Source organism: Misgurnus anguillicaudatus, chromosome 11 (assembly GCF_027580225.2).
Source record: "Misgurnus anguillicaudatus chromosome 11, ASM2758022v2, whole genome shotgun sequence".
In the NCBI taxonomy this organism is placed as follows: Eukaryota; Metazoa; Chordata; class Actinopteri; order Cypriniformes; family Cobitidae; genus Misgurnus; species Misgurnus anguillicaudatus.
In genome coordinates this window covers 1,294,680-1,350,085 of record NC_073347.2, presented here as the reverse complement: position 1 = coordinate 1,350,085, position 55,406 = coordinate 1,294,680, and the positions used below count along the sequence as shown (strand labels likewise).

The 55,406-nt window shown below is 38.0% G+C and overlaps 1 protein-coding gene across 2 annotated transcripts; it reads right to left on the bottom strand.

The window, feature by feature from the left end:
• Positions 1-10,800: 10,800 nt before the first annotated feature.
• Positions 10,801-36,414, bottom strand: fam83b (family with sequence similarity 83 member B). 2 transcript variants are annotated; one of them, XR_012371957.1, is made up of 6 exons: positions 36,286-36,414; positions 32,063-32,550; positions 21,836-22,000; positions 15,091-15,215; positions 12,680-14,888; positions 10,801-12,606 (listed from the first exon to the last, which is right to left on the bottom strand). XR_012371957.1 is itself a non-coding variant. In XM_055169985.2 (5 exons), exons 2-5 carry the CDS (start codon positions 32,519-32,521, stop codon positions 12,818-12,820), a joined length of 2,820 nt encoding a protein of 939 aa, XP_055025960.2. In that variant the 5' UTR covers positions 32,522-32,550; positions 36,286-36,414; the 3' UTR covers positions 10,801-12,817. The 2 variants fall into 2 exon arrangements, 1 of the variants encoding a protein (XP_055025960.2); XM_055169985.2 differs by having other exon boundaries at positions 10,801-14,888.
• Between the last annotated feature and the right edge of the window lie 18,992 nt (positions 36,415-55,406).

Genomic DNA, 55,406 nt, shown 5'->3' with positions numbered 1-55,406 from the left:
CATGTTCAGTTATGCCACATCTAGAATTATTGAGTTTTTGTTTAGACTGTTGGGATGCATTGATGGATAAAGCAAAATGGAAAAGATGCAATAGATTTCCAGTAATGCTGCTTTAACCATTGGAGACTGTGGTCTCTGGGGTGATGGTTAATCAGTGAATTCAGGGCTTTAATGTGAATTATCTTGGCATTTATGATCCTGGTGGAAATGTACCTGTACAACCTTCATAATCAGTTGTGGTTGACAGATGGCCTTATTCCGAGGCTTTAATAAATGCATTTGATAAAAGGGGATGTCAGTTTAAATGTATTGAAGAACTTTTTGTCTGCTTTCATACAGTATTCACAATTGAGACTACAGCATATGCAGATCCAGAAGGTTTAAATCACATACTCGTTCTGAGAAAGAGCGGTGTGCTCCCATTGCAGCTATTCGGTGAGGTGTGATTCATATTTTATTTAACTAATTTATACATCGGTTAAAAGTTATCTGAGGCAATGTTAATAGGTTTGATGTTGACCAACCAACACTAGAAAATGTAGACTCATGAGGTGTCCTCTGTCTGTAGCAGAGAATCTGACTAATGCGACACAAGATTTAAAAGCAGGATTATTTGGTGCAATATGTAGCTTTAGTCTGTTGTTTCCAACGATCTGTAGAAAATGTCACTTTCCACAGCTCCTGTTCAAAACTAAATCCGTCTGTCTTCAACTCAATTCCCCAAAAACACTTTACAGGACTTGACTTAAATGTATAGGAGGCCAGACAGTGCTGGGGATACAGACCCGCAAGACCAGTCTCCACACACGAGACGGGCTCAGGAACAATTTAGCAATTTTCTGTCTCCAGGAAGACTCGCGCAAGGCCAGGAACTACACTTGATGGACACAAAAACTGAGCTGTCTGATTTTTTTGTGACTGATTCGTTCCGTCAAGTGTGAGGGGAGACAGAAGACTTTTATTTATAACAAAAAAACACCCCTAAGGGGCAAACAAAGACAATACTCAACCATAACATGGCAGAACAGAGCCAGTGTTGCCAGATTGTGCGGGTTCCCGCCCAAATTTTGAATTTGATTGTGCGGGTAAAAATGGCTTGGGCGGGTGTGCAAAAATTGGGCTGGTTTGGGATCAGTAGGGCGGGTTTGAAACGTGCATTTTATAGGCTAATTATTTAACAAAAAACCCAGGTGTGCATGTATTTCATCTGACGTTACTAAACACACGCCCACTGCATGTGTTTGTGTCGACGCCACGCCGATGACGAGTCCGCATTTAGCCAATCACAAGTGATAGCAGCCAGGCAGCTCTCAGTCTCAGCGGGAAATCAAGATGTTGATGTGGGAAAATATATAAAAAGTTACAGATAGGAGTGGGAGAGGGACCCGGGCCTGAAGCAATGGATAATGCCTTTTAAAATCGGTAAATAGCACTGCAAATTCTGCAACACGGACTACGGATTGCAACTTATACGTTGCTTGTCACACATCAGCCGTGTCTCAATGCAAATGCTGCAGCCTCCGGACTCCGGAGGTCGCATTTATGTCATCAAAACTGTCTTGTTTCAGAATATTAACAATTATAAAGTTGACTTTTATTCTTAGTTAATAGTAAATTGTTGTAATATGCTTATAACTTGCGAATGTAATGCTCAGTTAACTAAAATAAACTTAACTAAACTGCAAAAGCGATTGAGAAACGGACATCAATTACATGTGGTTGAGCCGTGGATGAATTATCGGAGCAGGTGAACAAAACCAAATGTTCGGCTGTCATTAAGTCAATTCTGGCACCATGAACTTCAGCCAGACTGACCTATTATTGTTCTGTATTTACTGCATAAGGTAAGCCTATTTACGATCTCTCTCTCACACACACCTATTTATCAGGAGTAAAAATACATTATTAATAATAATATAAATAGATAAAAAACAGACATTGTTGAAATTGTTATTAACGAATTTGGTATTTGAATAATCATCATAAAACCACTTAAATATACGCTGTAAAATAGCATTGTGCGTGTGGGCGAGGGGGCATAATGTAGCTGTTGTGAACAAGTTGTGTCATTTTAGTGTGTGGTTCTGTTCTGGTGTCGCTAGCTATATTATGGTGCATTAATTTTGGAAGTTAAAATAACTAAATGCTGGTCAAACTAAACCAAAATGTTTATTTAAATATTTTGGGCGGTTTTTTGTGCGTGTGGGCGGGTTTTGGAACAGTTTTGGGCTGGAAACCATCAACTCTATCTGGCAACACTGGACAGAGCATGAAGAGACACACACAACGGTATCTGGAGATGCACAACAAACCAGAACAAGATGGCAGACACAAGGGCATTAAATAGGAGAGAACTAAACTAGGGAACGAGGACAGACAGGACATAAACTTAGGGCGTAAAACGAATAATGAATAATTAATAAGGAAACAAGGGGGTGGGGTCAAGACAAGACAGAAGAGCACTAGGCACACAAACACACAGGCCATGTGACTCTCCACACAAAAACAAGACAACAAAAACAGCTGTCACGATCCTGTCACATGAAACAAGACAAAAGACATTAAGGGCTGACAGGATCATGATATATATTTAAGCAATATCGCTCGAGTAGGAGTGTGATATAGCTCTATCTCATCACGGCTGTGATTAGGCCAGAGGCCAATAGAGCATCTTTGGGATGTGGTGGAACGGGAGCTTCATTATCCTGCTGGAAGTAGCCATCAGAGGATGGGAACATGGTGGTCATAAAGGGTTAGACATGGTCAGAAACAATGCTCAGGTAGGCTGTGGCATTTAAACAATAGCCCAAGTGGCACTAAGGGGCCTAAAGGGGCAAGTTCGAGATGCATTACGATTAGCTGTCAAACTTCGTCAGGCGCCCACGCTATCAACCGGCGTGGACCATCCAAGGCGAGGGGGGGAACTTGCTACTGTAGACTAGAGCAATTAAATGATCTTGTTTCCCCTTTTTTTTACATATACATGGCTAAAAGTGCCTAATAATATTTATATAGGCTCATGAAATAATATTGGCATTATAATTTTATTTCATTAGGCTATTTTGGGTGCCCCCTCAGCACTTGGTGCCCTATGCGCGTGATGGGAGCGGCAACGCTGCATGCCATCATGTCAGAAAATTGAGGAGATTTCAAGGTGTTTGCTTTCATTTCTTTTACATGTTCTACGTAAAAGTATACGCATTGTCTCTTCTTGGGGTATGGTAAGATGTCTATTAGACTTTCACTGGCAGTCCTAATTTTGCCTTATTTCATGGGGACCAGGGGCCTCATTTATCAACATTGCGTAGAAAATGTTCTATATTTGTACCTACGAATGAAATTTAGAATGTGCCTAAGTACAAAAAAAATCGGGATTTATCAAACGTGCGCACGTGGTTCGTAGGCACATCAGTAAGTAATCCTTGATGATAAATCCCACTTGTTCTTAAGCACCATGCTCGTCCACGTTCATGGTAATTTGCATTTCGAAACGCCTCCAATGAACCATATATGGTGACAACACCTCCCGTTATAAGTCACGTGGTTGTGCTTTTTCCCTCATCGCAATAATGGCAAAGAGAGCATAAAAGAGAAACTTTACAGACGCAGAAATTGAGTTACTGGTGGATGAGGTTAAATCCTAATAACACATCCTGTTTGGTTCACTTAGTATGGGAGGAATGACTAACAAAAGAAAACAAATCTGCATGAGAACATGTTACCAGTGAGTTTAATTCCGTTGGGTATGAGAACACTTTTTGAGATAAAAAAGTCGTTTGAAATTAAATTATCAGAAAAAAAAACGCGTCACAGCACACCGACGTGAAACGAGTGCAACTGGAGGAGGACAGACAACTTTCCACCTTGGACAGCAGCATATATAACCAGCATCATTGGCGCGATCTTTGAAAACGCGCTACCGGCGGAATGGATTATTTGCCAAGTCTTCCAATAACGCAAGATAAGCCATTGCACTGTGTCAAGCATTTGACGAAGACTTCATTAATACAAATCACATGTGCTTTCACAAATACAGATAGATATCACAAATAAATCATTATACTTATTTGCTGTTACCATACTGACATTAATCATTTTTAACATCTGCTTGTGGATAATAAATAGACACTTCTTTACTCACTGGAACAGGGTCCTGTGTAGTATCGCTATTCTACCACTAGATGCTCTGCGTACGCATACTCCGAGGTGTGCGTATATTTACACACATTTCTAAGTATAAGTGCAATTTGATAAATTCCACACTTTGCGTAAAACTGTTCCTACGCACACTTTACGCACACTTCTGTGCGTACGCACGCTTGATAAATGAGGCCCCAGAACTCTGACATCTTCAGGTTTCTGCGCCATAGTTTATGGTATAAATTAACTCTCAATATCTCGTCAATCAAGAGAAAACGCTTCCCCACCAATGACGAGTATTTCCGCAATACCGCTATTTTTTTCCCCAACTTTTTAAAACCAGAAGTATTGCCCTATGACAAGCTGCTGCATGTCCGTGTCTGTTTTAAAGATCGCTTTGAATGGGATCTCTATGAAAAGTCCGTCACAAAAATTGAATTATCTCTGCTTTTTGCTCAAAATGTGGTGTTTTTGCAGAAACCTACCCATATTCAAAAGCTGATTACAAAAGAACTGCTGAAGGTAGGATGAAACGTTTTTTTTTTGTTTGAAAGCAGAGGGTCTGTTCTTTCATTTGGTATATTGTATGTTTATATATTTGAAGAAGAACATTTTCTGGAAGGCGTTAAACTTTTGTGAAAATCATGAAAACTTTTTAAAAAAATGCTGGCGGTGAAAGAGTTAAAAGATAAAATGATGTGCCTGGGGTACTTGACACAGATCCCAGGTATACTGAGAAGATGTGCAATGGAAATTATTTAATTCCATTTCCTAAACCAGAACAAGACATAGCAAAAATGTCTGCTTTGGATTAAGATGTGTGGCAGGCCACTTTAACAGCTAACTTAAAGGGAAACTTCACCCATTTGCATTAAGCTTTGTATAGTTAGAACCCCAGTCATGTTTTTGAATGGTTGTGCATCATTCCCTCAGTTTCTCCTGAGACGAGAGAAATACTGATTTCAGTGAGGCACTTCCTTCTTTCAATGATGTAAAAATCGTCATTTTGCGTCATTGAAAGAAGGAAATCCTGTATCTCTGTTGAGTGTGAAAGACTACAGACACTCATTCCTCATTTTTCCAAGGTGGGGGCTATGGGTGGGACCCACTCACGCTACAGACCTATTACAGATCAGTGGGTGGGAAAATATACGAACACAGACGGAAAAAAACAGATCAGCCGCCACCTTTATGCTAAGCTAAGCTAAACAGAAGTTGTGAGTGAGCCAGACTTCATATTACAATAACAGTGGAAGTTAATCAATATTATATGGAAGAGGGTGATTTCACAATCGTGATGCTCTAATCTGCTGTTCATTGCACCTTTATGAGCCACAATACAGCAAAGAGCTGAGGCAGATGGAGAAACAGAAGCCCGAGGAGTAGGCCAGAGCCTGGGCTTCGGCTGAGTAGAGGAGTCCGGGGAAGACGCCGCAACCATCGGCCTCTGCTGCGTAGAGAAGCTTGGACAGACTACTGCCTGTACTCTCGCTGTGTGCTTGCTTTATAACATTTCTGCATCAGATAAGGATATGGACGTTCGTTCGGTAAAGGTTTCCAGGCAAGAGAGGAACTTTGCGCGTGTTTGGACGTGTTTATTTCACAGACGTGTTTCGGCTTATGAGCAGACGCGCTGCGGAGTATATGAGCTTGGACGGACTCGTGCTGTGTGCTTTCGGTTTAACATTTTTCCATCAGATAAGAATATAAAAGTTTGTTTTTTGAATGTTTCTGGGCGCGTGCTTATTTCAAAGACGTGTTTCAGCTTACGAGCACAGAGCTTAGGCAGCGTGTCCGTGGAGATATTGTGCAGGGGGCGCGTTTGTGTGGAGGATGCAGGGATAAATGGACGTCTGACTAAAGTGAGTGTTTCTATTTTCTTTGTTATACTAAGGTGGCATTTCGTCCCCTTGGAATTATAAGGTTCTAAATTTCTAAATGTGGATTTTTGGAAGGGGTCAAATGCAGATAGAACCTTCTAATTCTAAAACAACACTTTTCGCTAAGAATTATAAGGTTCTATCTGCCAAAACATTATTTAAACATTAAATATAAAATTAATGTTGTAACAATTTTTTAACATGTGTTAGAAAGTAACATTTTAATCCTTTCTATGACATTTAATATTTCTATTTTTAGCACTTTTATCTCTAAAAGTCTGATTTTACATTGCTCCTCTACAACATTGCTTCTTCCCTCTTCTGCCTCAGTTCCTCTACCATCCTCCTGTATATTTCGGGTTCATTACAAAATAGACAATTTTGTTTTAGCATGTTATACCATTCCCTACTGAAAAATCCAGCTAAGACCAGCATAAGCTGGTGAGCTGGTCTCAATACTTGGTTTTAGTAGGTCTCCCAGCTTGGTTTTAGCAGGTATTGCTGGTGTAGTAAGCTGGTCTGGCTGTGTTTTGGTCACTTTTTAAGCTGGTCTAGCTGGACTTAGCTACTGCTACCTTAAACCAGCTAAAACCAGCTACCAGCTTATGCTGGTCTTTGCTGGATTTTAGTAGGATTGAGCAGCTACAGGCTACAATCATTCTGAAATAATTTTAATACTATTAGTAGCTGGCGTAAGCTGGTCCAACCAGCCTGGCAAAGCTGGTCAAGCTGATGGGTCAGCTGGTCTTAACCAGATAAGTCCAGCTAGACCAACTTAAAAAGTGACCAAAACACAGCTAGAGCAGCTTAAAAAGTGACCAAAACACAACTAGACCAGCTTAAAAAATTACCAAAACACAGCTAGACCAGCTTAAAAAGTGACCAAAACACAGCTAGAGCAGCTTAAAAAATTACCAAAACACAGCTAGACCAGCTTAAAAAGTGACCAAAACACAGCTAGACCAGCTTAAAAAATTACCAAAACACAGCTAGACCAGCTTAAAAAGTGACCAAAACACAGCTAGACCAGCTTAAAAAGTGACCAAAACACAGCTAGAGCAGCTTAAAAAAATTACCAAAACACAGCTAGACCAGCTTAAAAAGTGACCAAAACACAGCTAGAGCAGCTTAAAAAGTGACCAAAACACAGCTAGAGCAGCTTAAAAAGTGACCAAAACACAGCTAGAGCAGCTTAAAAAGTGACCAAAACACAGCTAGAGCAGCTTAAAAAGTGACCAAAACACAGCTAGAGCAGCTTAAAAAGTGACCAAAACACAGCTAGAGCAGCTTAAAAAGTGACCAAAACACAGCTAGAGCAGCTTAAAAAGTGACCAAAACACATCTAGACCAGCTTAAAAAGTGACCAAAACACAGCTAGAGCAGCTTAAAAAGTGACCAAAACACAGCTAGACCAGCTTAAAAAATTACCAAAACACAGCTAGACCAGCTTAAAAAGTGACCAAAACACAGCTAGACCAGCTTAAAAAGTGACCAAAACACAGCTAGAGCAGCTTAAAAAAATTACCAAAACACAGCTAGACCAGCTTAAAAAGTGACCAAAACACAGCTAGAGCAGCTTAAAAAGTGACCAAAACACAGCTAGAGCAGCTTAAAAAGTGACCAAAACACAGCTAGAGCAGCTTAAAAAGTGACCAAAACACAGCTAGAGCAGCTTAAAAAGTGACCAAAACACATCTAGACCAGCTTAAAAAGTGACCAAAACACAGCTAGAGCAGCTTAAAAAGTGACCAAAACACAGCTAGAGCAGCTTAAAAAGTGACCAAAACACATCTAGACCAGCTTAAAAAGTGACCAAAACACAGCTAGACCAGCTTAAAAAGTGACCAAAACACAACTAGACCAGCTTAAAAAGTTACCAAAACACAGCTAGACTGTAACAGGTGTGCTTTAAAGAAAGCGATGAAGAGGAGAATCCATGTGCAAAAGGTGTTTATTAGTAAAATCCCAATATGGGCCAGCAAACAAATCCAAACAGGGTAATCCACAAAACGTAATCCAAATACAGGCTAGGGTTCAGGGCAGGCAGAGTAACTATCAAAATCCAAGAAACAGGCACAGGTCAAAACAGGAACAGATACAGATAACAGGTCAAACAGAATACAGGCAGATAAACAGAATGTGGTGAAGTAATAATCAGCCCGGAACTGGTGTACAGGAAGTGACTTATATACAAAACAGACAGGAAGTGTGAACTGTGACATGGCATGATGTATATCAAAATAAAAGCCAGAACAGAACAGGATGTCAAAATAAAAGTCCAAAATACAAAAATACACAGAATACAAGAAAAACACAGAACAAAACCATTACATAGACTAGCTTAAAAAATTACCAAAACACAGCTAGACCAGCTTAAAAAGTGACCAAAACACAGCTAGACCAGCTTAAAAAATGCCCAAAACACAGCTAGACCAGCTTAAAAAGTGACCAAAACACAGCTAGACCAGCTTGCTATACCAGCAATACCAGCAAAAACCAAGCTGGGAGACCAGCTAAAACCATCTCACCAGCTTAAGCTGGATTTTACAGTAGGGTGAACTTGCCTAAAATTCGGGCTGTCGATCTTAAGGTTTCTTCAAAACTTTGCGTTGCGTGCCATAATCCTCACAGATATTGTGTGTCTGTGATTTTTCCTGTCGTCAAGGACAAGCCCGGCAACACCACATATAGGGACAGTTTCACAGACAGGGATTAGACTAGTCCTAGAATAAAATAAATGTAAGAGCTGTCCAAACTGAAAACAACTTGCACTGACATATCTTAAAATACATCAGTACCTTTGTTTAGCCTCAAAATGCACACAAGTAATACTTTTAGTAAGGCATGTTTGTTAAATATTTTCTAATGAAACTAAGTTCTAGTTCTGGCTTAAGCTAATCCCTGTCTGAGAAACCACCCCATAAAGTTGATCCTGATTGGTCCCCTTCTGTACATTCGAAGTGCTGATTAGCTCACACAGATAGAACCTTATAGAGCCAACTTAGAGTTCGATTTTGTAGATAGAACCTTTTTGTTTTTTTAATAAAACGTCCCAAAATGTACAAAACTTAAAATAAAACATCACATAATGTAAATAAGTTGTCACAGAGTAAGAATATGTGAATAACTCAATTTTGACAAAAATGTTAGATAGAACCTTATAATTCCAAGGGGACGATTTATGTACACAATAGGATATCTGAGCGGTGTTTTATATGTCTATATTTTGAGAGCAGTGAGGCCGAGACAAAAAGAAAATTGGTAAAACGAAATAAACATTTAAAATGCATACCCTTTTTTAAGTACTTGAAAAGACATTTGTAATGCGAATCTGACACCTCACGTTACTGTTTGAATAAGACTTTGCTACACACCAGACCAGAGTGTTATTGTGTGTAACACAATGTAACATCACGTTTAAAGGGGTCATATGATGAAAATGTTAGCATTGCCACTTTGTAGGTTTGAGCAAAAATGTGTCGTTTTGGGTGTGTTTTTTAAAATGCAAATGAGCGGATGAAGTGCAAACACTGATCACAATGATGGTGGTTTGTTGTAATTGAAACTCTATTGTGCTGTCAAGTCCAAAAATGTGTCGTTTTGGGTGTGTTTTTTAAAATGCAAATGAGCGGATAAAGTTCAAACACTGATCACAATGATGGTGGTTTGTTGTAATTCAAACTCAATTGTGCTGTCAAGTCCTTCTTTTCTCTCTCTTTCTCTCTGCACTAAACGGCAGTGCAGTGGTTGGAGAGTTCAGATTAAGAAGGCGGTATTATTCTAATAAGATATGACATCATAATGAAAGCCAAATTTCAATGACCTGTTTTTGCTCACACCTACAAAGTGGCAATGCCAACATCTTCATCATATGACCCCTTCAAAAGTAAGTCATGATTGGTGTCTATCAGACACAGTGGTGGTGGCTATTTTCTTTGTTTTACTAACGTGGCATTTATGTACACAATATCATATCTGAGCCGTGTTCCGATTAATGGAAGTGGCTTGCAGAGCTGTGCATTGTGGTGCATAGTGGGAGTTGTAGTTTTTCATACAAATGTGCTCTAAAGTCACGTTCTGTCTTTTCTCTGTCAAATAGGCACAAAATTCTAAATTTATGTTACATTTCGACTACAAATATGACCCACTTTCTATAAAGATTAATGTTCCTATCGGTGAAATGGCCCTTTAATGTCCAGAAGATCAACAATGCTGTATATTTGTTCTGAAATAAGTCAAAGCAACAATGCTTTTAACGTCACTTAAAGTAATTTAATCACAATCATATGTAGTTCTAGTAACAGCCTCTGCCTCGGTTAGATAGGTAGCACAAAAGTTGATTGTACATGTTATCATCTGCGATTGTGATGACCGTAACATGAGGCTTCTCCTGCTTGCATTATGATCATCATCTTTATTTTAAAATCTTTTACATATTCATCAATGTCATATTTAAGTCCTACTTGAACGCTCCTCGGTGAGAGTTGGCTTTTCTGTGCCCAGAAGGCATCAAAAACATCTTGGGAAATGAATGTTTGCACCTTCACTTGTTTGTTCGAGTTAGCAACAGTAACTAAGAGGGCTTACAGATTCATTTCATAAATCATCACTTTGTGAAATTAGAGGCAACAATATATTTTCATATTTTTTAATATGTACCTTTAGTTTCAAAACAATCTGAAGACAAACAACATGTTGATCTAAAGATGCAAAAAGTGCAAAAGCCAGTGCAGTGTTTTTTGGTATGGCTTGTTACATTTAATGATTAGCTAAGCACCAGTTTCCCATCAACCAACATTTATTTATCTTGCATGTGTTCCATTTTTTTATGTCAGCTTTAACAATGACAAGATGAGCTATTTTGGGGAAGCTGCTCTCCAGACAGAAGTGCAATTCATGATTGTAAGAATGGTTTGTTACAGCTTGCAATCAGACCAAAATGGGAGGTTTCATCCACAGTTAACATTTCAAAGTAACAATTACTCAAGTGAGAGAAATTACGAAATTATTATCATTACATCTGCCTGTAGCCCCACTCAAGACATCATCATCTTTTTAGCACACAAATATCATGAATAGAAGGATTTATTTTGAGTCTGACTACAAGAGATAGGCAGTGTAACAGTACTTTTTTAACAGGTTATAATGCCGACCTTCAACACTGGCATCAGCATGCATTCAAGTAAACATTGTTCTACAATTTTAAAGCTCAAGTGTGTAATTTGTAAAATAAAAATAATTTTCCTCTGCCGAATTGATATGCAGACTATATAAGTAAACAATCAGCAGGTTGATTTCCTTGAAAGTGTAAACACTGTAGCTCTGTGACAGTATCAAAACATTTCTCTTTTTGAGCATCCCACCATCCCAACATTGTTTACATGCACCAAAGAAAATGGCTTGTTCTAGGGATTGTTTTTTTTTGCAAGTAGCAGCATTCAGAAGCATCATGTGTGAAACACAACCATTGTTTCTAGGGTTGCCACCTGTCCCGGTTTTACCGGGATTGTCCTTCTTTTTAATAACCTGTCCCGGGAAATTTATCAACTCTCCCGGGACACTGAATGTCCCGGTTTTTTTGAAACGCTATGTGAATATGAAATTTAGCGCGCGCACGGCAGAGAGGGAGACCTTGCGTCTGTGTGTGTGTTTGCCTCATTTAGCGCATGTAAGACAGAGAGCTTCCTGATTGGCCTGTTTCAGGACATCAACCAATCAATTGTCAGTGTGGGCGGGCTTTTATCTCTTCTCCCAAACCAAACTAATCAGTGTATCTAGAAACAGGAGCGCCATGACAGAGGGAGAGTGCCCCAAAAGCGAAAATATAAGACACATTTTACACCAGACTACACGAAAGTGTATCCCTGTCTTAAAAAGAGTTAAAATCTTTGTAACAGTGACTTCAGCTTTTCCTATGGCGGGTTAAATGATTGTAAAATACATGTTGAGGTGAGTTCAACAAGTTTAATTTCATGTGCATATTTGCTAGTTGCTATTAAGACCTGTTTAACGTTGCAATGGAATATAAATAAAAACAGTTTACATAAATAGTATAAGCAGCTTTAATAAATTGTAAACCTGATTTACATATTTTAACATAATGTACAAATAATTGGGTAACACTTTACAATAAGGTTCATTAGTTAACACTTGAACTAATAATAAACTGCACTTATATAGCATAAAGCAATTTTTTATCTTTGTTAATGTTAATAATACATTTATTTAAATCTTGTTAACATTAGTTAATGCACTGTGAACTAACATGAATAAACCATGAACAGCTGTAATTTTATTTACTAACGTTATCAAAGATTAACAAATACAGTAACAAATGTACTGCTCACGGTTAGTTCATGTTAGTTAATACATTAACTAATGTTAACAAATAAGAATTGAAAAAAAGAGAATTGTAAAGTTTTCCCAATAATTGCATAAGCCTATAGAAATATTATGCTATTTGGGGGGGGGGGGCTTGTGAGCAAACCAATTGGCCGGGTCATCTATATGTCCAGGTTTTTTATCAGACATGGGTGGCAACCCTAATTGTTTAATTTACACCGTTTAAAGTTTAAGAGAGCTATGTCTGCTGAAGGCCGTGGCTTTTCGGAAGTGTAAATGCATAAGCATTGTAATAGTGGTGTGTAAGGAGTGTGCACGTGCTTGGGATGAAGATTGGAAGCAGAATTTTCATAAACACAATTTCTGGTTTCACAGCATTTGCAGTTTTTTTTTGTTGCAATAACTGATGTTCTTTGTTGTCACTACATGTATATTCACTATACATTGGCGCATCATTATTTCTTGTGTATCAAATTTCCAACCCTTTGAATGAAACGACCAATTCTGTTGTCATGCCCATGTGTCTGTTGGCTTGTGTAACTGTTATGGTTATTAAAAGTTTCTCCTCTTAAGAACACAGAATTTCTCGTTTTTACCGTTGCATTGCTGTTTGAAGACACATAGGCAGAACGACCTTCTGAGGGATGCTTCGTTTCAAATGAGCAAAGTGGCTCGAATCGGCTGTACAGCCTGTTTGCTGACACGTGTTGCTTTGGCAATAGATCCGATCTCGTTAGAGTTGAGTTTGACCTCACATTCTGAGTAATGACTGAGGTTTGCTCCTGTGTTTTGGTAGTCTCTACATCACTTGTAGGTGGGCTGTGAAGGTCCTCGGTGCTGAACCGAGGTGCAGAGGTTTCTCCCACCACAGCGGAAGCATGATTCTCAACACTAGGAATCTTCCCATTTGTGCGCCTGAGTCCAGCCGATTTGATGGAACCGGTAGCGCTACTCTGATGTTTCTTGTCTCTCACAGATTCGTCTTCAGAGAGAATTGTGTCAGTGCTGCTACCAGTCTTAAGACTTGCAGGATTCTTCCTTTTGGGTGAACTGTCACCCTTCTGCGGGATGTTTAGAAGAGATTTTATTTTCCTGGTGCTCCTTTTAAAGAAGCGTGGCGATGATATGCTATTAGGTTTGCTATCAGATATGCCATTAGATATGCTGTCCTCTCTTTCTAGTAATGTTGCTGACACAGTTCTCGAAGGAGGCTCTTGCCATAGATTTCCTGAGGTAGTTGTGCTCTCATCTGTCTTTTTGAAATCATGATGTGAGACAGATCTCTGATCCTCTTTCAGATTCTGCGGGTACCGTCCACTTCTGGGATTCTCATTTACCAAAACCTTATCCGTTTGTCCTCTAGGCAAAGAAGCATACATGTGACTAGAGGGCTTGTTCGTGTCACTGTTGTACGTATTGCACCTGGGATCGGCCAAACTAAGTCTTTTGTACAAGTTGTCTTGCTGGATGTAACATTCCTTGTTTGGAAGTCTGTTTTTAGCTCTGTCCAGACTTGCATATATTGCATTTCTTCCTGAGCAGTAACTTGTGCTGGTTCCTGAATGTTCTGAAATCGGTGTGTTGCGCTTCCTCTGCATGTTGTAGTCATCATATTGTGTTGCACCTGCCTGATTCCACTGGGCTGAAGAATAAATGTGATGAGAACCTGATTGAATTCGTGCTGGATCGTGGTTGGAGGACATTGAATTATTAGAGTAGCTGTTGGTCTCTGGTTGCTCCGGTATGGTGGATGTGAAGACAACTGATGACCTAATGCGAGAGTGTTGAGGAGCCGCCATTTTATATAGCTCAATTTCGTGTTTATCCGGATAATCGTAGTTCTCCCCATAGGGTGCATCGTTGGGGCTGTTGAGGTAAGACTCTATCCTATACGTACGAAGGAAAGACTTGGACGTACTAGCTAAACTTGGTAGCTTTTGCCTCATATTGAGAATTTGTTTGTCATGCCCATGGTAGGACTGGCGCATGTTTGAACCTCTGTACATCGGGTTAATGACGTAACTTTCATATTGGTTGTCCATGTTGTTAGAGAAACCACCATAACGGCTGCTCGCTGCTGCTGCTGCCACGTTCCAATTACTGGAGCCAAACTTTGACAACTGTGGAATATATACAGGTTCCTGTCGCTCTCCCGCATAGCTGTGTCTTTTGTAAAATTCCGATGCTTCTTGAAGGAGATGGGTTTGTGGTGTAGTAAGCTGCCTTTCCTCATGTTCCCTCAAAGGTGAAAATCCTGAACGCCTTTCGCAGGTTTGCCGGTAAACTGCATCAAGCGTGTGCCTTAAGTGGTCTTTCCTTTCAAAGGGGATGCTGGAATTAATGAGGTATCCATCCGCTTTACCGTTTGGCCTTACATCAGACTGGTTTTCAATGGCAGTCTGAAATGGAGCTGGGATTGTCGATCGAGCATACAATGTCCGAAATTCCTCATCGTAAGTTGCCACCAGCTGGCCTGTTATAACCTGCACCATGCTGAGGTTCATCTTCTCATAAGACCACATAAAGCTATGACATGAAAAGATAAACATAAAGAGTCTTAGCAACATATCTTTGCATATGTTTTGCAGTGCAGTTTACATCTTTAGGTTAGGTAACAAATGATACAGTGGTTTGTAACAAGACACCACTTGATTGCCAGCAGTGTTTATTAACATATATTGCAAAAAAATTGCATCTGAGAGTAACCTACTAGCTTCACCATCCTTACCTGTATGATCCAAAAAACACTGTTTTACAGTCAACAATGATAAATTTCTGCCCCATCGCTCCATAGAACTTTGCTCCAGATCTGCAGCAGTATTCCTGGCCTTTAACTGTACGTATCCTCATATTCTGCAGTAAAAACAAGAATATGAAAATAAATTTGTACCGTAACAAGATTAAATGTCATGAAAGTCAACTTTGTAAGCAAACAAGGTTTGTAATAAGTTAAAGATCGCAGTCAGATGACACTCGGTCAATACCACTTCTAAAAGTATACATCCGACATCTTTGTGTCACACATCAATCCTATCTTCCTAAGCTCTTCTTTCATTTATTGTCTCAGCTGCCACTGCTCTTAACACCCTTCTCTATTCCCAGCTCCATCTCTTTTTCGACAGCCCTTTGCCTTATAGTCATCTTAACAGCTAATTTATTCATTTCAGGGATTTCAAACTAGCAATCTATTGTGAGTCAATCTTTAATGTGCATGTTCTTGATATACCAATGAATATACATTGTATATTACTTGAAGTTATCAAGTTAATCAATTTAGCATATATTACTTTGCTATGCCAGAACAGAACCATAGTAATTTGAATGTTTTTGACTCGAAAAAGAAACCTTATTTTATTTTTGTGTTTTGAGATGTCCTTGGACTTGCAGATTTTTTAAAAAATTTATTAAAACATCATTCCAAATAAAAAAAAAATGTTTTTTATGCTTCATGGTACATTTAAGAGGTATAACAAAGAGACGTGTTAAACCTGTTTGAAAAAATGCTAGTTAAACATGCCCCATTGCTGCTTTGCAAACATAGAAAGATAATAACAGTAATTTTGTTTGTGTTGAAGGCAAGGGTCAGGTCTTATCACTGCTGATGGATCGACAATGCTGTTATAGCATTGAATTATGGCTTATGTACCATCTGTGTAACTACAGTACTGAACACCTAAACCAGTGGTTCTCAAACTTTTTCATTGTGCGGCCCCCCTTGTGTACAGCAAATTCCTTCGCGGCCCCCCCAAAGAAAATTTATGACAAAAAACAGCTCTAAAACTTAACATTTTAATTAAACAAAATATATTAAATTATACAAAGTAGTGCTGTTAGTTAGTAGCCTTATTTTTTTAGGTTTAATTACAAAGAATTCATGATAAATTTATGTATTTTATAAAATGTCATAAAACTGGGGCCCCCCTGGCACCATCTTGCGGCCCCCAGTTTGAGAACCACTGACCTAAACAACACTAACAACAGTGTGTGTACCGTCTGAGACATAGGGCCTTTTTACACCTGCTCACTTCATGTGTTTTCTCTGATTAGATTGCTTTCTGATTTGTTAAAACAGTTCCATTTGGCTATTTTAAAGCAAAACAAATATAAATCTGATCTTCTACTCCCGTGCAATATGCAAATACACTATTCGTTACTCCGCCTTAAAAAAAAAAAACTTAAGACGACGCTTATGCAACTAAAGGCAGCACTTACTGTATGTGGGGCAGGGGACACACATCTCCTTGCTCACCATGAGCTGGAGTGCGCAGTACAGAGCAGCAGGAGAGTGAGACAGCGTGATAAATGACAGGACCGTGTCGGGGAAAAGCGCTTCACAAAACGCTCTCTCAAAGTTTGAATTCTTTTTTTTTGGGGGGGGGGGGGCATTTTTGCCTGTTATTGAAAGTAAGTAATGGAGAGGCGACCAGTGTTGGGAAAGTTACTTCCAAAGTGTAATACATTATATATTATAAATTACTGTCATTTGAAAGTAATTAGTTACATTACAATATTACTGTCTCTGAACTGTAATGAGTTACACTACTTTTGCGTTACTTTTGAGTTACTTTCATCAAAAAAACAGAAGTATGACCAGGCATTATAAAATGTTAAAATGTAGTTTATTGATGCTTATAAATCTAGAAGTTATGTGTTGGCCCTCGAGCTTTGAATAGGCACAGTGAAGACTTATGGCAAAATACAATAACAGTCACTGTCAGAATCATAAACATAGACAAATGATCTAGTAAAAGTCTGGTAAATTATGGTACACATACCAAACACAATAGAGCTAGAGCCCACTATAATGCAACCCCTATAGCCTAATAACATGGAATACAGCTCATTTCAGTACAATATAAGGATTACATGTAGACTAACATATAAAACACAGACAAACAGAGGAACACTGCTTTTTGCCAAACAATGAATATAGGCTCCCATACAAAGGCTGGTAAAAACTTTAAACAGTGATGTTTAAATGTACTATTTAGATAACCATGTTTAAGTCTTCACTAATGTTATGTTGTAGTTTATGTTGCTGTTTGTAATAAAACTGTAGATAGCATAGGAATAGCCTAGCAATCTATTATATGGACTGTTATCATAGCAAAGCTTACCTTGTCATTGCTGGTGTGATATGGATTTTACTGGCAACATTTGTAAAAGTCTCTTTACTTCCGAGGTTCAAGCAGCATGGAAGACCGATAGAAACTTTCTGTTGCTTTTACTTAATGTTCTTATTCGCAAAATTATGCGTGAGCGGGCTACCGGACCTGATTGCGACCACTTTAGTCAATGCTTATAAAGCCGCGGACTTCCCAGATTCGGCTCTTTAAGAAACATGTCTATATTTGACGCGCACCGCGTCCAAATCACATTTCAAATACAAAGTTAAAGTAAAAATGAACATGTTGCATACAGCACGTGGAAACAGACATACGCTGCGTCCCAGGCCGCCTACTTCCGTGCTGTGTAGTGGGCAAAGAGTACGAGAAGTAGTGCTTTTCGCCCACTATATGGTATGGAGGTATGCGGTTTGGGACGCAGCCATATACCTATTTTACACGCAGCTTTTTCATGTGTGGATGCTGGTCGCGCGCATTGGTCAAAAATAAAAAAACAAAAATAACACGGTCTAATTTTGAAATGCATTGTTGTAACGCGCTCGTTACTAAGACTGTAACGAGTAAAATATTACCAAAATCTTATTAGTAATGCGTTATATTACTGCGTTACAGCAAAAACTAATATATTACTGTAATATATTATATTTTGTAATGCGTTACTCCCAACACTGGAGGCGACAGGAAAGTACAGGGTGAAGAGAGGGGTATGGGATCAGCAAAGGACCTCGAGCCGGGATTAGAACTCGGGTCGCCGGAAGTGCGTCTGCACCATATGTCGGAGCACTGTCCACTAAACCATCGGCTCCGACAAAGTTTTAATTCTGATCAGAGGAGGCCCATTAAGTAACCAGGTGTAAAAAGTCCTGTAAAGGGTGATGGCTGTTGAGTAAGAGATGTCTGGAGGCACCTTTTTGTACAGCTTTAAAAATGCCACCTGCTTAGAGCTCTAACAGATTGTATAGAATAGTCTAACATAGGGATTTAAAGGCCCATTCATGGTAATGTGCAGCATTATTAGAGGTGGTGACATTGCATCAATCATCACAGTTGCATTAAAATATAGTCTTAGAGAGATATGATATGAAACTGTTATTTCAGAATAAACAACAATAGCATTGATGTGTAATTTATGTTTGTGTGTATATAGTGGTGTTTGCTTTCTCTTTCACTCTTCAGTGCAGTTTGTAATGTTGAGCCTGTTTGTGATCTTTGATCTTGTTTCGGCACAGTGCACCCTGTATGCGTTGTTGCGGCTCGCTTGACACTGATGCGATTTCAGACTTCATGCACCCCAATGGAAAGCATATTTACACTGTCTGAATTGTTTCTTATCCTATACATAGTACACTATGTGCCACTATCATAAGAAGTAGTAACTTCAACCTTCACTTCATTTATTTGTATAGCATATTTAAACACAACTCTGTTGCCCAGAGTTCTGCAGAGTAAAAAATAAAGAAATGGAAATTCAATCTAATCCACTTACATGCAATTAAAACAAATTTCAAAGGTTCCCGTAATCAAATCAAGATCTTATGTTTCAAAACAAAAGAGATGAGTCTTCAGTTAATCTAGTAATCAAGTAAATCTATTAACATGTGTCTCGTCTCAGGCGGTTGTGATTTCAGGCGGAGCTTCTGCACAATGTGCATCTGATTGGACAGGAAATTTAAAGAGAGTGAAGTGTTTGATGACGTCAAAAAAATTCTAGACTTTTTAGCGCACAGGCCGAACTGTATGTTTTGAATGCTTATAGATGGTTTCATTAGTCGCACGTGCGTTGCCATGGTTATGCGACTGGCACAGAAGTTAACTTCCGGTCTGTAGCTCACATTGTATACATTGATTTTATACAGTAACGTTAGCTCAGCGTAATGGTTGACAAGCTTTAGCTATGATTTACTATTTAAAAAATCTCGTAATCATAGGGGAAGCATTTTTAGCACTATATAGCACCTCTGTAGAACCATAAGTGGTGCTAAAGCATAAATAAACCTTTAAAGGTTCAACATAAAACAATATGGTTCTATACAGGTGCTACACAGGTTCTACATAGGTGAGGTTTAACACTAAAAATGATTCTTCTATGGTTACTATCCAGTAAATTACTATTTAGCACCATTTTTTTTAAAGTGTAAGGTAATTTACTGGTTATTTATTTAGCTTGTTATGCGATACAAGATGGACTCTGTTGTTATTGATTCTATTCATAAGTCTACCGGAAGTTAAGTTTGGACCAGTTGAAATGCTTATATCTTCTGTATCTTGTTGCATTTTGTCAATGTTTTGGACCATATCAGTTTACTTAAGCCTGAGATATTTATACTAAAAGGAAAAAAGTTTAATTTTAAATTAATATGGTCATTTAAGGATTTGTTCCAGCCGCTGCCGCTACGCTGCATAATGGTGAACTGATGAGTCATAATTGAGTTTTTATATTATGTCCTTGTGTCCATCTCTATTGCTGCCTTTTAGGCTGAAAGGAAGGGGCAGTTTTAGCTGATCTGTCATTAATCCAAAAACATTACCGGGAACATTTCAAACATGAGAAGACACATTTTAACACTTTATAAGAAAAAGAATATGTGAATCATGACCAAATGAATGATGTTTACAGAAAGCAAAAACAGTAGTCCATGACCATAACATAAATACTTCATAATTTATTTTGGTGACTAAGATGGTTTATTGAGTTATCTGTTGAAACATCCCTAAGACTGGCTCATCGGAAAACTTCCAATTATTTTATCATCCTGAAAAGATAAATAAGGTAGAAGATAACAGCAAGTCAATAACAGTAGAGTAGAGAGTAACAGCATGTCATATTTATAGATAATGTTGCTGACATCAATCATGTTTATTTCTGTCAGTTGGTATTTTGACATTAACATTAGCATCAACACAAAAACATGAGGGAAATCTGATCCCATCAAAATGTATACATGTTTAAACTGCAGGCACTGTTATGTTGAAGTTTTTTTATACTGTATCTTGGAAACACGCATTCATGATTTGTTTTTGTTACTTTTTAAATGCCTTTTATGGTTTCACGTTTTTTCTAAAATCATAGAAAAGTGAATCATAAACTCTAAAAACAAACGGTGCTAAATAGCACTAAAAGTGGTTCTTGGCTCGTAATCTTATGGTGCCTTTCCATTGCATAGCACCCCACGGTTTAGTTTGGGTCGGGTCAGTTCACTTCACTTTGGCGTGGTTAGCTTTTCCATTGAGTTTGGTATCACTTCGTAGTGGGAGGGATTATAGGCGTGTCGTTATATTTGCGCTGCATACTGCTGTGACATCATACAAGTGAGAGCGTTGTTGTATATTCCCATACATTTATTTATTTCTCAGTCCGCCACAAAATTAAAATTGGCCACAGCAAATAGATGTTTGCACATCGCGTTTATCACTACCTTTGTCTCACATGACAGTTTTTGTTCAAACACCCGTGGCGTCAGTAGACGGCGCTCCGCTGAGCCTCATTGAAGTTGCATTTAAGCATATATAATGCTGACGTGCTCGTCACAAATGTGCCGCCATAAACTGCAAGTCTGGAAAAAACTGTTCTGGTGTCCCTGATTCTCAACCTGTGGATGTTTTTCGTCGCTAAAATGGAGTTTGAGAACTTAAAGCAGAGCACAGGTGACAACATGTTTGCTCGAGACAGCGCAAGCTAGCACTAAAGGTGAAGCTAACAATATAGCGATGACGCGTAGTGACGATTCTCTGAGACCAATCAGTGATCTACTGTGTTTTCGCGTCACATTTGGTATCAGCTCGGGTCGCTTGGAACCCCAACTGAGGTGGTACGAAAAAAGTATCGGGTACCATGTACTGCACCTAATGGAAAAGCTCCCAAAAGTAAGCTGACCTGGCCCAAACTAAACCAAACCGTGGGGCACCATGCAATGGAAAAGCGCCAATAGAGGAACCATTTTATGCGCCATAAAGCACCAATGAAATACCTGTGTAGCACTGTGTAGAACCATATGTGGTGCTATAGTGGTGCTATATGACCCCCGTATGGCTTTCATAGGTGCTATATAGCACTAAAAATGGTTCCTCTATAATTTCGAGCCAAGAATTAATAATACACATTAACGCACATTAATAATACAATTCTTGTTATGAAGAGTAACTAACCTTAGAAAGGCAAAATAAATCCAAAAGTTAGGATAAATAATACAATTATTATTGTTATTATTATTTTAATTTAATCAACGAGAACACAGTTTTTAAAAACATAAGAACTACTTTATATTCTGCCTTTTACACCTTTTAATCCCTGGTTTGAATCATCATGCTTGCTAAAATGATTCTGTGCTTTAATTAAAGTCTACTTACTCTAAGTTGTTGAATTTGGACATCTTGTTTTTCTATCATATTGAGAAAGCTTTTGAAGTGATTATGATCCAGTAAAATGTAGACAGGAACACCCCGAACTGATGCATCAACCACCTCTTTAAAGATGTCTACATCTGTAAAAACGTCCATTGCGATCGCAATGACCTGTAACAATAAACACAAAAACATTGTAAACCGTCAGCCTCACATAATCATCTAGACATTATAGTTTTAAACAAGACCATCTGTGATATTTTCTCTTAAATCAACAATTTTCTGTGAAGGATTTTCTTTGCTTTGATCTGAACAAAGCAAAGGTTTTTATATATTAGTTTATGGCAGTAATCTTCAGTGGTTCTATCCCTTTGTCTTTTTGTCTTTATCTTTTGTCTCTATTGTTTTGTCTGCAACATTGTAAAATAAATGACATTGAACTGAATTAAATACAAAATCAAGATGGCTTTTATATAACTGGCATGTGATTTTTTTTTAGCACTGTTCCTAATATTACATAGCAAGGAGTCAGGCCAAGATCAAGCAGTTTGTATTATTTAAAGATGATAAGCATTTAATGTCAGCATTTTAACTTTCTGGTAGACCAGCATTCCCCAATTCAAGCCATGACAGGTTTAGGATTTACAGTTGATGTTAAATGAAAGTTAGTATTAACGTTGTATTTCACTCCACCCTAAAGAGCAACACTTGAAACAGAAAGTGTAGAAAACGATTGCTATATTTTATCTACAGTATTCGAATGTATTATAGTCATCTGGTCTTTTCGTATGTTTTACTACTAAGTCTATTATTTTACTCCCAGCCCAGTCGTCTTAGATTTACAGTAACATGATAACAAAAGAGGGAATGTGGTACAGTGATTTTGCCAGGGTTTAAGTATGGTAGGTAATACAAATAAATACAAAATAATTAAAATAGCTTACTTTCACTGCTAGGTCTTCTACCCATTTTAAGACTCTCCAGTTTACTCAGACACAAAAAAGGCCATCAACGATTCACAGTATTTTTCCTTTATGACTCACACAGGGGCCTTCATCTATTCTTATTTAAAGTGATTCCTCTCTTCCTCTACTTGAAAAAAATCCCTGAATTTAATGCTTCACACATCATTGAAATGAATTTTTATCACTTCACCTTAGGAAAAACGCATTGAAGATACTGGAGCACCCACACATTAATGGCATTTACAATAAAATCAAAAGCTTGCAGGAACAGTTTCATTTCTTACCCATATTTTGATTTTTTTATTGCAAAAAAACATATTGAGACATTAACCCCAAAGAAGCTTTCACAATTTTACGCAATGCCCTGTATTCCCTGTACCATTGTTTAAAGACACGCCATATGGTTTATTCAAATAAAAATGCCACACAATATATTGAATTCTAAAGCTAAAACATATCATATGAATTAACATGGCTCTGCGAGTAGAAAAATGTCCGACATACACATTCATTTACTGTATTCAAACTCGTGAGTTAACGCTGACCTTGGGACTGGAAGAAACACGTCTTTATTCTGTTTTGAATTTCCCTATATAATGCTAATTCAGATCATACAAAACGTTCTGTTTTTCTGTTAGATGTCAAGACCACAAAAGCAGCTCAATGCTGAATTGATGAGAGTCCATGTTTTTCTATCAGATGACAGTGTTAAATAGAAGCACTTGATAGTTATAGTCAGGGCTTTATTCATATCTCATCATCAAAATAACTAGAAAGTTACATTGCTCAGAAAAATCAAGTCCAGTTTCTTTCAGCTGTTTGATCCACACCCCAGCAGCATGGCTTATATATGCACAACATGTTTTCTTGCAATCGGGCAAGCTTCTCATGGGCACACCCAGATATGTCAGCCACTCCTGTGAAAAGGGAGTGATCATTTCAGCTGTGCGGTTTGCACAACTTTCATTGTTTACCTGGTGTTTGTTGCATTGTAGCTGTCACTGTTGCTGGGGAGAGACCTGTATAATTTGCACATGATCGACGCCTCGGGCAGAGGGTGATCTTCCTGGCCTTAACACATCATCTTTAGCAAGAGTTTTAGACATGGGGACTGTGGGGCTCGTTTCCAAAGCCGTGATTTAAAGGAAATCAATCTGTAGTCTCCTCTGAGACTATGAGTGATTTGTGAGTGTGACCACCAGACAGGCCAATGAAAAAGGCCGACACTTTTGCGCTCAGATTCAGCACTCTGACACACAGTGAAACGGCTCTCATTAGTGCTTTAAACCGAACGACTTCAACATACAATGCCATTAAAGTGTTTAAAACTATTTGCAGATATTCCCAACACTGGTAGATAACAATTTAGAGCCAAAGCAATCCAACATAATCTGTTTCAAGTATATCTATGTCCCTGGGTTTAATCCTGCATTCATATAAAGTGAAAGTAAGACACTATGTTACATAAGAACTGTAATATATTGACTGTTTCTTATGTGACTGGTAGTGTTTCATTAAGCAACTCAACTGTAATTACTAATGCTATGAATTAGTACAGTCAAAAAAAAAAAAAAAAAAAACAATAGGCCTACAACTCAAATTGAAAAGTATTCTTTAAAAATATAATAATATTTAGTGGATTTCTATAAACTAAAATAAAATTTACTAACAGCTTAACACCATTTTTGGTGTTAAATAATGTTTTAGTAAAGGCCAGTGGAAAATTAGCACTTTAAAGGTGTGGTCTAGTTATTTTTGCGACTGACCTTATTGCAAATGCATTTCTAAGAGTTTCCCACGCAATTATTTATGGGAGGAGATTATTTAAATGATTATTTAAATGAAACAAGCATGTCTTAAACCATTTTGAGCTTGAAATTGATGCAATTGTAGCTGATACAAGGAGGCTTGGCAGAGACAGTACAAGGCAGAGGATTTTTTCCAATGCCAGAAGAGCATATTATTCAAAAATATTGTTTGCCAAGCCATGTTATTTTTATTTGAGTCACAGAAGGAGAAGTCACACATCAGGTGTTTCAATCGTACGGTTCTTTTCAGTGTAGGCTACTTAGCCTTCGTTAGCTGGGATTTCACACCCCTGAACTCAAGCACACATCAAGCGCATATCAGGCGTTAGTAGATAACCCACCTGAGTATCAGCTCTGCTTTTTACGACCCTGAATTAATGTGCCCTGCTCTTAGTATATTGTCATTATTGAAATCAGCTGCTGCACCTTGTTGTTTAAATTGCGTTTTTTAGTAAATAACCCACAGATATAACCACTTCCATTGGCGCTTTATTTGGAATTGCGCTCTTGCACTAATTTGCCTCATTTAGTAAATCCTAACTAGACACATCTCTTTGTTATTATTAAAACAACAATCTTGTGTTATTTATTTGAACACAAAATTAACACAAAATGTGTTAAATAGCATAACACTGTCACGGTTTCACTAACATAAAGATACGGGGATACAAAAACACTGGAGGTGAAGGTACTAATGATAACGATGATTACAGACAACAGGTGAAGAGAATGAAACATGAATGGCAAATAAAGAGACAACTAAGGATATAGCTGTTACAGTACTCCCCCCTCTCCCTAGGCACCTCTCGGGCTGTAACAAAAACAACACCGAAGTGGAGGAATGAGGGAGGCAACAACGAAAAAAGAAAACAGAAGAGGGGTGGTGATGACGGTGGGAAGGGCCAGGCAGCCATGGTGGAGAGATGGGCGGGCAAGCAAAGATGAAGGGCAGCTGGGCGGGACCAGAGGGGACGAAGGGCAGCTGGGCGGGACCAGAGGGGACGAAGGGCAGCTGGGCGGGACCAGCGAGGACGAAGGGCAGCTGGGCGGGACCAGCGAGGATGAACGGCAGCTGGGCGGGCAAGCGAGGACGAAGGGCAGCTGGGCGGGACCAGTGAGTATGAACGGCAGCTGGGCGGGACCAGTGAGTATGAACGGCAGCAGAGCGGGACCAGCGAGGACGAACGGCAGCTCGTAGCCCTCAAACTCCACCAAAACTCCCACGGTGACACACGGTGTGACTGGCTCACGCACTTGGTCAGACAGTTCTGGAGACTCTGGGGCGACGTTGGGCTCAGCACCCACTCCACGAATGCGGCAAAACCCCCTCAAGGACCCTCCACGGAACAACTGCGCACGTGTGGCTGTGTTGAGGCCACAATGTAGAAAGGTGCAAAGACAGTAGTGTCAGGGGTGTCAGGAACCAACAGGAGGAATTCATCTAGGTGTTCCACTTGCTGAGACAGTTCTGGAGACTTACAGAAAGGTTTCACTTACATGAAGATGACAAGACGGGGATACAAAACACTGGAGACTTAAGAAAACTCAGGTAACAGATGCAGGTGAAACACAGGATAACATAGATGGTGGAACACAGGTAACACTGATGATGACATAGACGAGAACCGACCAGGACAGAACTAAGGCAGGGGTTTAAATACACACAATGAATGAACACAGGTGAAGGTACTAATGATAACGATTGTTGTGATTACAGACAACAGGTGAAGAGAATGAAACATGAAGGGCAAATGAAGGGAACTTAGGATATAACTGTTACAAACACAAAACAATGTGTAAAAATATAAACTTCCTTTCTAAGGCTATGTCCACACGAAGCCGGTGCATTCCCTATCCGATCATTTTTTTCCCTTGCTCTAAAAAAATAATCCGTAAACACGAAACCACTGAAACCGACTGAAAGCGGTGTAGTATATATGCCGGACCAGTATGGGGCGCTGCAATTCTGCCATAGATATACACAATACACGAAGAAGAAGACTTTGAGCATGCGCATAACCAACGTATGGTGTTGTCCATTATCGCTTGTTGGTCACCACAATTGCATAGAAGCAATAGATTTTGCTGTAATAAAGCTAGTAGGCTTTAGTAACTTCTGTAGCAAAAACACAATCACGTAGTCCGCCGTTATTGTTGTTACTGTTACGTGTGACGCTTCCGACACGTGATGTGATGACGTTTTCGCTTCACAAAATATACGGATTGGCTGTACATCTGATTTCAGATTTATCCACTTTAGGACCCAGTTTCAAAAAATAGTGGATTCAGTCTCCCAAAACGCCGGATCCGTGTGGATGAAACGCCAAAACGATAACAAATTTATACGTATACAGTGATACGCGTCTCCGTGTGGACAGCCCCTAAGAGTGTACGAAAAATTTAAAATGCAGAATTTCTAATTCTTGAAAAAAAAGCTTTGTTTTTCTAATTTAAAGTTATAAAAATGCATCAGTCAAGTCAAGCATCAGCTAAAACGTAAAGAGATTCAAAACAAAAAGCACGTTTTATTTGAGCACTTGAATCGACTGGAAAACATTCTCAGGTACTTTTTTTTGCAAACCCCTATTTTCCTTTTAAGGTAGATTTTCTGCTGGGCAAAACCCTGGAGAGACACAGGTCTTATATGTGATGCTGGTGTAGATCAAAGACATATTTTGTATCTCTATATTTAAAAGATATTGGCTCTCATAGCCTTGATCTGTTACTGTTTTGGCCCTAAGGAAATAACTACAATACAACTCCCTCTCATACATTTCCAACCATAGAGGTGGGAATACTTTCCTGTATTAAGGGACGCAACATGGCAGCATATTACATAACACGTAATACCTAACTCTTATGAAGAACCAAATATTTTATGACTATCTACCTTGACATAATGGAACTTTGTTAGCATGTATTAGTAATGTATTGGTGTATTTGAACCCTTTTTGTATCAACATGTGCTTTTTAGGTACTTTTTGAAAGAGTAGCACCAGTGACAGATTTATTTCTGAGATTGTAATGAAGGAATATTAATAATTAAGCTTCCTGTTGAACCCATTGTGCAGTTTGAACCCATGACCTTTTAAATAAACAGTCATATTTTTGATCACTCACTGCAATCATTGTTTTTTTTATCTTGGCTTCTGTATTATGCCTATTTTGTATGGCTGCTGTCTATTGATCAACACAGCTATGATCAGAGACCACATGAAATGAACACAGCATTTTGAGTGAATGACAGCAAACGTTTCCTATCTAATATAAACACAATCTCAAAGGGAACTCATAACTGCAGTTCAAATTTTCTCTGCCTTCAACTTTTTGAACTGCACTCCGGTGCAAAATATAGATGTCTATTCATGTTTTTGCCTATGATTAAACTGTGTGAGTCTTTTATCTGAATCTGACCTGCGCTGAAAGTCATTTTATTTTACGAATCAACTTTTACGAGAACTTTAAACACCAATTTGTATTTTCCTAAACAAGCTGTAAAAAGTTTAAATTAATGTACACCAGGCAGGTTTTAGCTTTGCATACAGAATTTTATGAAGGACAAATATTGTTTCTCAATTCAGATGGCTTTGCTTTGACATGGTACGACTGTGAAAAAAATTTACTTACAGTAGCATAAATAAAAAAAAAATCTGCCCAAATATGACTTCAGAAATTGGCAGAGCATTGCATTTGCAACGCAAAGGTCATGTGTACAATCACATACAAACTAACAGAGTATATATTGAATGGACTGTCACAATGTTGACTTGCTTTCTGAGAGACATTAGAGGCAGGGTATCTGATTTTGAACAATTCTAACTTTAGCCTACTAGCAGTGAAATCACGATCACACCCTCCAGTCAAATTGCCATCCAAAGTCACGTCTCCTCCAAAACACATGCACACGCACAAACCATAAAACCATTCATGTCTTTGCAGTACAAAGTGAAAAACATTACCAAAAAAACGAACATAAACAACTGTTTTAAATCGGAATTAGATACAGCACGTTTTTGGTTGTGTAGACATAGTAGTTTGCTTGTAATTTTGAAAACATAAATATCGTTATGCTAATTTGTAAAGGTACACAGGTACAAAGGTACAATCAAACCGCAGCTACCTTACCAAAAGAAACACAGCAGCGACCCTTTCAGACCCTTTGTCTCCAGCAGCTGTTTCCATCTTGTGGAAAAGCAGTAAAGTTACCGATGATAATTCCAACACATCCTCATCCCATGGCGTCAATATTTGACGCCACTTGACTATGCGTCAATAGTAGGTACGCGAAATTAAACAGTTGTCACCTGGCGTTGGGGTTAGGGTTAGGTTTGGGTAGGGATGTCATTATGTAAATCTAACCCTAAACCGACGCAAAAATGGTAAGAAAATAGAAAAAGCGAATGCAACGGACTTAATAGTATTGAAGTCCCCAGTTCGTCCAAAAATGACGCGAAAGGTATACCCTCCACGTCAACTGTTGACGCATGGTCAAGTGGCGTCAAATATCGACGCCATGGGGTGAGACTGGGTTGATAATTCGGGTTTTTGTCTTTTTTAAAAATGTCTTTCATTTTGTGGCTCCTGTGCATGTTGTCAATTTGAACGTGAACGCGTTGATGACATATGGTGTCTGTGTGAACCATTCATGCAAAATACATTCACAAAAGAGGAGCAAAAGTTGCATGTGTCCAATTATTGCATTTGGTTCAAATTCATTGATTTGTTGAACATTTTTTGGTCTAAGCACTTTCATAGATGAAATATATTTATATACATTTAGCCAACTTATCATATGGATTGCTATCCGGATGTGAGGAGATGTTTCTGGATCAAGTTAGATACCCTGCCTTTAATATAGCTTATTTTTAAATGTTATTACTGCTTCACGATCCCATAGAAGAACCATTTAGCTCAGTGGTAGATCACTGTGTTAGCAGTGCAAAAGGTCATACCCATATTGAAAAAAATCTAGGCCTATACCTTGCAATACACTGTAAATCGCTTTACTAAAAGTGTCTGTCAAATGCATAAATGTAAATGTAAACCATTTTAGCTGAAGGGACACTAAAGGGAACAAGAGAGTATAAATGGATTGTAGATGGTGAGAATGACGGTTTGCAGGTGAGGATGTTTGAAGTAACAAAACATGTGAGGGACTGTGGATAATAATGAGAAATGGAATTCCTTTGATACCAAACATCTTTAAAAGCCCTACACTGGACTACACTGAAGATTATATAATACAAGAGTCATTTTGATACATTATAGTTATATTTGTGTTATTACAAAAGTATGATGTGAGTTGACTGTTATTCTATAATATAGAAACATTTAAACAATGAATGTGTAAGTGTAACTTTTTAACTGGTATTACTGTACATTTTCTATTCATATTGTATTAGTGTTTGTGGTATTATTGCAAATTCTATGTATGTAACACTTGTGTTCTTATATAATCTTCTCTTTTGAAGAGCCAATTTCATGAAAGCTAAAAAGACATGTCTAATTTAATATGACTTTAATATTAATTGACTAAATTAATTGACTAAATACTAATCCAGTATATTTTTAAAGTATTTCTGCTCTTTTCTTTTACTTCAATACATTATTCAACTACACTTCATATTAAATTTGATTCAGTCGTAAATTAAAATCTAGAACTTGCAATTGAACACAACTTGCAGTTTCTGAATTTGTTAATTTCAACTAAAAATCTTAAGGTTTACTGTCTCATCTACAAAAAAAAAAAGGTTTTTATTCGCTGAAAAAAAATAGGGTAATAGTTCACATTTATATTTTATAACTTGAGCCACCGAAAAACGAACAACTTGCCCTAAACAATATTTTCTACGTCTTTGAAACCCTGAAGAAAATATATTTTTCTTGTTGCAGAAATTGTAATTCTAGTCCAGCTTTTTATGTTTTAAGAACGTTTGTTGGTTGTGTGAATGTTAGAGGAATGTTACTCTATTATTTTCAAACTGTTATAAAACATTAGTTCTGTTTTAAATAAAATATTGCTGTTGACTCTTGACTTTGAGCTTGCTTATTCTATGTCTGTTAAAACTTATTGTTTAAAACATGTTGTGGTAAAAAGAAGCCAATAATATAATAATCACAGTGGTGGTTAGTATCTGATGGTTAAGATCATCATCTAATGAGTTGATTTATGCATTCAGTGTTTGATCAACCAAAAGCATATTTTTTTCCTGTTAATGATGTGATACTACAGTAGGAGATCCAGCACCCAGTTTATAATTCTGATAGATTTTACAACAATTGGCACATAAAACAGAAACCATTGTGCCATTTAGACACACAACCATCAAGAATCAGAGTACGGATCTTTATTTGCTTATTTTTTACGAATACAGACCTTTGAGGAAAACACGTTTAATTTCGGTTTTAGATAAGACAAAACGTTTAAATGTCACAAACTGTTTGGTTTAATCATTTGTAAATATAATGATGATATGGCAACGTATGCGAGCGCAGTTTGGCAACGGAAGTATGGCAAGAATCAGCAGTGAAACAACACAGACAGAGAAAGTTATTTTAAACTTTGACTTATCAACTTTTTCAACACAGCTACCAAATCCATGTACTATAGTGGAGTGGAGAGAAGACGTTAGCAGATGACCAAATATAAAGTGGCCAGATACATATATACATATATTAGTATATTATATTAGTGCAACCAAATGCAACAACCAGACATTTTGATGCTGGGAAACCGTTTTAATAAACTTTCTCAGTTGCTAACATGTTAGAACCAATGGGGAATAACACCACTTCTGTTGTCTAAATGCGCCCATAGGCTATTTGATCACGTGGGCTGTAAAAGGGTCTATTTATATTTTAATTTGTGCAATAAAAACCTGTACCTGTCAAAATGATTTGCAGCATCCAGGTTACTGTGTGGTATTAGTTTTGAGCGGTAGTTATCTAAAAAGAACGAATCTTGTAATGTCATGACTGGCCAATCAGAATCTACAGTAGGATTTCAGAGAGCCGTGTAAGAATAATTTATATTTGCTAAATTATTTACAGTAGTAAAATTTACAAAATAGCTTCATTGAACATAATATCATAAAGATTTCTGCCATAAAAGAACAATCTATAATTCTGACCCATATTTTTGGGGGGTTTATTTGGCAATGATTACAAATACACCTGTGCTACTTAGACTGGTTTTGTGGTCCATTGGTCACATATATTTAATTATTTTCCTGTTTTCTGCATTTCCTTATCTTATTTATGTGAAGCTGCTTTTGAATGTTTAAAAAAATAAAGTCACTTTGGATAGAATCATCTGCCAAATACATAAATGTAGTGTTAAAGCTGCTGGTTGGATTTCTACACTCCATGGGGTACACAATACGAAAAGGCACATAGGAAAGACCAGTATAAAACAGACACTTATTTATACTGTTCACACCATGCAGTTTTGTAAACATTACCTGTCTGGCATCCTGTATGTGTTTGCGGATCATTTCCTTGATGGTGGGGCTGTTTTCTCTTGGGGGATGGAACAGCAGGTCTACATTGGTCTTAAGCCGGCCGTGCAAGACCTCAGGCCAGCCTAAATCTAGGTTTGGTGGCTCAGTGTCAGAGTGAGTGGGCCAGTAGGTACCCGTAGAGGACGACTCGTCGGGTGCACAGTCTGTTTCCTCCGAGTGATTGGCTGTGGACAGTTGTACAGCACTTTCTTTAATATGGTGGATTTCATCCTCAGAAAGAAATCCCCAAATGCCTTCTTCTTTGATGAACTTTTCATAAGACACTTCTCCACCTTCAACAAGACAGTCTATGGCTAACCGATATGCCTCTTTGTAATGAGGCTGTACATAATCTTCGGCTTTAAATTCATCTTTTGAAGAAGACAGCAGGGACAAATTAGATTCCATCAAGCCGTCCATCTCTCAAAACGCTGTACAATTTCAGTAACCTAGAAAACAAACAGACATGGCATTCAACAAGAACATCAATATCAATACAATTCATCTAGATAACACACAATATCATGGCTAGGTTTTCAGTTAGCACATAAATGCTGTTCCCACACTCCTCAATGCTATTTCCTCTTTGTTTGTTTGGTGATATTAAAAAAGACATGAGTTCATTTCTAATCATGAACTTACAAGACGAGCATACGAATAAAATGTGTTTATTTATTTGTGAAGAGAACAGATGAACAGAGACTACATCACTTTAACATCACATGAAGCAGATAAATTAATGTTTTTTTCTCGCACTGACAGCGGAGGTGATAAAACAAGCAAACTTTGCTGAACAGGCAAATATGAACAAATCACAAAGTACTATTGTGAATAAAATATCAATAAACGTGTAAAAAAATTTGAATTGAACTAAACTCATCTGAAACTATCTTACATAATAAACACCTGAAGGCAGATTAATGCATATTGATCTCGTGCTCTTTCATAACACTGGAGTGTTTCACTTCAGAAGCGCTGCGCAGACCTAGTAGTGTATGACATCAAAGTATCGCGCGAGAGAGTATTTCAGTATTTGCACTCTTGCAGAACTTCACATAAATCAGCTGCAAAGTGCTGCATAATCTACATTAGGTCAAATACCCTGACTAGAAATTACAACAAGAGACAAGTTGTAAAAGTTGTAAGTGCAATCCATCAAAATGACTTTCACATTTGTTTTTAACACAGCCCAGTATGTTTCTTTTGCTTCAATAGCAACAGCACAAGCACATGTTTTCCCTCACAACAGACACAATACAGTCCAACAGCTTGTTCTGCGTGGTTCTCGGAGTTCCCTTAAATACAGTGACATTCTCTGGGTGCTCTTGTATACTACATCAAAGGAAGAAGTTGACCAAGCCACGAAATATACCGGATTATCTGAGCTCTAGCTCCCTAGCTGTCCACGCCAAGCAAGCTCAAATGTGCCATAACTTTTTCGCAGTCTATCATGCAGACTTTGAAACAGCAAACAGGGAAAACAATAAATGGCATGACTTACATCGTATCCAGCTAGCCAACTCCATTTGTCATAAGTGCTCAGCACTTGTTATCACGTGACTCCTGCTGATCGATCTGGTCAAAGCTTCTTAATCCATTATTTATTCTTCAACTTAACGCCTTGTAAAGGGTGATTTTGTATAGATAAAATTGTAAATTTTCCTTCATCTCAAGATATTTCACTTGCTTCCACTGATCAGTACTGTAGCTATCAATTAAACGACAATCTGCAATGCGGTTTTGAGACTCTGAGAACGGTCCAATCATATGAGGTCAAAAACATAAAAAATATATTTATTCTCTTACGATGATGCGACAGCATGACATAACCAATAAGCTACACAAACACGATGAGAGCAGTCAGACCGAAATGGATTTCTGGAAATGCGATTTGAAAAGGATTTCAAACCACCTCTGGATTTAGCCTGAAACGGATTACCAAAAAAATTATTTTATGTGGTTTTTGGCCATACACATATTCTAAATGTGATTGGATTCCAATCAGATATGCACCAAAATCAGATTGGGACTGACAGTATGAACAAGGTCTAAGACACGTATATGCTGTGGATAATAAAAAGCAACATGTTTTAAAAATTGCTCTAAATTGAAGAAACTTGCAGGGTCCACATCACAACTTTAAAATATATTTATAATAACAATACAGAGAAACAATATAATTGGGATCTCTTTTAGAGTGTTTTTTTCAGCTGATAAATAAACAAAATTTCCATTTTTTTTTTACAAATTTGGCACTGATCGGATTTGTGAATGTCCTTTAAATCTTGCTGATGGTACTCTTTCACAATGCCCAAGATGTTTTAAACTGAAAGTGACTCATACAGAAGTGTGACTAAAATGTGACTAAAGATCTCCCTTCCACCTATCCATTCATATACTATAAATTTGTCCCGTCAAAATTAAATCTCATAATTTGATTCATTAAACTTGACTTGATCACCAGGTTCTGAATGATTCAACAGTCATAGTTTCCCGCTTTCTCTGACACACTGATTAATATGGCAACTACTGTACATAACAAAGACCGTTTTTAGGAGTTTAAAGCAGCTAATTCTGGATGTGATCAACAGAGAACTATAGAAAAAAAGATGTAAAAATAACATTCAAACCTTCATTTTGTGTACCTATAGTAAACAGTTCAACAGTTCAGCTTCCTGCAGGTTTTGTTTGTTTAGCATTTGTAACAATTGGTTTTAAATTTGTGAAACATTTGTTTGCAGTAGGTCCTGAAATTCACTTGCAAAACACTTTACCTTTTCCACGGAGTCTGTGATTTTAATTGAACATGTTCAGCATAAAAAAATAAAAACGTTTTGCATTACTGTATGTACATTTTAGTGTCGTCTAGTGGTGAGATTGTGAATTGCAACCAACAGCTCACCCCTCAATTTCAAAACGCGTATAGCATTTTGTCAAATCAATATATATTTTTATGTTACATTTCAACTTGATTTTATAAGTTATGTCAACTTTTCACAAGCCAAACTTAAAATAGTAGGTTAAGTTGACAAAACCTAATTGTTTGAACTTCATGCTTCATATTTTTACAGTGTGTAATTCGATGTTATGGCTCTGACAGTGTACTTAAACTATACTATCTTGGTAACACTTTACAATAGCCTTGTATGGTAACACTTTATTTCGATAGTCCACTTTAGACATTTTACTAACTATAAGTAACTTTGCAACTACTTATCAACTACTAATCTTTAGAGATTTAGTAAACTGTCTGCTTAATATCTACTAACACATTATTGGGTTGATATCTCAACAGACATTCAACTGTCTATAAGTATCATTGCAGGTGCATGTCAACTTATTCCACTAACCCAAACATTTTCCCTAACCCTAAGCCTTACAGTCTACTAAAACTCTAATGACATATAGTTGATGTATAGTTGCAAATTATTGAAAGTTAGTTGACATGTAGTTGCAAAGTTATTTGTGGTTGGTAGAATGTCTGGAGTGGACTATCGAAATAAAGTGTAACCAAAGATAAAGACTGAAAATGTTTCATGTTTATTTAACTTTGAACAAACTGTTGCCAGTAAATAACATAAATGTGAAATCTATAGTAAGTTACTGGCAACCAGCTGCCAGTAATACTGTAATTTCTACAGAAATCTTTAGTTACTGTTACATGAACTAACAATGAACAATACTTCTACAGCATTAATTAGTTCATGCTAATTTCAGCATTTACTAATACATTCATAAAATCTAAAGTTGTATCTGTTAACATCAGTTAAAGCACCATGAACTAACACAAATAACTGACTGTCACGAACAAACATTAACAAAGATACTTATATTGCTTATTGTTACATTATGTTAGCTAATGCATTTACTAATATTAACAAATACAGCTTTATTGTAAAAGTGTTACCTGTATTTAATGACATGAACAGTCCCACTACATTTATGCATATCTTCTAAGAATTGCTCTGTAATAGTTTTATATAAAAGTATAGTTCTGCTATTGTACCGAAATATAACTTTCAATATATAAAACCTAAATAACTAGACATACGGTAGCCTACTGTATAACACGTATAGTAAATAACCTGTTACTACGGTATCTGCCGTTTTCTTTTATCTTTACTATTGTAAAGTTACTTATGACAAAAAAGTCAATGCCATTTGTAAAACGTTTCACAACTTACTTAAGATAAACTCGCCATGTTGTCCCCCAATATCCTTATCCTGTGATTTATCTGTACAGCTGAGCAATGGTAACAATCCAAAGGGAATCCACTGAAAAAAGTGAAATGTGTTTGAACACGAGAAGTGTTGAGAACCTGGTGGAGGGTGGGGCCTCAAGTTTTCACATGCAAAATACAAGAGCACCTTACTGGCCAGAGGCAGTAAACCTGTCTGACATAGAAAAAGACACTCCTCTTCCACACTGCCTTTGCTTTCTGCACCTCTCTCTCTGCTTTGAGAGAGATCATAGTTCGCTCTGATAAAGCTGACAGTTTCTATTTCTGACAAATTCTCTTTTCCCTTGTCTGACAAAGCCATATATTTGCAATTGTGACACATACAGAGTTTCAGCGTTTTTCTGTATTCTTTTTATTTCTCATTCAGCTAAATAAAGTCTGTGTGTAGGAAGGCACTGCATTCTAATACATTTCATAATTCTTTTATCATTTAAGGCGTTGCCTGATCTGTCAGAACAACGTTAACATTTTCCATGACGTGTCATCTTTGGATTAGCAGAGTTAATACGAAACCCCTTATAGTTTAAGGAGACTATGAGAAAGCTGTTAAGACATTGTGCATATGTGCTGGCTACATATCATCAAAATGCATGGCACTTTTCTTTTGTGGAACAGGAAAAGAGATTTGTGACTGACAGCCTCTTCGTGGTTTGCTTTTTAACGTATACAAAAAGTTCATCAAAATATCTTCTTTTGTGTCATACACAAACAAAGAAAGTCATATGGGTTTGCGATGACATGATAACAGGATCAACTAAATGATAATACACATTAAACAATTGGGTTGTTTTGACCCATTGTTAAAATACTATTTAGGATAGGAAAAGTTCATTAAGACAATTATTATCATCAATTTAACATTTAAAGCTTTGTAACAGTAATAAAATAGCAATCACAGGATTATGAGCATCCCCAGGTCGAAGGTATTTAGTATGATGCCATTTTTGGCATTTTCTTTCACATCATACTCAAGGATTGCACTACTAGGATTGTTTTTTATATCTAGTGCTTGCATCTGTAAATCATATTTGTGTATTTCAGTATAGTTTTATACTCCATGCATTTGTGTTCTAAAATGATATGAAAAGCACACAAAAATCTTGGTGAGAATCTGTACATAATCATGGAAGCTATCATTTTAAGGACAAATAAGTACACAAAACTAAGGACAGAAGTAGCTGATTCAAAGGTTTTTGCACATCAGCCCTAATATTGTCTGTACTTAAGCAATCACGACTAAACAATACACATTTGCGTTTTGGACCTATAAATTAAAAGTCCTATGTAACTTTTTGACATTCAAATCCATACATGTTATCTTTACAAGATTGATAAACATTTTGAGTTTAAAATGTTTCGAGGAATACCCATAATCCATTGCACTCCAATATTTAGAGTTTTATTTTTAGTTTTATCAAAGAATCAGAATTGATAGTACATCTAAATAGTTCCTAATTAAGTAATACACTGTATAAAAACCAGCAGGAAATTAAAACAGCTTGGTTTTGCAAGTCAATTCAACCTACTATTTTAAGTTTTGACCTTTGCTAAGTTGACATAACTTATAAAAATAAGTTGAAATTTCTTAACTTATATTGTTAAGTTAAAGTAACATAAAAATATATGTTGATTTGACATTTTCAGTGTTAGTTAACATTCAAGTGATCAGTGTTTGCTTTGGTAAACATGTAGTACCGCTCATTTTATACATTATATTGTGGTTTTATGTATATTTGAGTAGTGAAACAGCTGTGTTGTCATTACAGCCCATGCAGCTTCTCTTCGCGAACTGCGCTGGCTGACTCAGGCAGCTGATCTCGAATCGCTCTCGCGGTACGTTAAAACCATATGATACAGTCACGTGCCTTCAGCGCCAGCTCAAGTCGGACAAAATTACTAACCGGCATGCACTGCTTTAAGTCAGCTGTCGATCGGTCTGCGCAGTGCCACATGAAGTCGAACACACCTATTTTGTTTTGGCTGCAGGAAATCAAATGCCAGTATAAAAGGAAGCAGCAGGAGCACATTAGTAGCATATGTTAAAGCTACACAACAGTTGGATTGTGGAGTTTCTCATTGTGGACCTTTCAGACACGTCTTCAATTGTATATACAGCGGAGGACACTTTGAACACTTGGACTTTTAGCACACCTGGACTTTTAGATTGTTTTAGGTTTGGGTTTTTTCATTGAAAAAATTGACTTAGTGGGTCTTTGAATTTACATAAAATAAACATGTATATGCAACACAAAATATTTATATTCCTTGTGTAAACATAATTTAATCGTTTAGGATTAAAATGTTTTGTTTGAATGTAGAATGAACACATTATTCTCACATTGATTAAAATTGATTGAATTGAATACTTAAGGCAATAAAATTGAGTTTGCACACAAAACGGCACCTCCTGAGCAGGAGGTGGCAGTATAGCTCAATGAGAAGGACGTCGATTGCCATAAAAGAAGAATAAATATTGTTTGCTTTGGGCGCCAAAATGAAGACTTAGCACAGCAGTCAGTCAGAAGAACTCTCTCAGTCGGACACCACGTTATTAAAGTAAGTTCTATTATTTATTTATGTTCGCTTTATACGTGATACATCTTCACTAGATTGACTGTTTTTTACAATATGTAGCCATTGCAATGACTTGTAGTAAATATTAGTTTGGAGGAGGTTGGTGGAGTAAGTTAACAGTCAGTCAAGCTTATAAAGAAAAACACAGCGTTTTAAAAACGTCAGCTGTTTAACGTTATTTCACGTTTGGTAGTTTTATCTGAGTTGAAAACTGTCAGCTTTGAGTTGACTTTTGAGGCACTTTTTACTCCGCTGTTCTATGGAACGTGTCAGGACAAATAAAACGCTAACCAAAAGTTATTCTGTCCAGAGTAACGTTATCCATGTAAGTAATTTACCAGATGATATCAATTGTCTAGATTAATAATGACATTGCGTTTTAAACAAACTGTCTGCTTAATCAGATTAGACCCGCGTCAGTTATTCGTGACTTCGCTACGCCACGAGCAACACTTTATTTGATTAGAAAAAACTTTTTTTTTAAATGTCTCGCCTGGTCTGACGTCTGGCATATTAACTGAAAAAAATTGCTTTGAAGTGGCCACACCTTGAGCTGACGTTTTCAGAAGAGCACCTTGTTTTAAGATCTCATTTTGTTCAACATTGCGTGCTATGACAGATATAATACTTATTTCATTATTGCTCTGTGTATGTGTGACCTTAATCATTTGAGGTTATGTGTTGATTTCACCTCTGAATATTTCCTCTTATAGGTCCATCATCCTTTCATACGCTACACACTCAAAAGCATTGGTAAGTAATTTCTTTCACTTTTGTACTGCTGCTAGGAGCTAAATCTTATTTTTGTAACTAATATACATGTATTATTCTTTGACTCGCAGTACTCAAATATACAATGGTTGGTTAATTTGTTTTCAGATAAATGCTGAATTTAAAAGAATCACTACTGTCTAATGTTCCTGTGTCACCTGGACCTCCAATCCAAAAACCTGACGAAACTCTTCTATCAGAAAGGAGGACAGCTAGCAAAAAGACTTCAAACAATTAATTTTCTCATCACTTACTTCCTATCATATTGTTACAGACCTGTATAAATGTCTTTGTTCTGATGAACACAAAGGAAGATATTTTGAGGAATGTTTGTAATCAAACCGATCATGAGCCCCATTCACTTCCATAGTGGGTAAAATAATACTATTGAAGTGAATGGGGCTCATGAACAGTTTGGTTGCAAACATTCCTCAAAATAAATATCTTCCTTCGTGTTCATCAGAACAAAGACATTTATACAGGTCGGTAACATAATTCACTTTTGCTGTGATTGTCAGGTATAGTAGCACACACTCGAAATGTGGCCTCTGCATTTAACTCATCTCAGTGTAGTGAACGCGCACACACACCTGCAGTGGACAGCGCAGCTGCCTTGCTTTGTAACCCATTTGTAACCAATTGTAACATGCTGTGGCAATGCACGTGGCTCTGTACACTTACATTTATATTTTTTTGCATTGTACTAATTTCCAATGACACTTTTATTGTAACAGTAACCTTTTTTCTGTTTCTTTAACTACATTTGTCTGTTTTGTACAGGGCATGGATGAAGTCAGCATCAGTGAGGTCATTTGAAGACACCACGGTTAGGATTTGTGCTCTCAAACAACATGCTTCTTGTGATGAAGAAGAGGATCTTGGTATTGTCCTGGAAGGCATGAAGGTGTTGCAACATCGTGCCATGTTGTTTAAGCTGATGTATGCCTTAAACCTGAGCTATCCTGTTCTTCGCTTTATTTATGAGGAAATCCAAAAGATTTTAATGGAACTGCATTGAGCGTAACTTTAACGAACAGTTTCTTTCAGTGAAAGGATCAGAAAGACCGTGCTGCTCATTTATGTTCTTTTTATTTATCTGTTTTAAGTGTTTTCTCTTATTAAAACATTAACAGTTTGCTGCTCAGAGTTGATTTTGGAAATGGTTGTTGTATTTTGTTTTTGTTGAATCTTTGATTATCAGTTTATACAAATGCTGTAGCTCTGACTTTCTGAAGGATCGATATTTTCCAGTTTGTAAATCCATTTTAAAAATAATAGTACTTACTGTTTTGCATGTCTCTTTGGAATGCAGTGTTTGTGCTTTAGCACTTCTAAATCTACTGTGATAGTAACTATTTTAAACATTTGGGTCAGTTTTACAGATGGGGCTTTTCTTAGTCCCAGACTTTTGCAATGCCTTAATTTGAAAACACATTGCACTGACATATCTTGACATATATCAGTGCCATTGTTTTGTCTCAAGATGTACTCCGGTGTTGTTTTTGTAAGGTAGGTTTGTTTGTAAACTTTTTTTGTAAAAAAAAATCCTTATGTAATTAGGAACTAGTCCTGGATTAATCCTGTAAACAACCTGTCTGGGAAATTGCCCCTTTATGTATGTACTGCATGTGCTGATTGTTGTAATAGTTATTGACTGTTAATGAATTAATGTGTAGTAATTTAAATGAATTGATGATCTGAAAGCAGTGGTTTGCCTCAATATCACTAAACTTTTGTACAAAACTCTTTGCTTTTTATGCCAATGCAAATGTATTTTGTATTTAAAAAAAATAAATAACATTTGGATAATTATGGGTGATTATTCTGGTGCCAGAGACATAATGAAATTGCTTTAGAGTTACATAATCCCATAATATAAGTTATTATTAAAAAAGCATGTTGGAATTACAGATGTAAATCTAGTCCCCTTACATAATAAAATAACTTAAACATTACAAAATAAATGTGTTATAGTAAAGAGAAATATCACTTTAAGTCAACATATTTATATTAGACTACTTAAAAGAATTAAAATGTTTTGGTCTGACACGTACAAATTAATTGAGGAAATTATGTTGGTTTTACACAATCAGATTATGTGGGACCGATGTACACATTAAAATTAAGTAAATTGAAAGGATTTTGTCTTCCCTGCTGAAAAAGTATTTGTTCTAATGAAATTGTATTGGTTCTAATGGAATATGGCCCAAAACACACTACAGTTTATTGGTTTATGTTGTTTTTATTAATGGTATGTATTGGTTCTATGTATTGGTTCTAATGGAATATGGCCCAAAACACACTACAGTGTGTGGTTTTAATGGTAAAAGCTAATGGTTCCTATTGGTATTTTAATGGAAACCATTAGAATTTTCTGTAATGATTTTATTGTTTTTTTCAGCAGGGTTGAGTTTTAGTGTGTTGTTTTAAGTTACTTGTGTTTGTAAATTCACTTATTTAAGCTGATTACACTTGTTTGTTTCATCATTTTAACTCTTTTAATCTCACACAGTTAAATCTGACCCCTTTTATCTATTTTTCAGTGGCGGCGCCAGAGATTTTCTGATGCAGGTGCTATGGGGATGCTCAACACTTAAGAGAAGGTGCTTTAAATTTTGGGGCGTTTCATTAAGGAGGTCGCATCGGACCACCCTTTATACACGCGTACACGCCCGCATTAACTAGCCTATACTCGTTCCTGTAAAAGTATTCAACACAAGGGCTATAGATACAACATGCATAAGCCTGCCAATGTAAACCTCTGAAAATAATATTTCACAGTTCTGTCACAGTCTAGCCCTGAATACAACGGAGCAGCAAACGCAGTAACAGACACTGTGCACGCTTCGGCTTAAAATGCTCAGATCACGAAATAACACAGCCAGTTACCATCACTAGTGATGAATCAGCATTGTTTCTATTGTTGGAGCATCATAGGGTGACCATACGTGCCATTCTTACCGGACCCGGACGCGTCCTGTCCAGGATTTTGGGTGTATCTTCTGGAAGTCGTATTTGTCTGCCGCATACGTCATAGAGGATTATTATTATTATTACAGAAAATGAAACTACGATTGTATATCTTATGTTTTTAACTGAAAGGCGTATGCGGTCAATACGACTTCCGGAAGACGCACCGAAATCCTGGACAGGACGCGTCCGGGAAGAATGACACGTATGGGCACCCTATAGATGTAACAATGCAGAGCCAAGATTTGTTCTTTAACCACCAAATTAATTCAATTTGTAATAGCCAACAGAGGGGAAAATCAAGCACTTATCATAGATGTCTTCACAACAAAACAGCATCATCAATGATGTTGACGCAGTAGGGTTCTCGTTCTCTCCGTATTTATAGCCAAAAGTGCCAGATTACTGGCCCTAGTGTGTCCACTGCTGTTCCTCGGGTAGTTTTTGGTGTATCCATTTTGGTGTATTTTACTTATTATAATAAAATATATTATAATATAAATTTCCAAACTCGCTATCAAAAACAAACTGCCGTGCGTTAAGGTCAAAAGTTTACCGGGCGCTGCACCCATTGGCCAAAGAAGATCACATGTTTGGGCGTCATGATATTTTAGCTAAATATATATTTTTAAATTATTATTTAACTCCCTTTTTTAACAACATGAAAACACTATTCAAACATGACATTAAAATATAAATATAAAAAATTACAGACATTTCTTGGGGGTGCTGGGCGGGTGCTATGGATATTATAGCCGGAGCTACGGCACCACCTAGCTCCTCCCTGGCGTCGCCACTGCTATTTTGTGACTCAACAATAAGGTTGATTTTTACACATGGACACTTTTAAACAGGGATTAGACTAGTCTTAGACTAAAATAAATGTAAGAGCTGTTCAAACTGAAAACAACTTTCACTGGCATTATCTTAAAATACATCAGTAGCCTTTGTTTTGCCTCAGAATGCACACAGGTCATGTTTTTAGTAAGGCATGTTTGTTCAAACTAGTTCTATTTCATAATTAAACTAAGGCCTAGTAGGTAGAGCTTTGTTTAACACGCCAGACCGGTATCCTGATCACCAGGAAAAACCCTATTATTACCTGCTTCTACTTAGGAAACATATTCTTTCACCCGTACAGGTTGTTTTTTTTCTGTGTCACAAACACACCAGGGGCGATTTTAAGTAGTGAGGACAAGAAACCTATCATTTGAGAGGGTTAAGAATTCACCTGCATTGTTTTGACATGGCCAGAGGATTGCAGAAACAGGTGCAGTATTTCAAGCCACATTAGGCACATTACCACATTGACAACAGGTTTTTTCCTTAAGGTAGCTTGAGAGTAATGCTATCTGAAAGTAAGCATCTTAATGGAAACAGCCCACGCTGTAATATACGTCACCTGAACTGTATTGCATTTCATCTGGGCTTGTTCCTGCAGGTAGTGGGATGGCAAGAATCTTACTCATCTGCCCAAATGTGACTATTGTACTATTTGTAGGGTGTTAACTGCTTCCCATGATTTGTAAGTAATAATGAAAGCTCATGTCTAGTAAAGATGAAGCATTTAAATCCTGGATTACAATAAATGAAATGATTTTGTAATGAAAAGTCACACTCATCCTGTTATTCTTGTTGTGTTTTTTTACGAGTAGCCTACAGTAGAAGTTTCACCTTACCTGTCAACGGTATTCACGTGCACCATTACAGACGACATTAAGCAGAATCTTTAAAACTTTCGTTTAAACACCATAATTAAATTTTTACATACATTGATTTATGCTGATTGCATAAATAGAAATGTTAAATAAAATATATAAGCACTTTTATGTCCCAGACTAGGGGGATAGTTTGTATTTAATTTAAGCACATCTTTCAATAGGGTTTTTTCTTAGTCACATTTGAACTGTCTTTACTTTAAAGGATTGATCATTTGGTTTGCTATACGCTTAGCTTATATAAAATAAATATACATATAAAATAAAAAACATTAATTAGATTACTTATTGTGTGAAATAATTTTGACCTGTGGTAAAAATTTCGAAAACAGCCAAGAAAATTGAATAGCTGTATATTTTCATTGTAGTTGGTTGCTATGGGAATGTAATTTTAAATGATTTGTTTTTCTCTTTATTGTGTATATAAATGTTTTGTAGTTCTAATAATTGTCAGACTTTATGACTGCAGCGCCAACAGCAGCACGCTCTGATTTGAAGACTTGTGCTCATCGCTATCTGCAATAAAGACTACTGCTCAAGGCAATCCAAGTCTCATTGAAAAAGAGCATATCTGAAATATAATATGAGTTTTAGAGAAAATTTGGGCATCATTTACTCACTATGTTGTTCTGATGACCACAAAGGCAGATATTTTTAAGGAATGTTTGAAAACCAAATGGAAGATATTTTGAGGAATGTCAGAAATCTCTAAAATTCTCATTCCAAGGCAGGAATGCATCAAGGCATATTCAAATCCAATGTTTGGTTTACTTCCTGACTCCTGAAATACCTTCATCATCTTGTTCCACAATTCTATGTACGTGTGTGCACGGGGAATGTGATTGGTTGAGTCTGGTCGAGTTTGAAGCACCTTTATCACCTTTTATTGCATATCTAGTGAGAATAAGTATTGCAGTTATCAAAAATGGGATTAGTTATCACAGAAGTGCTGTTTATATTTCAAACAGAATTCCATTTTGCTGCCTACACTCTCAGAAATAAAGGTACAAAAGTTGTCAATGGGACAGTATCCTTTTCAAAAGGTACACGTTTGTGCCCAAAGAAGGCATATTGGTACTTCAAAGGTACATATTGGTAGTTCAAAGATACATATTTGTACCTAAATGGTACATATTAGGACCTTTTTTAAAGGGTACTGCCCCAGTGACAGCTTGTACCTTTATTTTTGACAGTGTATGAAGGCTGTCCGAATGTATCAGAGCTGCCTTCATGCTGCTGAAGTCATTGACTCAAAGGAGCAGTGAGACAACATGTCAGCTGTGTTCGGTTTCGGACGCAGCCCTAGTGTTTCAGTTGTCTTTTGTCAGTCGTTGTTGAATGTGGTGCTTGTGCTTTCTTGTGTTTATTTTCATACTGTGAATCATTCTTTGTCTCCATTCAAGGATTACCATTTCTTTGTTTTGTTTTGTATTGTTTTGTTAAATAAAGTAGCTGCGTTTTGGCCCTCTGCTTGCCAACACGTTATATGAAAAGCAAAGTTTGACAGGAGCTTAACATTAACTTATTTTTATTTTTTTTTGGATTTAAAGTTGTCAATATAAAAGTTATTCTAGTCGGTTACACTTTATTTTGATAGTCCACTTTAGACAATCTATTCTATAACTAACTTTGCATCTACATGTCAACTAACTTGCAACTATACATCAACTAACTGTCACTAGAGTATTAGTGGATTGTAAGGGTTAGGGTTTGGTTAGTGGAATAAGTTGACATGCACCTGCAAAGATACGTAGACAGTTGAATGTCTGTTGAGATATCATTGCAATAAAGTGTTAGTAGATATTAAGCAGACAGTTGACTAATTCTCCAAAGATTGGTAGTTGATAAGTGGTTGCAAAGTTACTTATAATTAGTAACATGTCTAAAATGGACTATTGAAATAAAGTGTTAACTAATAGTCATGTTCAAATGATTCCAAATAAACTTTGCTTAAAAGTGTGAACCACTGGTTTCTGTTCATTGAATAGCTTTAGCATTTTACTGGATTACATGTGATGTATTTCAGGGATTGCTTTAAAATAAGGTAACTCAAACAGACACATATATATTATCCCGTATGCATACCTGTAGTGGCACATAAGAGACTTACATAAGACCTAGCTGGATCCCATGTAAACACAGTCTCCTGTAGGCATCAAATAGGAGCTACCTGTTTAACCCATATGAGCCCTATATGGAGCCCATCAATGGCCCATCATCAGCCCATCTGGGCTTGGGGTTTGGGAACTTGTACAACAAAGCACTGTTGACAACATGTCCTGGTTTGCATTTAGCAGTGACGCTGGTAGTGACGGTTCTCCCTGTCCAGTCAATGATCTGCAGCGTTTACACATCACGTTTTAGTTCAGTACAGCTCACATGGAACCTCAACCCGAGGTGGATCTTCTCTTGAACACAAACAGGTGAATCAGCAGCATCGTTGGAAAGATAACATTATTCATAGTAACATGTTTTAATCTTGTTGTATTGACCTAAACAAATTGCAAACAATCAGCAGAGACTCGCAGTGCAGAGACAAGGAAGGCCAAAGTCAAATCTCACATCATGTCTAATATAATAGCAAAAGCATGGTCTAGCCAACTGTGTACATTTTTTACTATAAAAAGTAGTGTCACGACTGGAATAAGGAGTGAACCCAAACGCAGACAAACGTAAAAATAAACTGAAGGTTTATTTAAACTACACAACACAAAAACCCACGAGGGGGTAAAACAGGTAATAAATAACGATGAAGATAACAAAACAAAAAAACAACACTGAATACTGAATAACAAAAGACTCTGAGAATTAGATCCAGGTAACACGGACGACGTGAACAAGCACACTGAATCTAGACGAACATATAAGCACAAGACAGAGAACGAGAGGGCATTATAAAGACAACAACTCAAATGGGGAACAGGTGCAAACCATTACATAATAAGGACGAGAGCACATAAGGGAGTAGGGTAAAAGTGACAAGACACTGGGAACATGTGGCAAAAGCATACAATGATAATCCACATGTCCCCACACAAAACACAGTACTGCCATGATCTTGCCCTATGACATCAGACCTGAATCTAACACAGAGGTCTGACAAGACCATGACAGTGACAAGACACTGGGAACACGTGGAAGCCACACACAATATGACTCCACGTGTCCCCACACAGAACACAGTACTGCCATGGTCTTGCCATATGAACTCAGACCTGAATCTAGCACAAAGGTCTGGCAAGACCATGACAGTACCCCCTTCTTTAAGAGCGGATACCAGACGCTAACAAGGGAAACACGAGGGACGAGAGACTGTACCACAGAAAACACCCATGACAAAACTACAATAAACATCAATGGAAGACAAGCATACGTAACAAAAGGGTTTGGATGATTTAACAAAAATAATAAACAGGGAGGGGGGCAACAGAATGTTTATACTGTCCAGGGTGAGAGGAATGAGTCTTGTGTCCATGATTAGACGGATGATGTGGTCCAGACTGCGACGGCGGCTGACGTGGTTCAGGCTGCGCAGGCGACTGACGTGGCTCCGGCTGCGCTGAGGAGTGACGTGGTTCAGGCCGCGCAGGCAGCTGACGTGGCTCTAGCTGCGCAGGCGGCTGACGTGGCTCCAGCTGCGCTGAGGAGTGACGAGGTTCAGGCTGCGCTGAGGAGTGACGAGGTTCAGGCCGCGCTGAGGAGTGATGTGGTTCAGGCCGCGCAGGCGGCTGACGTGGCTCTAGCTGCGCGGGTGGCTGACGTGGCTCTGGCTGCGCGGACGGCTGACGTGGCTCCGGTTGTGCGGACGGCTGACGCGCCAGCGGCCGAAGCTGCGTGAGTAGCAGCCACTGCTCCGAAGCATCCTTCGTCCTTCTCCTCCTCCGTTTAGCTACGGAGGATGCAGGATTGAGATGAGACCCAGGAGTGGGTGAGGCCGGCGAGAAGGAGGTCTCCGGAGCCGGAGAGACGAGAACCGGCTTCCCCAGCTTGACTGCCCCCGAGCGAAGACCCTTGGGCTTAGATGAGGGTGAACGGGGTCCGGCAGTCCCGGCTGGTTTCCGCCTGGCATTAACCTCAGGTCCAAATACGAGCGGGTCATAAAATTCATAACCCGACTTGTATGCTGGGCGGGAACCCCTGCCCCTTATCGCCAAACGGCTGTACATGTCCGCTGGGTTCAAGTTTGGCTCGTATGTTCTGTCACGACTGGAATAAGGAGTGAACCTAAACGAAGACAAACATAAAAATATACTGAAGGTTTATTTAAACTACACAACACAAAAACCCACGAGGGGGTAAAACAGGTAATAAATAACGATGAAGATAACAAAACAAAGAAACAACACTGAATACTGAATAACAAAAGACTCTGAGAATTAGATTCAGGTAACACAGCTGACGTGAACAAGCACACTTAATCTAGACAAACATACGAGCACAAGACAGAGAATGAGAGGGCATTATAAAGACAACAAATCAAATGGGGATCAGGTACAAATCATTACATAATAAGGACGAGCGAGAGCACATAAAGGAGTAGGGTAAAAGTGACAAGACACTGGGAACATGTGGCAAAAGCATACAATGATAATCCACATGTCCCCACACAAAACACAGTACTGCCATGATCTTGCCCTATGACATCAGACCTGAATCTAAAACAGAGGTCTGACAAGACCATGACAGTGACAAGACACTGGGAACACGTGGAAGCCACACACAATATGACTCCACGTGTCCCCACACAGAACACAGTACTGCCATGGTCTTGCCAAATGAACTCAGACCTGAATCTAGCACAAAGGTCTGGCAAGACCATGACAAGTAGAAAACCTGAATTTAGGCCCTATCCACAGCACTGACTTCATTGCTGGGTGGGTGTCCTGCAGGGCAAATAAATGAACATCAACTTCTTTAAAACGCACCAGCTAGACGAAATATGATCATACAGTATATTGTAAGCCCAGTTGCATTGTCACTGCACTGGTATCTAATCTATTAAGTTTCATATACATTTCAAAGCTTTCAATAGTCTAGCACCTCAGTATTTCACACTCTACTATCAGAGTACATTACATCATGTCATTTGTGTCTGCAAAACTTTGGCCTCCTAATAATTCCTAGAATATCAAAATCCTCTACGGGGTAGATCTTTATTCTCATTGACCCCTAAACTGACATTTACATTGAGGCTTTTAGTAGACGCTTTTACCTTTTACATTTGCCTGTAATCATGGAAAAGATATGATTTTTTTAATGCTGTAAGGGATGTTGTTGTATAAATGGGAAAGTGATTTAGTGCCCTTTTGTGAAGGAACCCCAAGACGCAGCTCATTTGCTGAACACAATGTTCTGGATGGGGTGTAGGAATGTAGGAAGGTGTAGTGCCAGTGATGGATCTGTAAGTGAGCAGTAATGACTTAAACCTGATACAGCCTTCACTCCGTAGCCAGTGGGGACAGATGAAGAGGAGCATCACATCAGGCCTTTTAGGCTCTTGTAGATGAGCTGAGCTACTCCGCTCTGAAACAACTGGGTAAATACTGGACAAAGCACACCACTGAGTTAAAATGACCCAAATGCCGCGTTGTTGTTACCAAACTATGGGTTAAACAAACCCAGCAGTTGGTTTACCCTGCTGAAAAAACTGGTGCTAATGCTGGTTTGATGCTGGTTTAGCTGGTGCTAATGCTGGTGGTGATGCTGGTTTAGCTGGTGTTCACTAGCAAACCAGCACCAAAAGACAACATATGCTGGTTTTGCTGGTATGCTGTTTTTTCAGCAGGGTAAAACAACTTAGCATTGGGTGAATAAGCCAGCCATGTGTTCTGTCCAATATTTACCCAGAGCATACTCTTTATGTAACAGTAGTTAGCTTAACCAGATCAAAACACAAACATTTATTCTACTGTTTAACATCAACATGATTGTGAGTGGCCTTTATTGTAGGCTAATAATATAAGCTTATTTAGTCTCTATAGATCATGTCTGACAACTGAGAATGACGGAACAAGCTCTGATGCTCTATTTTAGTGAGCTTTGTGCCACCTACTGTAATAATGACTACAGCCTGCATGCATCAACTACCAGCAATTATAAAAATATAAGACAGACTACAATAATACTTTTATATGCCTGCTTAATTGCCTGCTTTCTGTTAAAGGTTAAAGCTCAGTTAGCTTCTACAGATAGTCCTCCTTCTCCACACTTGTAAACACTGGAGGGGTAGTTTTGCATATGTCATCGTGACCTTTTAAAATGATTATGTAAGGTCACAAACACACATCCCAGGGCTAGTGCAAAACAAGAAGGTGTGGTTAAAAGTAAAAAAAGTATTCTTTTATAAGGTGCTTATGCCTCGGGTTGGGCTGCTGGTGGGCTGCAGCTCTCTGGTGGGCCTCGAAGCATCATCGGGTGGGCCACGTAGACAGAGGTAAATTATTTTTATTTATTTTCCAATGGACAAATGTTGTTATTTTCAGATCCAATTTTTTCTTATGAATTCATATGAATAAAAATGCTCATTCAAGATGCATGATCTAAAAGCCCATTTGCATATAACAACAGCAATCACATCACAACATTACATTAAGGGGGTTGTACACCACACGTCCGCTTCGCTTCACATACTGCGCTCCTCTGTGACTCTGGTGTGCGATACCTTTGACCGAAGCAAAAGCATCACTTTTGAAAACAAAGGTATCCCCTCATTTAGCACAACTTTTTGATGTGCTTTCCGCATCACTTTTTGATGCTCAGGGTTTCTCCCTTCAGTGCCATTTTTGACATTCGGTTGTTTGGCTTATGTGTCAAATAAAGACGCCTTTAAATCTTTGCATGTGTAGAAATCATTCACCCTAAAATACGTAATTTTTTTTATTAGGAATTTGGCAGAAATGTTTTCTGTAGTTGATAGAATAAAAACAAAAATGATAATTTTACATAAACACTAGGGCTGGACCAGAATATTCTAATATTCGTTCCATGGGTTGACATTCGATTTTCCTTTTTGAGATTCGAATATATATATAAATAATATATAAATATTTTTCAGCGTTAATGCAGAGTTTTCGCCAAGAAGGAAGTGCGCTTCACGCTCCCGCTCTATAGGTGGTGCAGAGAGACCAACATCCATAGCCAATAGCCACCAAACGCCACCAGTGGAAGATCGCCTCAAACGGAAAACGCGCTTCCTGCTTTGGCATTCATGCTAATAATGTTGTAAATAACGTTCAGTTTCTTGCAAAAACTGATTGATTTGCTTCACAAGACGTCAATATGTCACACAGAGTTATGGGGAATTATTTTTGTATTGTATATATATGCTTTAGCTCTTAAAGTGTGTGGATCGGTTGACTTGCATGACGGAGCACTGGGGTTTCTGCAAAATATCTTCTATATTGTTCTACTGATGAAAAACATATTGGATGGTGTAAGTGTTATAAATAAACTTGATTTTGAAAGTATGCTACCGTTTTATTACAGTTTGTTGAACTTCGTTCATTTATTTTCGTTGTTTTATTTAAATGGCGTACCCTTTACGATGTCAGTAATTACTGTGCTGTTAATTTCTGATACGGGAATGTTTGTTTGTTAGAAAAATGTTAGGCTACCTTATTAAAAGTAATGCTCTTGTGTTTTGTTTCACTAATGCTGTTCTCGCAGGACGCGTGACAGGCACGCCGCTTACGGCTTGCGCTGTTCTGTAGTATTTTTAAAGTTTATTAATTCTAAACGTGTCACATGTCTATATTGCACGAAAAAAACTACACTACACTCCCTTGGGTCCGCAGCAAACACATCCGCCACATAATAAAACTGTAGACAGCCAGACACACACGCATATACACACACAGAGAGATTCATGCCTTTATTAAAGAGAAAAATATGTTCAGCCCCTCCTTCCGAAGCTTCGAATATTCGATTTGATTTCTACTAGAGCTTCGAAGCTCAAAAAATGGTATTCGGAACAGCCCTAATAAACACATACAGGTAAAAACTGGTGTGTGGTCTTTACATTTTTCTGTGGCTGTTTATTGTAACATTTATTGTGTTTATTATATGTAAGTTCTCAAAGAGGTACTACAATGAGAACTAATAAAGATTAAGTCTAAAATCTTAGCCTAAAAGGTGGAAAATGTTTTTTTTCCCGCTTGAAATAACACCTGTGGTTAGGTTTCCAATTGAAAGCATTTGCAATCCTTGTTTGTCAAAACATGGCTACCTTTAACAATGTCACAATTGCATTGTTTTTGACGTCTTTGTACATTCATTCTGCGTTCGAATGTTAGGAAAGGTGATTCTCTGAATATTTTTAAAAATCATTGGTGGGCAGTAAGTTGCAAAAGGTTGAGAACCTCTGGTTTAGAGACCTTTCATGCTGCATTAAAACTGCAAATTCAAACCGTTGCGTTCAGTTAAAGGCAAGAATTGAATAATGTTTTTCTCAAATAAGTAGGTTTTTTTTGAGCGAAGAAAAAACAAAAACAATTATAACAAATACTGTCTGTGATCATGACAATTAAATTTTACCTCTAATAAACCATCTGGTGAGATGAGGACAACACGCCCCTCCATGACACCCTGAAGAATCTATTGTAGAGGTAAGATCTGAACCATAATAGAGGTGTACCTGTGATCCCTAGCAATGATACTATAGGGTGGCTAGTAGGATAATGTAACTCTGTTTTTGTTTGAAAGGTTAGAGTATGTCTTAAATCTGGGGTCTTATTTATAAAACTGTGCGTAGGATCCTTACTAAAAGTCTATGTATGCACAAAAACACTTATAAAACAAAGCAATGTTCCCTTTATAAATCACAGATCACCAAGTGTGCGTACATAAATCATCCTCAGATCCCACCCTGCAAACCCATTCTCCCGTCAAGTTTGTTTTTTATAGATCACAAACTTTGCTGGGAACTGGCGTACACACGTTTCCTGCATTGTTTTTTGCGTACGCACGCTTTATAAATGAGACCCCAGGTCTGTCTCCACCTCCTTAATTCTAAACGTTAGATTTGAAGGAAACCACCGATCATCACCTGCCAAATATCCTCCCAACAGTGAAGCATGGTGGTCTGGGAATGTTTTCAGCAGCAGGGACTGGGAGACTGGTCAGGGTGGAGGGAAAGCTGAATGGAGTAAAATAAAAAAATATCTTCAATGAAAACCTGTTCCACAACACTCAGAACTGGGCCGATGGTTCTCCTTCCAACAGGACAATCACCCTAAGCACCAAGCCATGACAGCAAAGTAGTGGCTTAGGGACAACTGTGAATGTCCTAAAGCACAAGCCTTTGGATCGAATGACAGGCATTATTGACAAACATTCATTCCTTGAAATGATCTAAATCGACACAATTGCCATTGATTCAGTCATCTTTCTGAATTGCTGTGTCAGCAGGGGGCTGGTGTCACAGTATGGCTGAAAGGGGATGGGGAAGTATAGATGGTATACTGCTCTTGGAATCCAAAACAACAATGGTAATCCAAATGCATATGTTCCAATACACTGAAAAAGACGATGAGGAAGTGCAAGAGCTTTACATATAAACATGAAGACAATAACTAACAGACAAAATTAAAATAGGTGACTGCTAATCTGTGTCTATAAGAAAACAAAAGATAAACTGAAGAACAAAGCAATCACAGGAACGATGAAACCAAATCCAACTAACATGTCAATATAAGAGTCCTGGGGCTTGATCTAAATGTTGCGTACACACAAAATGGGCATAGAAAAATGCGTACACAATTTTCCACGCACATATTGTCACATGTTGTCTTGTATGGACTTCACCTGTCTTCGTTTGTCTTAATTAGTCTGCTCCCACCTGTACCTGTTAAGCTCCATCATCGCCCTGTGTATTTATACTTCCTGTTCAGTTCTTCATTTGTCGGTTATTGTTAATGTGTTGTTTATGTGTATGTCATGTTGCTATGCTATTCTTCAGTAAAACCTATGTGTTATTCATATCTCCTTGACCTCCTTTAAGCAGAAATGTTACTGAATATCCGACCGTAAAGACATGCTTGACTCATTCGCACTGCACATACTTCTTTGTCTGGAGAACCGAGGGCTCCTGGATACCTGGAGATGACACTCCAGTGGAGGGGTTCCTTTCCTTGTTCAAGAGCCCAAGGCATTTTCTGTCCCAGAGACAGAGCTCGGTTGTGCGGATCAGTCCATCGCAGAGCCAGGAGCAGATATTAACTTGATAGACATGTGGTCAACGAATCCTATTCCCACCCAAATCCCTACCCTTCTCTCTTCGTCAGTTCTGTCCGAAATCCTTCATCTGCCATGTACCCTCATCCCTCCTTCATCATTGGATCCGTCATCTTGCTCCTTGGCTCTGCTTCCGCCGCTAGCTCCGTGTAGCTCATTTGCCTCACCTCAGACCTCTTCTACACCAGTGTGGCTTGAAAGAGACACCCGGCTATGCTTCGGGTCTCCGGCCTCACGCCGCCACCGTGTCTGACATAACGCCCCCATACCAGACACGGAACAGGTGGCAAGCATGAGTGCTTTACATGTTAAGTGAATGCAAAGACATCCTGCGGCAGTAAGCTGAAATGGCACCACTTTATCCAATCAGAAACTTGCTCTAGTAGTGACATGATTACAGGAATGGAGCAGAGGCAGAAAAACAAAACAACAATGGAGGAGAATCATCATAGCTACACAAGACATGTTTGTACTTTTACAGGAATTAAAAGGATCTTGTTTGGGAGAAAGTGAGTGAGGAGGTCAAACAATCTGGTAGGTTTACTCAATTTGAGCGATATAAGCCACTCCCATGACACAAATATGTGTGAATATCTCGAATGACTAGAATTTCACACGCAACTTTCACGCGCGAATGAAGCGAGTAAACTCAAAATGTTCAAGCTTCCAACTATGCGCAAATAGAGCATTTTTGCCACCTCTTCAGCGTCTGGTGTAAACGCACAGTAACCCTCCCGCCTCTTGCTTTTAGAGTAGGCGGAACAGGGTCTTATGCAGAGAAGGCCGGTCACTACTTGTTGC

What these genes read in the sequence shown, in the direction of transcription:
- fam83b (XM_055169985.2), bottom strand. Translation starts at nt 32,521, where the DNA reads ATGGACGGCTTGATGGAATCTAATTTGTCCCTGCTGTCTTCTTCAAAA. An exon ending in ACATACAGGATGCCAGACAG is followed by an intron (nt 22,001 to 32,062) that starts GTAATGTTTACA and finishes TTATTGTTACAG; the next exon opens with GTCATTGCGATCGCAATGGA. An exon ending in GTGTTTTTTGGATCATACAG is followed by an intron (nt 14,889 to 15,090) that starts GTAAGGATGGTG and finishes TTCATGTCATAG; the next exon opens with CTTTATGTGGTCTTATGAGA.